Raw genomic sequence first — 56,117 nt, 5'->3', positions numbered from 1 at the left:
CAGAGCGGCCTTAGTAATACGATGTGACAAAGAACGAACGCTAGCTACCCACGGAACCGGGTCCTGGACGGCGCGGTGACGAAGGCAGGGACCATGGAAAATGAGATCGAGATGACCTCTCTGTGGTACAGACCTCGAGACAAGTAAGTAGAAAAGGAAATAGGAACATTCTGTGGCTAATAGGCCGGTCAAATCCCCATCCCCAAATCCCCAAACAATATCACTACACAAGCTTTCAGATAACGCGTCCGCCCTGCAGGTCCCTACCATGGCGTCTTATCACCTTTGCCATTCTCGCCCCTTTCAATCCCATCTTCATCCTTGCTCGGGTCGCACCGGGTGCTACTACCGTCGATATGAGGCCTCTCGCTGCGACTTGTCTTCGCATGCTTGTACATATCGACTAGACTCATGGACGAGGTAGTTCTGAATGAGGGTACAATTGCATCCCGAGTGCTGTAGAAGTTGCATCTTAAGCTCATACACCTCGAATGTCAGGTCGGCCACGCAGGTGGAAAGATCGCGGTGGATACGCTCCAGGTCCTGCTGGCTTGACTCAAGTTTCAGCTGTTCTTCCCTCTGCTTGACACGGAGCTTGTTGGATGCTATTCGGTTTCGTTCCTGGATTCTTTTAATGCGGTTGTTGCCATGTTGGGCTGGATCAGCGCCGTTGCTGCTGGCATTTCTCGTGCGGCGAAAAGTTGAATGGTTTGTCTTGTTCTTTGCTTGTGGATTGACGTCCCTGTCACCCAGCGGAGTTCTTCCAGTGGATTTGCGAGACATTAGATCGTCAGAGTAGCAATTTTGCTTTCGATTTGGTTTCTTTGGCGTCGAGGGTGAGTGCCAATGGCCCTGGACAGGAGGTAATTCCTTAGAAATCCTATGCTCAGACACCGAAAACAGGGGCGTATCCGCTATGACAGGATCGAGGCCATTCCACGAATTCATATAATCGGTCTCATGGCTGATATCATGCCAATGGTCTGTCGAGTTGGTGTTATAGTGATAGAAGAAGCCATCGAGTAGAGGACCACTCTGGGTATAAACGCCGTTTGACATGCTGCTCTTGCCTTCTGATGTACCAAACGGGACTAGCTGGTTTGACGACCACCATTGCTCCCATAGAAGAGATTCGGGGGTGTAGGATGTCCCAAAGGTTGAGTCGTCTCCCATGTCTCTCGGCTCACCGAGGGCTCTATTGTCCGTGAGATAAAGAGAGATCACAAGGTATATCACTATACAATGAAGTTCAACTGATGGCCAAAGCAGTGGGGGAAGAGCTAGGGGGAGACTCTAACCATCTAGAACCGTTTTGAATACCCGTTGGGCTATTTCTGTGCTAGTGACGGTGATTTCGAGTAGGTGAACAACCGCGCACTGGAAGCTCGGGATGACGAGGGGTTAAAAAAGCTACTGTGCTGACGCTCATACAAGTCGCTGCGAACGAAATGACCTGCAATATATTAACAGAAATCGAACACAGGAGGTGCAACGGCCGACAAGGAAGGTCGTTCAATTGCCCAGACCGATCAGATCCCGACGAGTGGCGGGAAGGGAAAGGTCACATTTAAGGCTGTGAAAGCGCATGGATAAGAACCCATATCTCAGTACCATTGAAACGCTAGGTTCGGAAGAAGTTCCCCGGAAAAAGATGGCCACGCTTCGAAGCTAAGATCCTCGATCTAGCCTGACTCGCCATTTGCTGGGAGGGACGGCGCGATCGGGATGGAGCTAGGATGGTACCTGGGCTCACATTCCATTGTCGCTAGTCCAGAAAAGGGATAGTTGGGGGACTAGGGGAATCACTGAGACTAGCACAGGGCCGAACCCCTCAGTGTTGAAGACCGTGTGAGAGTTTGGAAACCCGCCCAATAGGCAGCCAAGGTTGACGCATGTTTGTGGCCTCCACCTGCGGAATTGAAAAAGAGTACTCCGTAGTGGAGTTTATTCAAGATGATTTGGCATACTCAGTAGTCCACGGGGCTCAATGTGCAAACACCTCTAGGATAAGACGGCGAGATGGGACAAGAGGAAACCACGGCGATGGTCAGTCTACCTATTTTGTTTATCGGATGTCACGTATTCCCACAACCAGTGTTTATTTCAGAAACATACTTGGATCCTGGTTCGCCAGATCAGGTGCTGCCTCGCACAACTCATCATCCCATCAGTGGTCTTAAGGCTCCAAGCCGTACCTTGCCCCAGTTGTTTCGTTGTCAACAGCTAGTGCCTGCTATAGGGGGTCTCAGGGCACGTGACTGATGAGGCTATATCGCTACTAACGGGAGCCTTGATTGGTCTGAACCCCTCATCGTGACCTGCTTGGAGCCTTGAGACCACTGATGGGATAGGTGTGAGGCTGCGAGCAAAGGATCTTATTTGATGTTGTTCTGGGATAGACCATTGTGCCAAGGGAAATCTTAACCCTTTCACCGAGTAGCTCGCATTTTCCCGTAATTATCGGCTCCACTGCCTTCAACGTGCAGCTTCGCGAGCATGGGCAAAGCAAGTCGCTCTGCATACCTATGTACACGGTTTACACCCAGGAAACCTCACTAAGGCGACTCGCCCGGTGGGTCGACTGGGTGGGCCCACTTTCAAGTCTACTCACCGGGTATCCGATATTGGACGCCACGATCTACCTCTTTATTTCTTGCGGCTCAACAGGCTCCTTTTGGCGGTGAATTTAGCACCAACCTGGTCCAAAAATACGGGCGTACCTGCTTGAAACAGCCCTTATCAACCGCTTTCTGCAGCTTCGAGGGCAGCCCAAGTGGAAGCGATATACAAGCACAAGCTCAAGTGGCGGCAGCGCGTCATCGACAACCTTTTTAAGACCTTCCATATCGCCAGTCAGTCAAGACAGAGATCTCAGTCTGAAGATGAATTCGCGCCTATGGGACGTTGTGATTCCCGGGTGGGCCTGCTTATCGGGATCCTGTCACGGGAGTTATCTGATTGGTTGCCACTGCGTCACACTGTGATTGCAAGAGCTGACATTCATCCCTCTCATTCCCTCACTTCGGGTACCCTTTTCCGACCCGCCACACCATACTCACATTCAGACCGCGATTTCTCGCGCCAAAAAAAAAAAAAAAAAAGAGCTATCGCCAAACTGATTTTTGCAATCGATGCAGCATGCATAAATGGACAGAAAAAAGTCTTCAGCTGGCTCTTCAGGACCACGAAAATGGGATGTCACAGAATGCAGCTGCCGACCGGCAATGCGGCTTGGAGAAGACGTTAACCAGACTATCCCCTCAATTGTGTTAAGCCTCCCGAAGGTACCTTGCCCCAGTGTTATGATACTAGCAAGGTTCTCAGTTTATCACTGTGATAAGATCTTATCTGTTATGCTCTTATGATAAGTGGACATGAGGGCTCGGTGAAGAGGGGATATTTGACATGTCCATCGCCATTTCTGTGGGTTCTGGTGTATTCTCGGTTTTCGACAGTTGTCAATGAGAGAATTACAAAGCAGCGCTCGGCGATACGACCGCCGCCGCAAAGGGCACTCAGGAGATGTCAAATTTCCAATGCAATTTTTGTTCCCAATGTTTACAACTGCGACATTCACATGCCTGCAAAACACCACTTGCATTTTCATGGCACCGTCTCCCTTCACCTGTAAGTGTGGTAAGTCTCTACTACCTACATTGCCCCACACTATCCCGGTCCTCACGAGAGTACATGAGGGGAACATGCGAGTCAAGTCAATAGACTCATGAGACGCCAAGTCTTACGAATCTCGAATCGCATGTCTTGGCGTTCGATTCCATGCAAATAACGATTCTTGGGGATCGAACCATCCTCAGGGATCGGGCCATCCACAGGGATCGACCGAACTTCCATCGATTGGGCCGGATGAGCCACGTGAGCCACACGAGCCACGTGATTCGCCGGAAACGTTTCGAGAGCCCCTGTGACGAGTTGCTCGAGGTCCTCTCCTTGGGCGGGTGGCCACTCATTTGCTCACGCGAGGGTGGGGGGTTGCTGCCTGCGACAAACCCACCATCTCGCTGGTGAATGCTTTCTTGAAGCAGCTTGGCAATCAATGTGCCAACCCCCGAGAAAAACTGGCCCACAGTTTACCCGATATCATGCTTGGATGGTGTCGCATATCACCACTCGGTTCGTGCGACTGGATATGAAACGCGGCCCGTACTTTGGCTTCGTGTATCCGGTTTCACATCCAGCTTGTCGCATCAAGGATTCCAATCCTAACGACATGAGCTTAAATAGCTGTGCCCGAACACATGGCTGTTCAATTTCCTTTTTTCTTCAGATAATTCCCATAAATTGACTGGTGCCATCAATGATCCCTGTGGAGCCAATTGTCTGACATCTTTTTTGCTTTTTGTGCATCCGTTTGTCGCACACAGAGCCTGATCAGAGCGGTTTCCTCTGACCCGCTGCGGCCCATCACGTGATGTGATAACTCAGCCATCAGGCAGGCTCGGCGGGCGCTATTTTATTTGGGCACCTAGGTGCCCATGTATTGGCCGCCGGCAGGCTCTGCTCTTCTCACCTCATTGTGAGGCAGCCTTTGTCCCGCATACGGCATCAGCAGCGACGACAACGTTATCTTGTCTCTCTCCCTGAGCATTTCTAGTAGAGCATCATCAGCTGCGCATACTTGCGAAAGTATTCATCTCGTCGAGATTGTGAGATTGGTTGCGCATCAACCGGCGATGCGGGGCCGATCGCCAAGGGCCCTTTGTCGCGACCATGCTTCCTGATGAGACAATCAACAGGGCGGCTGACAAGCTTGCCGCGTATCGGAGCAACGATGCCCTCTCCGAGATCCTAGACCAGTATCAGGTCCTCATTGAAAACTACCGCCGCCTGAAGAGCGACTACGAAGAGGAGCGCGAAGGAAGAGAGCGATACAAGCAGCTCGCCCGCGGCCAGGAGCGCAATCCTTTTGCCCTCGTCGTCATTGACGGAGACGGCTATGTCTTTGACGAACACTTTGTCGGCGTGGGAGAAGAGGGCGGCAGCAGAGCCGTCAAGCAACTCATCGATAGCGTCAAGAGCAGCCTCCGCCGCAAGGGACTCGAAAGCTGCGAGGTCATGGTGCGTGTCTACGCTAACCTCGTGGGCTTGTCAAAGTCTCTCTGTAAGAACGGGCTTTGCGGCGCCGAAAAGCGTTCCCTCTCGTCCTTTGTCGCAGGCTTCAACAGATCTTATGGCCTCGCCGACTTTATCGACGCCGGTGAACTAAAAGAAAATGCCGACTTCAAGCTCAAAGCTATTCTCCGCCTCTACGCCGACAATGCCCAGTGCAAGCACATCTACTTTGCCGCCTGCCACGACGTGGGCTATGTCTCCGACCTTACCCCCTATAGGGGTAACCAAGACAGGTTTACCCTGATCCGCACTCCGAGCTTGCTCTTCCACAAGGAGTTTGAGAAGCTCGGCATGAACATTGAGGAACTACACGGCGTCTTCCGCCAGACTCCCCTCACGTACGCTGCTTCATCTCAGATCAAGCCCAACAACTCATCCACCAAACTCAACCTAGCATCTACGAACCTGTCTAACGGGGGAACCGCCAGCAACGATGGCAACGCCGTCTGTCAATTTTACAGCCTCGGCAAATGCCGATATGGAAACAGCTGCCGACTGGCCCATATCGACACCAAAACTTCGTCTCATACGAGCCAGAACAGCACCCCGTCGCCTCCTTCTATCGGTAATGGCTCAAAGCCGGATAGAAACCTCAACAGCGACTGGCGCCGCGGCTCCAGCAACTCCCTCTCCAAGGCCAATATCGAATCACTGCCCAAGAGGGAAGACATCCTAGAAGGCTTTGTCGCCATCAACCACGTCGACGACCGCCTCGATGCCTTACTGCCTACCCCTTCCGCCGACTCCATCAAGCGACTCAAGGCGTTATCCGCCGAGAAGAGGTTCTGCAACAATAAGCAGCTCTTTGACGCCTGCGACAATGACGACTGCGAGTACGAGCACAACCCAATCGCCGAGGAGCTCAAGCCGGCCCTCGAGTGCCTCGCGCGCTCGGTCCCGTGCTCTAGGCGCGGCGGGTGCAGGAAGGCTAACTGCGTATACGGGCACGTCTGCCAAAAGGCCGATTGTCGTCACCGAGGTGGCAAAGGCTACTGCCGGTTCCCCAGCAGAGTATGTTTGGGAGAATATTCTGTCAGCAACTACGTCCCCGCGAACGACTCCCCTATGCTGTCGCCCTCTATGGACTCGGAGGACGCGCGAAACGCCGAAAACGGTGGCACGAACCTGTTGTATTAGGTTTCAATAACTCGGTAGGAGAGGTATAAAGAAAAGTTGGTCATCTGGCCACGAAGGCCGGTTTAACTTGTCTTGTTTTTCTATTCTCGCTAACGCACTTCTCGATTGTTGAGAATACTGAGGGAAGTGGGAGCCCAAAAACACAAAAATCCCACATCCACGATGGTCTTCAAGGTTGCCCCTCCTCGCCATGCTCCCTTTGGCCCCGCAGGCCGCGGCCCTTCCGTCGACTCGCGACAACCGGATGGTGTGTCTGCCCCCGGCCAACTGCCGCCCCATCGGCAACTGTGAGTTCTGCTGTGCCCAGGATGTCGTCCCGGACAGCGCCAATGGTTACGCCCACGATACCGGGTGCCCCGCTGGGTAGGTCAACTTCATCTGCGACGATGTTGAGACTTCCACCTTGAAATGAGATTCGTGGGATAACCCTAGAAACGGAAAAGCTGTAAAATGGTTGTGAGTCCTCAAGGCTAGGTCGCGGACAGAACTTTCGACTTTAGGAACAGGCCATAACTGCTGCGAAAACAATTCCAGATCGTCAATTCAATGCTCACGCATGAGTACCTATGAAGTGCTCTTGTAGACTCGACCATTGCAGAGTGACCGCCACCTTAGACCGCTGAACCCTTAAGCTAGCCTCTTAGTCCCATCTCTGTGCTGATGCCCACTCGTAGGCACGAAAGCTGACTAGATAAACTAATCGTAATGAGTCTCGGACGTCTTTGTATTTGAGATAGACAGACGTCCTAGTCTTGGGCCTTGGCTTTTCTCTTCACCTCTTGCACAGCCTGTAGCACCTTTCGGTTGGCACGATCTCGCTCTTCCAGGTCTAGGGCCCCGTATGACTCCCTCGCCTGTCTAAAGACCTTATCTTCCCATGCGTCGCCCATGTTCACCTTGCCGGCATCGTCCCAGCAAGCTTGCACGGTGAGACTGACATTTTTGAGCAGTCCTTCTAGACCTCCAGGGCCGCCGCCAGCATGGAAGCTCTTGAACGGGCCAGCATATGCCCAGCGGGGCCCCATACTAGTCTCAATAATTCTATCGAGCTGCTCAACCGTCACGATGCCCTGGTCCACAAGATGAATTGCCTCGCGAAGCAGCACCCACGCTAACCGACCCGCCACAAAGCCTGTGATCTCCTTCTGGAGGAGGACGGGCTCGCGGCCTCTCCGGCGCCAAAAGCCAACCGTACGGTCGATGACAGATTGCGACGTTTGCGGAGAGGGCACGATCTCCAAGAGGGGTAGGATATGAGGCGGGTTGAAGGGGTGCACAACGATGAGGCGGGATGGGTCGCGCATCTGGACGTTCTGGTGGGAGGCTGGGATGCCAGAGGTGCTGGTCCAGAACAGGGCGTCTGGCGGAGCGTGCGGCTCGACCTCAGACCAGAGGGCGGACTTGAAGGCGAGGTTCTCGGGACCGCACTCTTGGACTATGGCGCTGTCCTTAACGGCGGCCGGCACTGAGGAAGCCAGCTTGACCTGTGGGACGCGTATATGGAGGCTCTGTGGGAGGAATGCCGGGAGAGACCTGAGAATGTGAGACTCGAGGTCCGGGCGAACGTCCACGATCGTGAGATTAGACGGAGTCTTCAGATACGTGAGGTGCAAGGCGGCGAGAGAGAGGCCGATGGTACCGGCACCGATCACGGTGATCCGTAGATCTCCATCATCCCTGTTAACATTGACGCTGGCCATTTTGAGCACAAGTAAGAACTTGTCTGGTCCTATTATCAAGAGGAGTTGAAAAAGTCCGTGAAGCCGTGGGATGACGCGCCAGGGCCGAGGAGTCGTAGCACTTTAAAAGCGATCGACACACGTAGTCAGGTGACGCGCCTTTTGGATGACATGCTGTACGGGCTTGATTCAAATAGGAATAGCCTAAAAATGTAACCCGGCTCATAAACCCCCTGAAATAAACTGCGATGGCCCGTCACCCGTCGGCAAGTGGTGGGCCTCCAAGTCCGTCAAGCGACACCCCAGAGCTTAAGACACGTTTCTTTCCTAAATATGACTATCAGAGGGCTAAATGCAAAGGTCTGACTATTATTCGCGATTGGTTTACGCTCGCGGCGAATATAATCGCGAAATATGGTATCATGCTTGCTAATATCTATAGGCAGTGACTATGCGCGCCGAACCACTTTGCTACAGACGCCGCGTTACGGGCGCCGTGTGGCTGACCCCTCCACATCTGGCGGCCCGTACCTCGGGGTCGTGTATCCGGTTTCACATCTGGCTTGTCTTATCAAGGACTCCAATCCCAACGACATGAGTTTGAATAGCTAGAGTATATCTTCTAGATCAACAGGACTGCTTTGTTCGAGCCCAGTTGACGGGCTTCCTACGCACAACGCGCCTTCTCGATCATTCCCCCGCCGCCGTCCCTTTCCCCACGTGGAATTTTTTTGATCGCTCCTCTCATCCGCAACATCTGCAGCGGTCACGAGCACTGGCAGCGGGAAGCTTTCGTTCTGCCATGCTCTGTTAGTAACAATCCGCCTATGTCACCAAGGTATATTCTGACCTTTTCCTCGTCCGACAGCGGCAATGCCTTTTCAGTAGACTTGAACTCATATTTCTCGCCTCTCCGACGTATGCATATATACACCTCAGCATCGTAAGTCTGATGGATATTGAGGCCGTTCTTCTTGAGAGTGCTCCATTTCTTCTTGAAGTTCTCATTACTTCGGTCTCTTTTAGCCTTTTGGGCGTGCTTACCAACTTGGTATAGCACAGTCCCTAGCATGGTGCGTTTCGTGTCATAGCACATTCAGTATCCCAGCACATTCAGTATCACAGTATATTCCTTCACAGTACATTGAATATCACGGCACAATCATTCACAGCACACGCCCATTAGACCCCGGCCTTATTGTGTCAGACTCGCCCGCAAGGACTGCGCCTCAGCAGCAAAAACGTCCTTCTCATGCTTTCCTGGCGCCCATTTCCTCTTCCGATTTCGTCTGTTGACGTTGATGGGTCCGAGAGGTTGTCGGGCATGGAATTCCGCCAGCATCAAATCCACGATCATGCATCTGCCAGTGCGCTTATCGTAGAGCACGTTGCGTGGCTCTGCATCGCGGTGGAGGACTCCGTGCTGATGCAATCGACCGAGCGCGGTAAGAATCTCATTGGCGACATCTGTATTGACTTCTCCCAATCCTTTCAACACTGGTCGCCCGCCATAACTGAGGAACATGAAGTCCTCGTACACGCCGCTATCGAAGTAATAGGGCTTGATGAGGTCAACAACACCGAGACAGACCGGAACGAACTTCCCCTGGAGGTCCTGAAGATGACTGTATATCTTGTTTTCGTGGCGTAGATGCTTGGTATCCATGGACTCTACTCCTTTCGCCACAAGTGTGTAGCCATGTGATGAGAGGCGGAATTTGAAGAGGGCTCCACGTGATCCAGATAGGTAGAGCGGCACACAATCAGCATCCTTTCCGCGATCAATTGCTAGTTGATCCCTCGCCAGACGAAGAAACTCGCGCAGGGTGATGTGTATATTGCCATGATTCGCCAAGTTGGGGCATTTCTCATCCATTGGGCCCCCGAACGCGAGCCCACGAAGACAATCGTGCGTGCAGTATGGTCGATCCCAGATGTTTGGTCGCACGTTGGTGCCCTCTTGCGAGGCTGCGCTTCCATCATGCCCCTGCATCTCGCTCGATCCGACGCCTGTTGATGTGGTGGTCAAGGCACCTCCGCGACTAACGCCTGGGTTTGGCGTTGGGCAAGGGCTCTCGTCGTCATCGTCGTCGCTGCTGTCATCGCTTGGCTGCTGTGCCCCGTCTCGGGGTGGCAAGCATCGCGAGCGTGTCCGGATCGGAGAGCGTACAAACCCTTTCCACCGTTGCGCCTTGTAAGGAGTCTCGCGTCGCGGCTTCCGATCTGTTGCCGGGATGCTCCGCAATACGTCCTCATACTCCACGGCCCATGTATCAAGATGCTCAGCAGCGTCATGCCAGGCTTGGCAGGGCGGCGGCGATCGGATGGCCTGAAGCACAAAGGCAAAGGCTTGCGCAACAGCAGTACGATGGAGTCGAGTCTCGTCATCATCTTGGACGTCTAGGCTTGGCACGCAGACGGAGTAGTAGACACAGGAAGGGTCGTCCGGGATGCGGAGGAAAACATATGCCTCCCCGGTGTCGATGTACCCATACTGGATGCCTTTACCTATCATATAAGAGAAGAGCTGGGTCACGACGGCAGTAGCAAGTCGCCTCGCTGCGAATTCATATCCCTCGCCCTCCTGGTTGATCACATCACGATCCGGCTGGATCTCCGAGACCAGCCCAGTAACGATCTCGCTGCGTCTCAACTTATGTGGCGCCTTGTACTCGATCGCAACGGCAGGAATATTTTGATCGTCAGAGGTCCGGTATATGCAGAACTGATCTCCTCGGTTGCCCTTCCCCCGTGCCTTTCGTCGACGTCGAGTCAACCGGCTGGGCGGTCTGGAACCAATCGACACTTGCTCCATCGATTCGGAGAGGGAGTCGTCAGTAATACCGAGGTTCGTGTGGCTTTCGAAAGTCACCGTTCCATCAAGGCCGAGATGACTTCTCAGCGACGAGTCGTTGTACGTCGCGTCCATCAGCTTCTGGACGGCATTTTCCACAACGTCTCGCTCGCTATTTCGGAGTCCAATCTCGCTGCTGACCGGGCGAAGCAGGGATCTCACATAGTCCAACTGATGTCGAGATGGAAAGGCGGCTTGGGAAGAAAAGGAGGGACTGAAGGAAAGCTCATCCCAGACATGTTCTTGTTCCCTTGCAAATGTGGCCCACGGGATGATTCGTCGAGGATAAATTCGCCCGGTCGGGTTCGTCGTGTCCCCTTGTGTCGTCAGGGAACGGTCGGTTATTATTTCGATATCAAGGCTGAGCGAATGGCATGTTTCGAGATATTGTTGGAGTGTCAATGGTCGCGATGCGTCTGCGCGTTCTTCGGCTTCTTCGCGTCGGCGTTGCTCTTCTTCTCGTTGGTGTTGTTCCTCGAGGGCGCGACCTTCAGCAGCTTCACGTCGTTGTTGCTCCTCTTCGCGTAGGCGTTGCTCCTCTTCGCGCAGGCGGTGCGCTTCTCGTAGCTGCTCTTTCAGCCTCTCAATTTCTTCCATGGAGGCTGATGGATTTGCGCGAGAGGGGGCGGGTGGTTGGTGTCGAGAACTGGTTTGTTGTGAGACGCTGGATAAGGGAAAAACATCGGGACAACAGAACACTTCCTGCCCAGAGAACCATGTTATCATAAGCCGGTGGTCCACACAGCCACATCGAGGGCCGGGATGTGGGGCATGCCCAAGCCCAGTGATGGGATTTTCAATTCACTCACATGGCCAACCCCTGCTGGAAGCAGCATAGTTCTTCCAGCGCCATGTTTATAGTTACCTTGGATGCATAGCAGATAGTGTCCTGGAATGTGTTGAAAAAAGGAAGACAAGACGAGGTCGTTTTGGAATAAGTGCTGGGTTGCAATAAGGACAGCACGCACCCATTTTGGCCCTTCAGTGCTGCTGCATACCCAATCTGCCCACGCGTTCTCGTCTGTCCTTCAGCGCTTTAGCCGCTCAGTCCAATTCAGGGACCCTCCACTCCATTGATGACGCTGCCTCCCGCTAATGCAGGCAGGTTGCCCCGTTGGTTTTGTGCCTGCGTATGCAAGCCCTAGAATGTGCTGGTTTATGCTTGCACGCAAGACCATCAAGGAAGCTGATGGCATGGCCGGTTGAAGAGGCTTCGGAAATGGACCGCCCTCAGACCGGCAAAGAGGAGTGTAGCCAACCGCGAGAGGCATGAGGCGAAACTCGAGGGCACCTCGTTCCTCAAGGCACAACCTTTCGTCTCTTCGTTCGTTCCTCTCTTCGTTCCTCAAGGCAGAGCATAAGACCTTTCGTCTCTTCGTTCCCCAAGGCACTGAATTCACCCCTACCCCATTGCGTATCTAGCAGAACTCAGAGCGGGGACCTGACGAAACCAAGAACATACACATATCCAATCAGACCCATCAGAGAATTCGGACTAGTGACAGTAAGCCTTGCAGGCTGCCGTAGATTGGTGCCAATCAGAAGTCGCACCCAATCCTCCACTCCTTCTCCCACTCGAAATGCGTTATTTTCGCACCATGAAGTCGGAGCACACAGCCTCTCATTGACATATCCAACACCTTTTATGCTCAAGTCCGCGTTTCTATCATCTTCCCGAGTGTGTTAGACAATTGAGCTGTCCCATCCATCTCTTGCCGATCACCATACACAAACACTGAGGATATCAGTGTCGGAGCCAGCATCTGTATCACTCGCTGCACCTGGACTACCAGCATCCTGAGAGTCAGAGGCGTCATTTAGAGACAAACCTGGGTCTCCTTGCATGCATAGTTTTCGACATGCTCTGTGACAAGTGCAAGCATATCAAGCTACCCCATTCTCATGAACCGTCGTATCTACATCTCTGTCTTGTTCGACACCACGCTACTTTCGACGATCTCATAGCATCAGCCGAGAAAGGTTGCGAAATCTGTCTCTACTTTCGGCCCTTTATCGAGTACTCGAGGTCTCGACGCCAAGGGCTGGCCGAGCGGTCCCAATCTGACTGCTCGTCCAGCGATGCCATCGGGCGCCCACCAGACGACCCGTTCGAGTCGGTCCATTATGGACCAACAGATAACCTAGTCGACGGTTTCAGAACTGAATACGGCGGATCCGAACCTCTTAAATTCAGTGTCGGTTGCGGCGGGTTCTATGAATATGACTTTAGGAAGGATAAATACGGATATTTCGAAGACTCTGATGAGTGGAACGCTCGCCGTATCGAGGAGCAGGAAGCCCAAATCACTGCTGACGACGCCGAATACGAGGCAGAACTGAGCTACCGATTAGATAGATTGGGACTCGGTCTCGATTCAGAGAACAAGGATTCGGAGTCCGATGAAAACGGACGCGACTCAATTGATCCTGAACTCCAGCATGCAGAGAAAATACATGCAACTCGAACGCAACAGTATGAGGAGATTCAATGGATGTTGACGACAAAGGGCTGCTGCGACGGTCCTGAGCAGCTCTGGGTCACACTATCGAATCAGTCGGGTTCCAGTGAACTAGATACATCTGCCAAGGACGATTTCTGCACAGCAACGCTTACAGCCGGATCTATTGATGCTTATTCTTTAGAGGAAGGTGTTGAAATCTGCTTGAATGGAGTTCGCGGTTATACCAGATACACATTCGCCTCCATGCATCCGGAAATCTGGCAATATAATCCGGACTTCTTATCGATTCCTCAAAAACGCCCCAAGAAAAGCCTCCGTCCTGTTCTGGAGTTTTACCAGCACCGGCGTATGTTAGCTATTTTATAACGTCTCCTTTCGTCACATCATTACTAAATATTGCGCAGGTAACACATTCAGAACCAATCCAGCTATCTATTCACGAGAAGTTGTACGAGACCCGACGGCATTCTCAGTCCTCGAGTTGGCACGATCGTGGTTGAACAAATGTGTGAAAAGCCATGATCTATGCGAGATGAGCGGCAACATTCTAACACCGAGTCGGCTTATCGACGTTGGCGACGGCCGACGTGAGCCTGTAAGGTTGCACATTGTTGGCCCCGAGGAGAAAGCATTGCCTTACGCTACACTCTCCCATTGTTGGGGCTCAACTACTAGTGCAATAACCAAGTTGCTCCAGGAAAATCTAGCGAGCATGGTGCAAGAGATCAACATGGAAATGCTCGCGAAAAACTTCCAAGACGCATTGGTTATCGCTCGGAGACTCCACCTGCGATATTTGTGGATTGACTCTCTCTGTATTATCCAAAACTCGCCAGAAGACTGGGAAGCCGAAGCCGCAAAGATGGGGCAATATTATCACGGTTCTGAGGTCACAATCTGCGCGGTGGCTGCTTCGCATTGCCAACATGGGATTCTACGCCCACGGGCCGAAACTCAGAAGCATCCCAGAGTCGACACGGATGCGGGGACATTCTATCTGCGGCCCCTCCTCCCAGACAGCGTTACAGTCACCGATGCGTTTTCCATGTCGGATATTCGGAAACCCATCCTCACGCAGCCCTGGAACGGGCGCGCTTGGACACTTCAGGAGAGATTGTTTTCCAGACGCGTCCTGTATTTCACGGAAGAGCAAATGATATGGCAATGCCGGAGCCGTTTCTTTGCCGAGGATGGTCAGTATAGCCACCTGAGAGAGCCGGGCGGCACAAACATAGTAACAAGAAATATTGTCGATGTCTTGGATTATCGACGAAGATTCATCGGAAAAGAAAAGAAGCCAGCTCCACCATCGATCCGATCAACACAGTGGTACACGCTGGTGCAGAAATATACTCGGCGGCATTTGACATTTCCAAGGGATAAGCTGCCCGCTCTGTCGGGTCTGGCCCGTGAAGTCCATGATCTCACCAAAGCTCGGTACGTCGCGGGACTGTGGGTTGGAAATTCGAACTCCATCGTCACCGGATTGATGTGGAGCCCAGTCAGGGACAGTTACGATGGCACTCAGCCGCCCAGGCCGTCCCTTGCCAACAATGGGTCTCCGAGCTGGAGCTGGACGTCACTGGTGGCCGAGATCGAGCATGGCCTGGCGGAAGAAGATGTAATCATCGTGCGGCAGCCTAGTCTAGACCCTGAGTTTGTAGCCGTGCAGACGACGCCGGCCTCCTCGGACCCTTTCGGAACCGTCAAGGGGGGAGAGTTCGTCCTCAGGTGCTGGCTCCACGAGTACGCTGGCGTGAGGACATACCACGAATTGCGTAAGACAGGAAAAGTCTACGATTGGGCTGATACCTACGGCAATGTGACGAGCTCTGATCCCGACTCGCCGCGTGCCGACCCCTTTGCTGTCTTCGACATGACCCAGCCCGATGATCTCTGGAAAAATGAGGGCCCAGCTCTTGAGGAAGACGACCAGATCGCCTGTACTCTGCCGCAGAGACGACGGGGTTTCAATCTCGCGTTTATTGCTTACACGAATCCGTTTGAAGAAGGAGAACATGCCGACAAGGAGCATGCCGAGCAGCATTTTCTGCTGCTTGGGAGCGTTTCGAATGGCCAAGAACACGTTTACAAGCGAGTCGGAATTGCTGTTACGGAGGCGGGAACACTCTTTGCTATCAATTCGGAAAATAGGTGGAAGAGGCAGAGAATAACAATTGTTTAGCTATGATGGGGATGGAGCAGTTCGGCATTAGTGTTGTGGACTCGATGATTATAGCCAGATCACTATTTTTTGGTATCTCTGGATTCATTCAGACGTGGCCTCATTATCTCAAACGCGTGCCTCAAGCCGGCCTCTAAACTGGGTTGGCGACAGGTTTTGCAGCGCAAAGTCATTGTGCCTCCTCCGCGGCGGTGAGCGGATGCGGAGCCTCCCGAACTTCCCACTTTCTCTTCTCTAACCTTTACGTTCATTCCCTCGCCTTTGTTAATCGGTGGATGATCTCCTGGGTGATATGAAACCTTTGAAAAGCAAGGGTTGCGCCAATGGGCTAGTCGACCTAGTAAAAGAATTCGCAATTCCAGTACCATCATATGTATGACCAAACCTAACCCTAAGCCTGAACGCCATTGTGGCAGTTGCTTGAATCGAACAACGCTCTGGTTTAGGTTGGGTTTGGTAGCGTTAACAGCAAAGGGAGGGCAGTTTGTGTGTTTCATTTCCACAAAACATCGTTGGCGTAGAACATCCCCTGCACAGCCCAGGGTTAGGTTTAACTTCGGTTAAGGGTTTCGTGACTCGGCCAGGTTTCCCCCAAACCAAGAGCTCCTTGAGCAGCAACTAATACCATGCAGTACCCACCAACCATACAGCAAAAAAAAAAAAATTCCCTAACTTATACAAAACGCAATTTTTCAACCATATATAGAAAATTCACCAAAAATAAAAACCGTGAAATGATTTTCGAATTTTGTTATAGAATCGAGTGGATTTTAATATTTTCGCGATATTTTGACTTCACGCCCTGCGCGTATGCGTACCACAGTTAACTCTTCCTCCTCTGAATTTGACCTCTCATTTTCTTCTATCCCTCCCACCTCGATCACATCCTCAACAGCATCTGCCCCTTTAATTGCTTTATTTGGCTCAGAAATAGTCTCACCAGCCACTAGAGTCTCCGCCAATGTCATGAACCTTTTATTAGGATTCGGTATTGCCTTTCTCTTCTTGCCTCTACTCAACCGGCCAACTTCCTCCTCTAGACTGGCTATTCTGGTGCTTAGAGAGGCGATCTTTGACTCTTGCGCTTTAAACCCTCTCGATATCATAGAATAGCGCCTTCTTGTTGAAGGGCTCTTGTTCTTCCCTAGATCTCGGATGTGGCGGCTGGTCTTTGGCGTATTATCAGAGTCGACTTGCCTGTCTCTGTGGCCGCCTGATGTAGGCGTCGTTTCCTTCTTGTCCGGCTAAATCTCTGGATGTATGAGCGCTTTTCGTCGTGAAATTAGCCAGTTCCCGGTCACCCTCTAGCCTGAGAGTATGTTTTTCTTCGACATGCCTACTTCCCTGGCTTTGGCATAGGCCCTGATGAAGTTGACCTTGTCTACCGGCGCAGAATCGGTCAGGCTTGTTAGCTTTTGAAGCTCTTTGCGATAGGCAGCCTTAGATGCATTGAATGGGCTATTATCAAGTGGTTATAGACCGTGAGAGCAGTGAGCGGGCAGGTAACAGTAATATACGTTATTTAAAAAGCACGTAGCCATCTACTCATCCTAGATTTGGAGCCAGCGATATTTTTGGCTCCTAAGATTCAGAATAGATAGATACTAACAGACACATAGCTTCGATGACCATCTAGTATGATAAGCCTCGCATCAGACTCATCTTCCGGTTGCGTTTGAGGCAGATAGACCTCATTGAGCCACTCGACTGCGATATGGTTGTCGGTCTAGCCGTTATCGGACGTGATATAATACTAGTCGGCCACCTCCTTGAGCTCATCGATAAACCATTGATGCTGAAGCTCTTTGCCTTTAAAAATAATCCCAGGTTTCAGAAGACGGCTAGTTGCTATAATGGCTTCGAGAAAGCTAGTCTAAGCGCGGGACGGAGGGCCTTTGAGGAAGGCCTTCCTCTTGGGATCACTACTGCCGATAACCAAGGAATCCAAGCCTAAATTCGGAATGAATTAGTAGAATCAATGATTAAAACGATAAATACCCACCAAATCCAGCCATGATACCACCCTCGTCAATATTAACAGTGTTCTCAGGCTTAATCCAGCTATACTCGCTCTCGCGGATATCAAAATACCAATTGACGGCGGTTGGGGTAAAAGAACTGAACCTAGACGCCTCCTGACGTTTTCTAATCTTCGTCTTTATGGATGGATGTCGTTTCATGAACCTGGCTAGCCAGTGTATACCGATAGGCCTTTCCCTGCCTTGTTGTCGTAGGAGGGCAGTGACGGTGGCGCGAGCTTAACTGTGAGGAGGAGCATAGCCCAAGGCCTCTTGTCGAAGTATCTAGGCAACCAATCTAGACTCCTGAGGCTTAGATAATAGCTGGGCAGGCTGTGTGACCTCTGACCTTGACGGTATGCCTCTTAATCGATCAGAGAGGGTGGTCGGAGGCACGATGTTCTTCTGGGCGGCCTGGTTCTGGGAGAGGCCATTTTCTGTGACATCTAGCATGGCCTGAATAACATTGTCCTCCGTATAAGATGATTAAGGCATGTTTGAGGCGACCAAGGAAGGATGGGGAAGAGAAAACTTTGGATGAAGCTTCGGGGAGGCTGGTTGATAAGGGAGGCATTTTGAGATATTTTATATTACTGCCGTGCGACTATACCGCATGCGTCACTAGAGAACTAATGTTTAGAGTATTAAATTCTATGCAATTCTTAATATAATAGACATTTTCTTATGAAAATATCTTTCCTTTTGATAAAGCACTGTGCAAGTGAAATTGGGCATTTTGTATGGGGAAATATTTTTTTTGGCTGTATGACAGGTGGGTACGTACGGCAGGTGGGTACTACATGGTATAGCTTCTAATCATCCACTGAAAATGATATTCCATGGTCAAATTCTATCTTCAATTTCGTTCCTCAAGGCTCTTTCTGGGCAACCCGCAAGCGGGTTGCGTCTCCTGTATATTGCCAGTGTGACAATACATCCCATATATTACACGTGACCCGGGTTATTCTACTGCGGCAGCTAAAGTACATCACCTTGAAATTCTCGTACCCCAAACCATGACTTTAGGCACTCCAGTGCTTCAACTACATCACTCCCAAGCCGATTTCGGCGATCTATAATGGTTATCTTGGCCCCAGATAAGAGTCGTTCGGGCTCAGCAGACATTGCGGGAATTGATAGTATATCCACCGCCATTTTACTCAGGTTTAGGCAGTTATTCTGCTATGTCTCCTCTAGCCACTATGCAAGGGCGCTTGTAAACTCGTAAACCCGTTGAGACTTGCAATAACGTTCATATTCGTCCGTGGCAAGTGACGGTTGCAGGTGCTTGTTCCGCCAATTCAAGAACTCGTTCGGAGTCGTCGATGGGACCTCGCAGAGAGGAAGAGGTGATCCCACGGGTTTATAGCCGTTCTACAGCGTCTCCGTCAACTTCTTTGACGACTCAGCCCACTCCTTTTTCTAGTTCTCCTGTATGTAGTGCCATTTATGTGAAGGGTGGAGCACGATAGCGGCAACGTAGGCAGGTGATTCATCAGTGAGCCGGTAGTACTTGTCCAACTTTGCCCAGCCCGAGGGTGAGTGCGTTAGTAGAGGTGGGAGCAGATGTAGCTATAAAAGATTTCATGGGGCGTCCGCCCATCGATCTTGCAAGCGACACGAATGAACAGATCTTCATATTTCTGTTAAAGACTTGGCAGAAATCGGTTGTGGCAGAGCAGTAGAATCAGGATAGGAAATAGAATTGATGGTCCTCGTAAATCCCAAGAGGAGGAAATTAGAGAGAAAGAATACATGAGCTGGCCCAGCCGTCTTGGCACTGATTTGCCAGTATCTATATGCTGGTAGAGAGCACGCGCTTACATAGGTGCTCGAGCACTTGTTCAGTGCTAGCACGCACGTCTTAGCATGAATAGCGAATCGAGTCTGGTATCAAGGTGTTGTTGCTCAAGTTAAGATAGAACGAACAAGTTAAAAGACGGCTACTTCGGGAAAGAAAAAATACGTCCAGGGGAGAAACATAGTATACAGGTGAAGCCGCAAAAATAGATCATGGATAGCTATCAAAGCTGATCTTCTCTGTGCTGGGCTTTTCCATCGTGCTTCTGGGGCGGGTGCTGATTCAGCTCAAGGCCTTTCCGCCCAGGCCCTTGATCCTGCTACCATCTAGGGCGCGGCTGGGTGCGTCGATCATCATCTTCTCAATCGAATCAACCTTGATCTTGCAGAAGAGTTTTGAGAAAAGGTACTGGTCACCAGCATCGTTGAGAAGAGGTAAGGTGCGGTAGCCTTGCTTGAGGTTGCTAAGCTTAGCAGTGTAGGTAGCCACCGCCGGTCTGTCATTGTAGTTCTCGCCATCGTTGGAGAGTTTGACAGACCATCGAACAAAGACCAGATCGGGTTGTTTCTTCGTGACTTTGATCTTGAAGTGACCATCAAACATTGGGTAAAAGCCATTCTCTCGTACGATATTCGTCCGGAACTTTTGCGTCGGGTCAAGATCTCGAGGAAAGGCTGACTCATTCCTCTTCTCCCGTTTATCACTGGCGTGGAAGACCTCGACCTCGATGTACGGGTTCATCGCCTTATTGGCGGGGAGGCTGGCCGGTCGCATAAGCCGTTGTGCCGAGATGACATCGATGGTGAATGAAACAACACCGCGCTCCTTCTTGCCCCCAGGAAGTTCGGGGTTGTATGGGAGCACTTGAATGTCCCGTAGCTCCGCAGGTTTAAGCATGTAGCCCGAAAAGTCCTGGCCACCGTCAAACATGGCGCGGTTGATCTGCATACCCAAGTCGAAGGTCTGCCAGTTGAGCGCAACCATCTGGATTCCGCGGCGCCAGTACAGGAGGGGATCAAAGTTGTTGGAGGTGATTCGGGTGCGATCAGGGTAAACTCGCATCATGTAGCGCAGGTTGTGGAGGTCGACTGCTATCTTCTGTTCCTTGGCGCGAAAGTGCTTGGCAAAGGTCGACTCCATGAAGGAGAAGATGTGGTTGGGTTGCTTCGCCTCGGCGGCGTCAAAGCCAGCAAAATTGACACCGGCACAGTAGACGCCAAGATCACCAAGCTCTTTAACAATCTTGGTAGACGTCTTTCGTGAGTTTCGCTCCCCGCCGCTGTCATTGTCGCTGGCGCTTCTACTCGCCCTACCTTGCACCCCGCCTTCAGTAATTGTGTTGACACGAGTCTTTCTGACCGGTCGACGATAAGAAGGGCTAGGGCTACGCATGAGGCTCTGAGGAAGCGACTGCGAAGGCATCAACATGGCGACATCAGTCACGGAATGAGTCGGTGGCGAGTTGAGGCTGTTCCCTCGTCGGCGGCCGCGGAAATTGCTGGCAGGAGGCTCCTGCTTGATCTGCGGCTTCTTGACCTTGATGAGGATGCGTTCCATGAGCTCAGAGGGTGAAGGCAGCTTGTCATAGCAGTCTTCCAACGTCTCGGTGACCAGTCGAGAGCCGAAGGCCTCCTCCATAATGTTGACCATGATGGCTTGCTGATTAGGGTTGCAATGAACCTCGAGGGAGATCCAGAGAGGGAACCTCGACTTAACAAAGGCGTACTTATTGATCGTGGCTATGACCTCACGGAAACTAATCGAGGTCGTAAGGGTGCGACCGTGGTTGACCTCGGGCTGCCCAGAGTTGCCATCTCAGCAGTCAACCTCGACACAGCGGCAGCCTCGAATAAGAACCGAGATGTAGCCCTCGACGCTGGACTGACCGGCTACCTGTCGACCAAGGAGGTAGGTGTTGTGGGAGCTAGAGATGATATATTCGTTCATGGGGCGGTCAAGTGTGTAGTTTTGAGGCTCCAGTATAATCGCTGAGTTTATCTCAGATGTTAGGTACCTCACAAAGGCGGCTTCGGACATGACCAGCATGTCATCAGCCGCATCGGTGGTCTCGACTGCATCAGGTCGGTATCGGCGGCTGAGGTAGGCAAATTGCTTCTCCCACATAGAAAGGTTAGAATCAACGTCCTCCCCTTGGGTATCGCGGAGGAACGCTAGAAACTCTGGAAAGGCCATGCCAGTCTCAGGTTTAGCGGCAATGCTGCGAATGGTTCGCTGAACATCGTGCCTCTGCTTCATTAGGTGGATGAAACCCTTGAACTCGGTAAAGTTGAGCTTCTCACGTCGTCGGACATCGGATAGGCGGAAGTTGGTCTGCAGGGTCCACTGGGAGCTGTAAATACGAAGGTTCTGGCAAACACGCTTGACTCCGGCTATGTCCAGTTCCTCCTGCTCAGGATCACGGGGCTGGTGACCGAACTCCCTGGTCATCTCAGTCTGCCAATACTGGACCATGGCCCCATCGTCGAAGGCCATGAGAGAGGTCATTGATCCCTGCCGGTAAGTCAATGTAGCCTCGAGGAACCCAGTCCAGCGGTTCAAGACTTCCTCATTATCAGTGACAATGTGCAGAAGCTTGGTCCTCGAGCTGCCTTGGACGGTATAGATGATGGTGAACCAGGTATCCGCACACGATTCGGACATTCCAAAGTCAAGGCAGTATTGTTGAGTATCAGGACCAGTTCGGATCTCTTTGATCTCATCGACGTGTAAGGACTTATGTGGGCGAGCAGGGTCCCACGAGAGCTTGTTGGATTCAGTCTCATACAGAAGATTAACCCGTCTCGTGCGACTTCTCCTGGACACCTTGAGCACTTCACAACCATTCCGAATCTCGACCGGCAACACGGGTCCGGCCTTGGCACTGCCACTTCCATTAATTGAACCGGCAGCGTCATTGTTGCTTGATGAGTGAGTGGTTCCGTCGAGGCCAAAGAGAGATATGTTGCCATCCGGAACCGGGTCAGCCTCCTCGTCAGTGTCAGTCACGGCGTTATACTCTGGTGGCCGTGGCGGGGCAGTGGCGTTGCTGTCACTCCGACGGCGCAAGATGCTGGGACCGATACTACGGTTCAGGCTGGCAGGGGCTGCCGAAGATTGTTGTCTGATGCTGGCAAACCGATGGGCGCGATTCGAGAAGCGGCGAATCAAGCTGCTACTCTTAGGCGAGGCCTCGGGCATTGCGCTGGGGTTGCAGCTAGCCAAGCTCCGATCTAGTGAGTCGTTGCTCGTCTTGCGAGATAGGATAGACTCCGGTATCTGAAAGTTGTAGGAGTACGGGTCCTCATTCCTACCGTGCATGGGTTTAGGCGACGGTTGGACTGAGGAACTAGTAGTCGGAACGACGGGATCGGGTGACATTATGGGCGATCCTTCTTGTGAGTGGGAGGCTGCTGTGAAGGCGCTGATAGCCGATACCGGGACCTTCGAGGGCTGAATGGGTGAGCGGGTCGTTAAACCCCGGCCAGGGTAAGAGCTTGGCAACTGGGCCGATAGAGAGATCATGTCTATACGTAGTTAAGGTGAGAGGGGGGAGCAGGATGTGATATGGCTCGGGGTCTGGGTTGGAAGGAGCCATGGCTGTGGGCTTGTGGTGGTGACCGCACTATGTGAGTAAAACCAAGGCGCATCTGAAGGTTGCGTCGATATATACAGGAGATTAGTAAGTGGGATGAGCCCTGGTGGAACACGCCGGAGAGAAAGGGGGAGGGGCCGCCATTGCAGGGCAAGATACAGTTGCACAGGCTGATCTCTTCGTGGAGTAGCCGTTGTCGACCTTCTGGGGCCGACGCTAAACGGAACGCCGCGGGAGTAGGCTGGAGTCCGAGAAAGGGCATGAGCGTAGGCATGGTGGATGGACGGACGAAGGTATCACCATACATGCAAGGACGGCAGGAGCCCTACCCGGTGTCTTCCTGCTGTCTCCATTGTAAGCCAAGATTAGGGCCGGTCGGATGGAGGAGGCAGACACGTAACCACTTCTCCTTTGTGCCAATCACTCCACTGCCGAGCCACACCAATACAGCTATGCTAGAAAAATGATTCCCTCCTCGCTTCATCTTCTTGCACATCTTCAGGGATCCACCTCACTCCCTGGCAAGGCAGAGTTCTCGGAGATGCCATATGAGGCAGGTCTTGATGGCTGTTGGGCTGTTCACGCACGACGCGTGACCTCCAGTTGGTCAGACTGCATCGGGATGGGAGTTTCCGGCAGCATTAGCTCGTCCATCTGACCGTGATGGAGTTCAACGCTGCGCCCGCACATGCTGATCGTCCTCAGCCACGAACTTCTTGAACCATTCAGAGGACTCAAGAGCTCTCTAGGGGCCGTCATAAACGCCTCATGATCCTGCAGCAGTGAGACAACCGAGGTTGACATGCGTGCGACACCAACAACTCGCCGGAGTGCGCCCGTCCCCGTCTCCTTCTCTTCACCCAACCATCGCTCTAGGCATGCTGGCTTCCCCCGTTTTTGAGGCTGCTAAGCCATCACGAGCGGCCCAGGAACGGGTGAGCCGAAGACCAGCAGGTAGTAATCGAGGGAACGTCCCCGAAGCGGCGGGTAGTCTCGGCAACCCCTGAACAGGGAAATAGCGACTCGGGCCCCGTCAAGCGAGTCGTGATCACACACATCGCCTACTCTACCCGCTCTACCTGCTGATGGAACCAATCGGGGAGTAAGTTCTTGCTAGAGGCCTCTGGAGCGACCCGTGCTAGTTTCGGGAGGGGAGTCCGAGATGGCACCATCCTCCATCATGCATCAGGGGCATTGATGAGACACTGCGGCATTTCTTCCATTGGCTGGGCGTCTGTTGGAGGCCTCAAAAGTATAAACATCGCTGTGAGATGCTTTGCTGCTGCCTCAGAAGCACTGCAGCGCTGTGAGGCAGCCCGACTTGGGGAACGCCTCTAGACGGTTGGCGTTGTTAGATTCCGTGAGAAGAGGGCGGAAAAGGGAAGCTATACGAGACGCAGAGTAGAGCTGGCAATAGCACCAGAGGGTAGAATGAAACATGAATCGTAGAATTTTTCTCATACCCTCCGCAATCTGGCATTGGGGTCGATGCAAGCGTCGCCATGGCCGGTCAATCTCGGCGGCAGGAGAACTTCATTCCAAATCAGAACGACGACGCGGCAGGATGGGCGACGGGGGCTGGACTGAAGGCAGCGATGCTTGCAGAAGAGGGGAAACGGTGGATACAAACGGGCAGAGCATGGGAAGAAGCAGAAGATACATGTTCGCAGGGTCGGAGGAGGTTGATGTCTTATATACATAGAGTCACGTGATGTGCGGTTGGGCTGGTGTATGGGGGGCGCGCCTTGCCCGAATGGGCTGTCCGTGTTTACTGAGCCTAATTTTAAGCTATTTTAAGCTTAGTTTCGATTTTTGATTATTTTATTTAAAATGCGATTTGAGGTGTAAAACTGACCAACTATTTCGCTTGTGGAGCCCGTTACTTTTATCTGCCCTGCGCCGTCTTCATACTGGTACCTTCGCCATTTTGATCTCAAGGGCATCAAGGCCCCGCCGATTGGATTAAACTCATGTCCTATGACTTGCACGGCGTCTGAGATAGCGACAACCCTATCAGAAACCAGATTTTGTCGCATACCAACCTGTCCGAAATCGAGTCGGCCTTGGACCTGGTAAATATCACTGGAACATTTGGCAGCTATCTGGCACCTTCGACTGTCACACGAACTCCTTGCAGCTCTAGTGCGTTGGCGTTGAGCCTTCCATCATCGTACTCGGCTTGGGCTTCTATGGCCAATACTTTCAGCTTGAATGTTGTTCGTGCTGGAAGCCCGGCTGTGGCTTCGAGGGCCCTGGCTAACCCGGTGTCACAGGGTAGGCATGATTTTCACGGCCTCGGGAAACAACTGCGTTAGTAATCTAGCCCGTATGCTTTAGGCAACTCTGCGGGACGGAGTATACCCCACCAGAGACAACCTCAGAAAACAATCAATCAGCACACTTGCTCATTATCGTTTACCTGGCCCTTGATCCTTTTAGCACGCTCAGTGCGACACCCGGTTACTGCTCTGACACGGCTGAAATTTTCTCATATGCCAGTAAGCAAGCATGAAACCACCCCAATTGACAAAGGGAACCGTATCTCTTATTAGCCTCTGACCAATAGAGATCATGGGAATACTGGACAAACCCGGCGGAACTCACTGTCGGTATTTTGAACAAGCTGCCGCTACCCGGTTAAATGTCAACAGAACACATTGAAGTCCCTTTCCTGGCCAATCTTGCTGCCACATACTTGCGCAGTGCGCTCCCAACTCCTCGGCCCGAGCCTTCTCATGAAAGAATCCGAAAACCGGCAACTACTATCAGCCTCCGCCTGTTCGAGGTTCCCATTTTTGATGTAAGTGCTCTGTTAAGCTATCATGGTTTAGAGAATGTTAGCTGAATGGAACAGAAGCCGGTGAACTACAGCGCGTTCACGGAATGGGCCTTCTTCCCTTCCCCAGACCTTGTCCCTGCGACGTGCCCGAACATTACCGTCACCGTGGGTCCCTCCCTGCCTCGTTCAGCTTGCTTCATTGGTTCCCACTTAACCCAGCCCCATCGTCCCTGGACTTGGCCGATGGTCGTCGATTCCTCATCCCTCGACCACGCTTGCGGATGAACACATCTTGATCATCATCATCATCATCGCCGTCGTCCATGTGGCTGCGAGGCATGGCATTTCCCCCAAACCCACCGCTGTGCTCGATATCTTCTAAACTGTCGTCAGTATCCATGGCCTGCGGCCTTGGCAAGCCAAGTGCCGTCACCACTGGTTGTGTCACTTCGGGAGACTCAGTACGAGGCCGATCTGGTGTCATGGCAACTGATTACTCGGGCATCGGGGCGGGAGCGGGCTTGGACGCCCTGTGCGGATACTTTCTAGGCCTTCCACTGCCGGGTCTGGCTCCGCTCCGTTTTCCCCGTGTCTTGGGCTCTCGAGACTTGCCCATATGCTCGGCCATTGCTGATTTTAGAGGCTGACGTGCTCGTTTTCGAAGCCTGTCCGAACCCTTCCCTAACGCAAAGTCCGAGTCAGTTGCTGACGGAGACCCGGCGCAAGACCCAGCCGCATCTGTTGCCGTTGGATGATACTCGTCCTCCTCAGAGTCATCCTGTACCTCTCGCTTCCGCTTTCGCGGTAGTTTAGGTATGAATTCGGGCGACTCGTACATTTCCAAGTCCTGGTCTCCAAGGTCTTGACGCGAGGCCGTCCTGTCCTTGCCAGGCTTCTTTTTGTCAGATTTGGGCGCTTTTCTGGCTACTCCCTGTCCATGATTGGCGCGGTTTAGACGGCGTGTCCGCTTCTTTGCCGCCTCAGACATCTCTCCCGCCTTATGGTCGAGCAGCTTCTTGGTCAGATTGGGGAAGTTCTCGCCATAGTTGAAGAAGAGTTCTTCGCCAGCTTGAATGTCACGCGTCGCAGTGAATTTGATCCGGTATTCGCCATTGACGTAAAGAATTCGAGGCGTAATGTTGCAGCCACGCTTGTCGCAGTCTGACTTCTCCGACGCATGGTTGATATAGCGGCTCAGGTTGCCATACATAGCCGCGTCCACCCAAATGCCTTCATTTTCGAGAAGCGTAAAGACGTATGAGATGTTAGATTCTTCATCGAATACATCACCGCGTCTGGCCTCTCTCCGGACGCCTTCGTCATGGGTGATGAGTTCTCCAACATACTCGATGATGAAATCACCCTGTGCGATAAATTCAGCTGCGAAAAGTCCATAGCCAGCTCCCTCTAGCTCGCTTTGGCCTAACGCGAGAGCCCTGGTAAGACCCCGCTGTAAAGAACAGTTCTGGCAGCCAGTCGCGTGGAGGAGTTCATCTTTGGCATTTTCAGGATCAGCCCTCTCCAGAACACCACAGGTACCGCAGAGATCCGGATCGCACTCGCGGTTCAGCTGCACACAAACACATGGTCTATCCTTTTGTTTCGAAAGACAAGTTTTGCCTTGCGAATGGCAGGCGCAGCCAGTGAATTTGTACGCGCAATTCTCCACCGTGCATTCGCAGTACTTCTCACATAAATATCCGTACTGGACGCAAATGCAATTTTCCAGGGTACATGGTCCTTCGTGAGAGCAGGGCTCAATCAGCTCACGCTGTTGATGCTCCTGGCTGCGTGTGCGACTTTCCCAGTCGCCAATGAGCGCCTTTTTGAAGCGATCATACCATGAAACCGTCCTAATTGGTATCTTCCTGACTGGCTCAGGCGGAGGCAGTCTGATACCGAGGTGTTCATACTCGTGGAAAACATCGCGACAGTCGCGGTCGAGAAGGTGGGCCACAATGCAGAAGGGATCCGTTTTGACGCGACTGTGGTCGGCTGTCGCAACCGTGGATCGCATAACGATGTGCTCTTCCGGCGTCCAAGGCCGCTGCGCAGAGTTTACCGCGGAAGTGGTCGATGTTTGGTAGCAGTTGCGTTTGCAGGGGTTAAGAGGATGCCAGTTGGCGATGTTGGCCCTGTCGGACAGAATGCGTCTTCTTCGCTTGAGGGTATCTGAGAGGCGAGGAAGCATCGAAAGGTTTCGTTTGCAGTTGGAAGCATCATACTCTCCATGCTCGCAGGAATGACTAAAGCAGATGAGACAGCCAAGAATACAATAAGTTCCCAGATTGAATTCGGCAGCCTCGAATTCGTCCTCGTATTGAGAGTTAGAGCCATCCTTGGCCATCTGTTTGGTATCCATGATGCTGTCGACAGACTCATCGAGAAAGAGGACGTCTCGGAGCGTAATCTGCTTCGTCGCAGGCTGGTTTTGGTGGAATACACGATAAAATGCTTCCGTGAACATTTCGGCAGCCCTGTTGGCCTCGGGGTAGGTAGTGGACTCGGCTTGGCGATGGGAATTGAGGATGTCGGACTTCTGTCGGGGCGTGATTGCATCATCGGGTGCGCGACTTGCCATGTACCGGATCAGGGTTGATTTATCGCAACCGGGAAGCCTGAGCCTGTCCAGCCAGTTTTCAAGGTAGAGCGAGACAGTCGAGGCGAATTCCGAGCGGACAGTTACGCGCACTTTTTCCTCGCGACTCATTGGCTTAAATCCGGATTTGCGGTCAATGTCCTCCAGCTCCTGCAACCAAACGTTGTACTTTGACTCCTCAGAACTCTCAAGGTCCCTCAGGTGGGGAACAAATGTCAGCATCGTATTTGGAGTGAGGATGCTCTTTTTGATTTCCACGTGGGGAAAGCGATACCGGGGAACGCGCTCTTCGTCGGTCTGGATGCGCATAACCTCATAGCGATCCTCACGTTTGTTGTTCTTGGGGTTGAAGTGTTCCTGTTTTTTGATGTAAGTATCGATTTTATCAAAGTATATAGGGTCGACTACTTTGAATTTGATTCTCATCGTTTCAGCCTCGTCGCTTGACGCAGGTTTGCTGCTGAGGCCGGCAAAGAGATCGTTGCCAGTGAGAACACGGCGCTCCGTAGCCTTGGTGGATTCGATGATGTAGGACGTCATGCGTGCATGTCCGTCTTTGATATCTTGGCGAAACGTGGTTAAAGCTTGTACGATGCGAGAGATATCCCATTCCGGCTTTCGCAGGGTTTGATACTTGGGGCTTATAGCTTTGGCATTTTTAGTTGCTTTGGGGGAATGATACTCCAAAGTCGGCGTCACCTGTCGATGCCCCAGGTCGGGGGATCGCACGCCAAATAATCTCGGCATGTCTTGGGCATCATCCCATTCATCATTTAACATGGTTGCCTTTTTGGCTGGCCTAAACGTCGGTTGCGACGGGTGAGGTGACTCAAATGAATGAAAGCTGGATTGGCCCTGGCCAGGTCGTTTCTGAGGCGGACTGACGGGCGCGCAGCCGGTACCACGAGCGGGATCGTGCAGAACAAATCGGGCATTAGTCGTCTCGAAACGAGCCGGCTGTGGCGATGGTGATCGTCGTGGAAGAGGAGAATTATCCCCAGGATTGCTTGGATCGTCCAGGGTCAGATAGGTTACCTTGAGTTGTGTGGGAGGATGAGCAGGACCAGGAGCAGGGACTGCACCCGGAGTTGGGCCTGGAGCCATGGCTGCGACTAACTTTGTCAAAGTTTTCTAGGATTGTCCCTCTCCTTCAGTCACGGCTGCCTGCACCATTCCGCAATGAAAACGGTCTCGTGCTAGATGATAAAGTGAAAGGAAGGGCGACGCAATCTGCGAGTTTGCCCTGTCAGTCGGAAGGAGGTTTGCCTGGGTTGGGTCCTGAGAACCTGAATGAAAGACGCGCGTGGCCAACTGAAGGCACAGGTCCTAACTGAAAAGCGAGCAGGTGCGGTTAATAGCACAAGTAAACCCACTAATCCAGTGAACGTTTCGTAAATAATCCCTCATGCGACGAGCCAACGATGCCGGCCAATCTAGTTTGCGCGTCAGACTTTTGTTAGGTTGCCTGTGAGGCTCGAGATGAAAGTGGTGATGATTGATTGACAAGCGGGCGTTGAGAGTCTGCAGGACTGGACAGGGGAACGTGTTCGCCAACAGAGCTTAGCGCGTCTCGCCGGCCACACCCCTGTCAGTCGCCTTGAGGGCCCCTTCCCACTAGGTATTAACCCTGATATCACCCCACACCTTATTAGTCCAGATACTTGGGCATGAGTAGCCGAGCAGGTACTGTGGACCAGCAGCGGGCCCGCGCGACGTTCGAGAACCTCGATCTACACAATATGGTCTAAGTAGTTTAGTTCTTTCAAGCAATTCTTAGCGAGCGATACGGTATTGTCGGTACGAAGCGTATCCGGATGTGCCTGGTCTAACACGATAAAAGGAAAGGAACTTACAGCCAACAACCCGCGACAATCCAAGACAGCGCATCGCAACACATGACCAATGATTATGCCGTCTCCAGGAATGGACCGACCCCGCAACCGGAATCGTGTCTCATTCTACGCCCTGTCTGCATTTGACGTGGCTGTGACCGTGACCATGGCCGCCTGGGGGCATCCCCACACCAAGCCCGGGCAGTGAATTGCTGCTTTCGGCGGTCAGCATTTGGCCATATCGTCCATCGGGGGAAAGCTTATTGTCGAATGTGCACCTGACGCTCCCTCTAAATTGCAGTATGCAATGTACGACGGTCGACGGTGTCAGCCTTTGGTGTCAGCTCGCAGGCCCTGTCACCAGCGCCCGGGCTCCCCAGCCCTCTCCACTCGTTTCCGACACCCTAAGGGAAATTCGGAGCTAGGGAGGCTTTCCACAGAGCTTCCATGCGTTCCAAGGCGCGGTGGAACCTAAGGGGCCAGTGTTGGGATTTTACCTTTCTGTCGCCGACTTTGTGCGGGTTGGATGACCGAGGGTTTTCGCCTGACGTCAACGGTGGTGGATTGGAATGGACGTGCGATGATTGGCCCGGGGGGTCTGTGACAGACGGGGATGCCGCCTGATACATTTGTGCAAGATGATGCTGCACTGTTGAGTTTCTGCCTTGCTGCGCACGCGGAAATGTGTTTAGCATGTACGTGTGCTGTATGTAGCGGGTACCTGGGGACTATATATATCCGCTCATATATGTAGTCCGTACCGGTACCTTGTGCGAGGCCAGCCCACCCCCTTGTGTCGCTGGGACCATGCCCTGCACCCTGGGTTGCTTCACCCGAATGACCTTCCGCCACCTGATGTTAGCGAAGCGCAAATAGCAGACTAGGCTAGGCCAGAAATATAAAAGAGCAGTGATCTCCCTGGCCTCTTTTTCGAAAGTAGATCATTTCTCACTATCGACCCAGACAGACTCGCCTTGAATAGTTGTTTGGCTCTGACCGCAACACGTGACCCCGAGTCTTGCACCACCAAGCAACTTACACCACCACTCACAAACACGAACCAACAAACATTACCACCGACAAGCAACTAAGCAACTGCTAGTCCTCAGTTCCTCATCTACAGCAACTCAAGCTACACCAGCTACAACAGAAACCCAAGCCAACATGCCCGCCCAGCGACCATCGCAGCTTCCTCCTTGTCCTGGCCCGCCTCCCAGCCTCCCTCTGCCTCCTCTGCCCAAGCGTGGCTAAGCGGGTCGCCGACAAGCCAAATCCGAGATCCTCGCAACTGCTATCGCGCTTCGACTTAGCTTTAGCCTCCACCAGGAACAACGGCTCCAACTTCCGCAATCAGACACGAGACTTCAGAGTTTGGCCTTGGCATGGCCCGGCTTCAACACCAACATAGTCAACCTCTCATCTTCCTTCCCTAAATCAATCGTCCTGATTCCACCAGATCTGCGTTTCGCCGCCTTAGGACCTCGACGATAATACACAACACTTTCCACCGCTGTCCCTTGGGCTGGCCCGGCCGGACCTCACTTCGATTCTCTGATGATGACTCCTTGATAAGGGGGCATCACTATACCGGTACTATTACGAATTTAATCTCCCCAGTCTTTGGCTATCTTCTCATACCACTTTGGGTTTTGTTTTGGGCTTTGTATTACTAGCTAGGTAATGTCATGGCACCGCCGATATGGCGATTCTTTGGTGATGAGACGTAAAGTTACTTTGTATTCCTACCGTTGCTGCTGCACATAATGACGAGGTGAGCCATGTGGACCGAGGTGACCAACAAAGGCCATACCTAGGTTATGGTCACTCCCTTCTTCGCGGGTGCTTGGCAGCTCTCTGCTGGACTTTTCTTCTCGATGTGGCTCTCATCAATAGCCACTTGATCCTCTGCTTCCTGAGCTTGCCGGGCTGTCGCCGTCTTTGCCTTCACCCACTCAGCTGCGCCGAATACGTCAAGTAAGTCTCGCGAGTCAAAGTGCTTCACCTAACCTAACCTTTTGACCTACACTGATTCCCGGTCTATGTCCTCTTCCAGATCGCCTTTTCAGAGCCTCACAGCATCTTCTGCCTTAAGCTCAGCCTGACAAAAATTACTGGCGAAACCAAAGAATGGATGAGATATCAGTACTTGATGTGCTATGCAGAAGGCAGTCTTCCACCTCCTCTCCTTGCGTCACTGATTATTTCCAGTTGGCGATAGGTTTGGTTCTAAAATTGAGTGCTTTCAATGTGTTGGAATGAGGATAGAAATAAGGCAAGAATCACGATCATCGTGAACATGTTCACGATGTTCGTGAACGACTACAACTAGCATCAGGCAGCAGGCTGCTGCCTATAATATTAGAAGACTAAATATAGGTATAAGAGGCCGACCTTCGCCGCTCCCTTAGATAGAACGGGGCAGCGCAATGAAATATCTTCTGATCACACCCTCCGTTGCACAACTTACCTTTTGAGACAATGACCCGGCTATAGTACTCTGCGGGAACAAAATCCCCTTTCTTATTCGTCCGATCACCTCAGCGGTTGCAGACAAGATATACTCCATGTGTTTCCAAATGTCAAGAAGCACTTTGCCTTCTTGGAATAGCAATTGGCCACTTCGTCAGGCGGCGGCAATCAGCGCTCCTAATAGTCCAGACCGTTTGGACTATTAGTCCAGACTGCAATCCAAGATCAATAATCAATCCACGACGGGCGTTCATGGATTGACGACTAGGATGACGCGTCCCTTGAAACGGGCCTTGTTGATCTGGATCGCACCAGTAAATTGATCGGAAATATCCACAACAAAATGGTTGGCACAGCAACAAACATGGGCACCCTGGATTTAGCGTACTTAGCGTCCACACCGGGCGTCTGTATTCCCCTTCCCTGATCTGCAGTCTGGACTAATAGTCCAAACGGTCTGGACTATTAGGAGCGCTGGCGGCAATTACCTGTGTGGTAAGCATTTAACGGCAGCGGACATACTTATGAGCTACCATCTTGTGTCTGCTCGAGCGAGGTTGGCTAAATTGGATATGGGCGATGGGAAACTGGCTGACAGGTACCCCAACCTGTGGGCATATGTTGAGCTACTGCAGAAGGAAGCTGGTTACAAGAAAGCCGCAGCTAAGGTCGAAAAGATGGCTGGCACAAATTTGTCCATCCCGGTTATTTATTGATTAAGATAGTCATACTGGATCGTTATGTACAAGATGATTAATCCGGACGCCCTGTCGCTCTATACTGTCATGTCTGTTATACGTCTTGCAGCGGCAAGGCGGAGTATTACTTCCCGTTCGGACGCTTAGTGTCAGGGAATTGAGGTCTCGGAACACGAGGGAAAGATGCAGGCAGCGCTGTCCTCAAATCAAACAAATCAAATCCGGGGTCATATTTGGGATATTTGATAGCCCTCGACGCTGGATTTGTTGTTTGAAATATTTAATCAAATATTTCAAATATTTCAAATCTCAGTATCCGCGCTCTCTATACCGCTATTTCAAATCTCCCACTAGAGCTCATCTCTCCCACCAGCTGTGGGGCCCAGCTTCACCGCACCTTGCCTGACCCAGTTCTTGAGGCATTGCAACTTTCTCCAATGTTTCCGTCGTCATTGAAATCCTCTGCGACGTCAACGTCAACTTGGCGAGGCTGAACGACCTCTCACAATCAGTCGCCATCGCCGGTATGGCAAGTATATCAAGAGCCAACTGGCTGACCATTGGGAACTGCCCCTGGCGAGCCATCCACCACTCAATTGGACCCTCGATTTCTTGTGGTTCTAACCGCAGATACCGCTCGAGCTTGCTGCCCATCACCGTAATCTTCGCTGTCCTGTTTTTGACCCACTGCTTGAACACACTGTCTTCAGGTGTTTTCCGTAGCACGCTTGGGGATGCCACAGTCTCCGCAATCGCCTTTCGCTACTCATCCACCGGCCGGTTGCAGCGGTACCAGCGGTCAAGGTAGTCAGAGAGTCCAATTTTGGCGTCCCTCACCCACACAAGCTGCTCCTCCGAGGCCCAATTCACCTCCAGGTAGCTCATGCCGAGTGATGGATGGAGGATGATGGATGCGGCAAACAACGGCGACTCTCCAAGCTTGGTGTAGTACTCATTGAGTTTCTGCCAGGCGGTGATGATTGAGAGTCTCAGATAGCGTCGATGATCCTTTCCGATGTCGTCAATTCCCGATAATCCTGATGGCTTGTCTGATCCATCACATTGTGCCAAGCCACGACCCCGCAAAGAGCTTTCCGTTGACTTTCGCGGATGTATAATGTCCATCTCGCAGTCCCTGAACCGAGCAGGAAGCTGCCGATTTCGGTCTGGTCGCCCTCGGCGTAGTTCGACCTGCGAATCGGTGTTCTCCCCTGCTGCCTCGTCTGGGGCAGTCTGATAGAACAGCTTCCGATCTTCCAGGTGTTCCAGCAAGTATTCCATGCCTGTCATCACCTCCCAAAGGCGTCCATCACCTCCCTCGCAACGCCACCCCTGCGTTCTCATAGTCTGCAGGTGGAACGGCTCAGGGATATGCTGGATTTCTGCCAAGAGCCTCCAGTCATCCCCCTTCAACATGTCGGCCTCGGGTAGCCACTTCTCCACCTCTGGATGGACCAAGAACGCCCTAATGTCTCCCTGCTTGACGAGCGCTCGAGAGACCGTGAGGTAAGTGGAATTCTATTTCGTGTCGTTGTTCATGACTACCTCGCGCTCCGCCGTCGACTCACTCGCCAAGAGATATTCTTGTGCTTCATCGTTCTCGCGTGAGATCCTCTTAAAGAGCTCACGCCTCTGAGGGGACGACCTGATGAACTTGACAACATTGTGGAGTTTTCCCACCGGCCCTTTCTTTCTCCAATGACGTAGGTCATCCTCGTGCCGGCCGAGAAGCTCAAAGACCTGCGATTCGGCCTCGAAAGCCTCGAAATCTTCGCCGTAGAGGAACGCACGAGCAACCAGGTTCAAGATATGTCCATAACAGCGCATACGTCTCGCCCGAATATCCGCCTGGCCCATTTCTGCGTCAAGATATCCGTAGAAGTTCAGAAGGCAGTTGTCGTTCGAAGATGCGTTGTCTGAGATCACTGTTCCGACTCAATCCTCTATCTTCCATTCACGCACATCTCGCCCAAGTGTCACCGCAAGATTTTCCCCGCTGTGACACCCGAGCTGGCGTCGAAGTGCTAGTAGACGCGACTGGTGCTTGCCTACGCGGTCAAGAAAATGAGCTGTAACCGCCATGACAGCGTGCCGATTGGGTGAAGTCCACAGGTCGAACCCCAGATGAATTTTGCTAAGGGCATATGAGAGCTCCTGCTTGACCTCATCCTTCTTGCACCTGTACGTGTCATCCAGCAGACGGCTCATCGATTGCCGGCTCCATGATATCTGGTCAGATAGGTGAGGGTCAAGTCGCCAGGCGAGTTATTAAAAGAACGCATCGCTAAAGAAAGAAAAGGGAGTATTGGTGTTAATCAGAAGTCCCAGGCCCAGTTCTCGGATCACCTTGACCCTGGTACACGGCACGGTGCTATACTGCAAGCGCCGTCGCTTAGGCCGGTCAGATTCCTCGGTTGACGGGTCTATATCGGCACCTTAACTGCTCTCGAACATCCTGTGAGACCTATATGTGGTTAACAATGCTCAAGCTCGCGACGTCGTATTCTCATACTTGCGGAGGTGGTCAGCTGCTAAACTCGTAGCAGCAGCGGCGAAGAACTCGGGCTGGCCCTTCGCGTCGCACAAACGACAGGCCCAGTAAGGACTCAAAGGAATATCGTTAGTGTCAATCTCAACGAGAAAGAATCCATGGCGCTTAATCCAGCTCTTCCGGCCCTTCGAACCCTTCCGGGATAAGGACTCTTCCAAAACATATCGTTTATTCCTCCATATTGCTCGCGGAAGATCTGCAACGGTAGGGTGGTCAGGTAAAGCCGCCTGCGTCGTCAGCTCAAATTGACTCGCCAAATTTCGCGGTGGTCGGAGAAGGGCAAAGGCAGAGGGTGGAGAAGGAAGCATGATGTCGTTAGATTCCATCGGGTTAGGCGTCGATTGGGAAGGAATGGCACGCGTCGGGGAGAAGTAAACAGACCGGCACCGACGCGGTTTAATGTTGTGGGGGCGACGGACGGGAAGGGTAAGAAGCTACTTTCTCCTTGGCTGATTTATATGTTATGATCAAGCGTAGCTCACTAATAGATGTCGCGAAAAATAGCTCTGATTGGTCGGGTCCACTCTCTGGCATTCACCAGGTTCCGGGTAAGCAGCAAAGACAAGCTCATCATCCTGGCAGGTTATACTCTCAACCTTATATCCTGTATCAAATATATCAAATGTCATTTCAAATCCGGGGTTTTCCATTTGTTTGATTTGATATAAGATTCTGGCATATTTGATTGATTTGTTTGGCTGTTTGTTTGATTGCATTTGATTTGTGGGCAGCACTGAACGTCTCCCGCAATTTGGACAAAGATTCGACCCTGGGTAGCCATCGCGGATGAAATCGTGGCTCCGTTGGTACGATTTAGGGGCCACGATCTTCGGAACATCGGGACATATCTGCGATAGGACGTGATCGGGCATATCTACGTACAAGACAAGGTCAGTCGCACAATCTCATAATGGATAGACCCGAGCTTACTTGGGGAATGGATGGGGATAGCCCATAACAGCTATGGGGTGGCGATGGGCTGGGTATTGACGCTGGTGTGGATGTGTAAGTGGAAGAATTGTGACGCGTCACCAGGAATTATCACGACATATTCCCTGGTGGAGATGCCATCTAAATGAAGAGATACCTTCCGGATAGTGTGCGGTACTGTAGTCTTGCAAGGGGGCATAAAATTACTGGGAGTAGTTTTATTGGGGTTGCCTCACGTGATGATGACCACACTGCACAATAGACTTCCCGGCTCGGAAGGTTCACTGAGGGGTTTCCTTCCCTCCTGCAACTGCCTCACGGGGAGTCAATTGCTCGCCTCGGCAGGTGTCTCGTCATCTCTCACGCAGTCAAGACCCGACTTTCACCCCCCCCCCCACCTTCCCTCTCTATATAGCACTACTACAATATACAGACACTTGCCTCCCTACGAGGGAGCGCGGACGGGCCCTCTCTGACGCTGCGGTCCAACACGCTTACGCATAAGACCGCAGTGACAGGTGACCAGTTCCGGCCAAACTACACACACTCTGTCCCTCTTGACTGCGTGAGGTCACCAATAAACTTACTTAATAATAATAAAGATATTCTTCTTTTTATAGTAATTAGAGAATAGATATATAGATAGCTATACTTGAAGGCATACTAGAATTAGCCTTATTCTGTATTAAAAATAAGGCCTTATTTAATATCCGCCGAAGACGGGTTATTAAGAGAGCTAGCTTTACCGCCGTCAACTTCTCCCGAATATGAGAAGCGAAGGTAGGTAACTAGTAGGGACTGGCCTCATAGTAGCTCCTCTTTCGCAACTCCTTTCCCTTCCAGAAGAGCAGCCAAGGCACAGGGATAAAGGCCAGACTGATGAAAGCAAACAAGGTGCCAGCCCAGTGAACCCAAGCCCTCGTAAACCTGGATAATGAACATGGGAAAAACCGCTCCCAATGCATCCGCACGATGACGTTAGCTGCAACGGCAGATGCCATGTCAGCTGGACCATATGTCACGGCTATGTAAGCTAGACAAGCGAGGAAACTCGCGATGGTGCCCCATCCAAAGGGGACACCAGTTAGCACGGGGATGATCCAGTGAACTGATTCACGAGGCGTCCATGCATACCACTTCAAGCCTTGTCAGATGTGTGTGAAAAAACGTCGACGAGGGATACTAGCAAACAGCCCAACGGGGACCAGCCAACTCCCAAACAAGGCAGCGTAAAGACGGTGCTCTGGTGCAACCTTGTCACCAGTCCTGATGACCTCTTTCTGATATTTGGTCAAGTCAAAGATTACAAATGTTGTAAGCCCGAAGATGATGCCTGTGTGATATCTCAACATCAGTCCGAGAGACAGCGGCATAGATTGCATCACGCACCAACAATAACTGCGATGTAACAAAGTCCTATTTGCCGGGTATCAAAACCGTAGACCATTGAGTATACGTATGCGTAAGAGCCAAAGAAGGAGAACATCATGGCAAAACTGTAGCCGGTATACAGGCCGAGGAAGAGAGACTGGCTAGAGAAGTTAATGTTCGATGGGGAAGTATAAGGCACAGGGGAACCCACTTCAAAGACGCACATGTGCCGTGGCTTCGTCATTGCCTTGGCCATCTTCTTCAGTTCCGCGGCTAGACCTTCGCCTCTAACTTTGTCATCGCGTTTCTTTGCCCGCAGGTAAAGGACCCTCGGCTTAGAGGTCTCGGATATAAACAAGATTCCAGTGCCGACAGGTGCCAAGATGCAAAGGACAACCCAGACCGTCCACTTCCAGTCGTCATACTGGGCAACCGCGTAAGCCCCGATAGGAGGTCCCATACTCGGCCCAAGAAAGGGAGCCACGACGTACGCGACCCCCACCCGGCCGACCTCCCTCGGATCCCACAAGTCCGATAGCGTGCCGGCGCCGACGGCCATGACGCCGGAACCTCCGAGTCCGGCTAGGAAACGGAAGATTACTAGCGTGACGAAGTTGTCCGACGCCACGGCTATGACATTGAAGACGACGAGGAGGACAAAGGTGGCTTGGTAGATGATTCGATGGCCATGGAGTTCTGAGATGGGAGCAGCGATGGTTGGTCCGGAGACGAAGCCGGCGGTGTAGAGGGACACTGGGAGGAGGGCGAGGTTTCGGCTTTTGTCGAATTGGAGCATAATGGACGGGATACCGGCGACGAGGGTAGAAATACCTGTCGTACTGAGCAGTGTGTAAGTGGGGGCTACACCAGAGAGACAGAGATGCCTACAGGGCAAAGGTGTATAGAGCTGGTATCGCCGTGTGCAAGATCTTCTTGCCAGTCGGCCAGTTCATGGGATTGTCAGGGTCATTTGGACCATCCCAGTCTAGAGCTTGGATGGCTCCGGGCACCACAGAACCATGTTGACTCCGTACTTTTTTGACGGGAATAGCTTCGGGGCCTGTTTCACGCTCAATGTCCCTTCCGGGGAAAGCCTTGGTGTCTTGCATCATGCTGCTGTGGCCTTGCGGAAGATTTGAAAATGCCACACGAAATTTTATTATCTGCTAACTAGGCTTATACCGGTATTCTGTTCAAGCGGTCTGCGGAGAAACATGATGCCTCCTTAGGTGATGAGTTGGCATGAATGCCTGATGCGTGCATCGTCCGCTTACTCGAAGATGAACGGAAGGTGGGGGGGGGGGTTGTTCTTTGGAATCATTTCGCTACACGTCCAGGCATAACTATTCCGCGTAGCTGTAATCTTGAATTTTTATCCTCATCTGGGTTGAATGTTGCAACACGCCTCCCAACACCTTGCCACGTGGTTTGCTGGGCATGTCAGCAGCGGAAGACCGTTTCGCCGACGGGCCGTTGGAGAGACTCTGAAGGTGTTCCGGATTTCGGCCTAGGTTTCCCACCGTCTTTCATCAAGTAAGCCCCACCCCCCAGAAACCGCGCACCCCCAGAAACCGCGCACCTTTTTCCCACCACCACGTCAATCTTCAATTATCTTCAGACCGTGATTTCTCGCGCAATAATGAAGCTATCACGATAATTTTTATATTTTTGGAATCCTCATGGCGAAATACACTGAAGTCGATGTTCAGAACGCTCTCCAGAAAGTCAGCGAAGGCGTGGCCGTGCGGACTGCTGCCGGGCGACATGGCATACCAGAGTCAACCCTCCGTGGCCGCATTTCTGGCTCTCAAAGTCGCACCATAAGTCATGAACACTTCCAGAAGCTCTCAGCGGAGCAGGAAAAGCACCTCACTGCTTGGATCATAGCCCAAGACGACCTGGGCTTCGCTCCGAGTCACGCCCAAGTCATCGACTTCGCGGGCCGCATCGCCAGACTCAACGGCAATGAAGAACCTATTGGGATTCACTGGATGGAGGGTTTCCTGCGCCGTAACGAAGGTGTAAGGACTCTACGAGGTCAGAGGCTTGACTCAGCTCGATTTAACGGAGCAACGATTGAGAATATTCAGGGTTTCTTTCCTCATCTCGCCGTACCGGTTGTCAAGGAGATAAAGCCAGAAAACCGCCACAACATGGATGAGATGGGAATCATGGAGGGTCTTGGTTATAATAACCTTGTACTAGGAAGGGCAGAGAAGAATCGTACGATCGTTCAGAACCCCGGCTCAACGGATTGGACTACAATCATTGAGTGTATCTCGGCCGTAGGGAAAGCCCTGACACCCCTGGTTATCTACAAAGGAAAGACAGTTCAACAGTCTTGGTTTCCGGAAGACCCTCATTTCCTTGACTTCCTGAAGGATTGGGACTTCACCTGTAGCGAAAAGGGCTGGACTAATAACCATATCGCGACTCTGTGGCTTAAGAAGATCTTTATCCCCCAGACGAAGCTGGCGAAGGAAGGAGACAAGAGACTGCTCATTATTGACGGCCACGGCAGTCATATTACTGACGAGTTTATGTTTGAGTGCTACTGGAATGATATACATATCCTATACCTTATCCCGCATTCTTCCCATGTTCTTCAGCCCCTTGACCTTGCTGTCTTTGGTCCCCTGAAGCAGCGATATCGTCGTCTTATATCCTCGCTTTCCTCGATCCAAGCACACACCCCCATCGGCAAATGCACCTTCCTACGATGTTATTATAAGGCAAGGAAAGAGGGAATGACGTCTAATAACATCCTTGCAGGTTGGAAGGCTTCTGGACTTTGGCCGGTATCAATCGCGAAGCCCCTGATGAACCCCATGACAACATCATTGCCGAAGACCCCAAAAACACCGCAAAAGAGGGCCCGTTCGCCATCCCCTTGTCTTTTCAAGACCCCTACATCATCACGAGAGCTTCGGGCTTCACTTGAACGCATCCCTTCGGCGTCAAAGATGGATGGTACAATGAGGCTTCTTTTTGGGAAACTTGCTAAGGATATGGACCGCAAAAACGTCGCATTGGCGAGTCAGGAACAGGAATTAATACTCTTTAGGCATGAAAGGGAGGAAATGAAGCCCAAGAGAAGAACGAAGATTCCCTTTGATCCCAATGAACGCTTCGCAAAGGTTCCTGACATTGATAAGGCCCGTAAGGAGATGCTGAAGCTTCTGAAGCCGAGGGAGACCTCAGAAAAAGTTAGGAAGTGGAAAAAGGCAGACCTATATCACGAGTGGCAATTGGAGATTATAGGGATGCCAGAATTGATATTCTCATGATGTTGTGGTGTGGTTTAAATTGATGTTATACATGAAGCTTCAAATGAGCGATGTTCATGACGATGCGCGGTTTCTGGGGGTGCGCGGTTTCTGGGGGGTGGGGCTTATTACTCCTCCGGCTTGTTCTTGGCAAACACGTCTCTCGAAAGCCGTCCTGGGTGGCACGTGGATCCCCTGGCCTCCGGTTGGAAGCGTCGGATCCTCCGGAGAACAACAGAAGTACTGCGTTAGCGCCCCCAATTTTCAAAACCGAGCCTTTCTCGGCGCTAGATTCCGGCGGTCGATTCGTATGGTGTTTAGCCGTAGAGACACCTCAGGATCGGATCCTCTAACTACCACAGGCTGCAATCTACGTCAGCAATAACCACGTCTTTTCAGAGCTGCTAGACCGGTAAGGGGCAGATAAAGGGAGACAGGATACGCCATTTGACACAATTCTTGATTTGTACTTTTTCACCTCTCCCAGACAAAGTCCCGTTGTCAGTCACGAATTTCACCATTCTCGGCCCATCCGTACACGACATCCATCCACCATAATTATCCGCTCAACCAACATGGCCTCCCAATCGAAACCAGCGAAGGAGAAGCCTCTCTCGTTCATGGAGAGCCTATCCTCCGAGGTTCTCCTCTACCGCCCCCCGTCTTCCGATGTAGAGGGCACCGCTGCGCCGAAGATGATTATTATCGCAACTTGGGTTAATGCACTGGACGCTCACATCGCCAAATACGTCAACAGATACAAGTCGCTGTGCCCATCCTCCCAGATCCTCCTGGTGAAAAGCACAAGCAGTATTTTCTTCAATCCTCCGCTGATTGACAAGGCCGTCCAGCCCATGGTTCCCATCATCAGAGCCTGCTTTCCTAGAGATGCGTCCTCGGCCTCTTCCAAACCAGGCATCCTGATTCACATCCTCTCAAACGGCGGCTCATCCAGCATTTCAGCCTTGCGCAATGCATACGCTTCGTCGGTGCGAGACAGCGAGGATCCCTATCTCCCGGAGCACGTCACCGTCTTCGATTCGAGCCCCAGCAATATCACCTTCAGCGGAACGGTTTCCTTCTTCCGAGTCGGCCTCAACGGCGTGCAGCGTCTCCTAGCGATGCCATTCATCTACCTGTATAGCTTCTATTGGGCAGCCTCGATTGCGATCGGATTCAACAGGGATTGGCTGGCATTTTGGGGCAAGACGCACAATGAAGCTGGGGGGGAAGTTCGCCGGACGTACATCTACAGTGAGACTGATAATTTGGTTGACTACAACGCTGTCGAGGCGCATGCAGATGAGGCTGCGAAGAGGGGCTTCCAGGTGAAAAGAGAGAAGTTTGATGGATCAGCCCATGTGTCACATTCAAGAAAGGATGAGGCCAGATATTGGGAGGCTGTGCAGAAGACCTGGGAGGGTTACTGAACTCGAGAGAGATGCACGGGTTCATATTTCAGTTCCACGAGCGAGTCAATTTAGTGACGTTACGAACCGCTGACAACTTTTTGGGATAGTCGATATATTGGTAGTTTACTGTCATGTCTAAAGCGCACTTTGTTGGGATATAGTCCTGTTGGAGATCACAAGCGTGAGGCGACCAAGGCGGTGGCAAGGTGTGGAAGAAGGAGGAACATTCTGCAAGAGATCGTGCCTGTACATAAGCAGTGGTTCCCCTACTGCACTTTCAGGATGAATTAAGCCATCAGCATCTTCTCATTTCAACAAAGCATGGCTGTTTTTCGGCATCAAGATATCTTTTCTCGCGCTCTAGCACTTGATCGATATGTGCACGTGTCTCCGGGGGATACTGATGCGACGCAGTGACGCATTGATGACTGTCGATCCGTCCGACTGTCGTGCAGATCCATGTCCTCCCGGCTTCCGGCCAACCTCAAACCAGCCACTGGCCGCCCTAGACGGGAAGAATCGCTGGCATAGAACGCCCTCTCTCCATGGCTTCTGAAGCTGCGGCCTAGTGTCTTCCGATTTCGGTCTTCCACGGCCTTATGTATTGATCCAGTTTTGGCAACTGCCACAGTATTCCCGTATTTTCTGGTCCTGCCGGATCACAAAAGGACATTTTCGACATCCTCGCCCGTCTGATTGCGGAGGGGCAAGTTCCGGTATTGGGGGTGTAGTAGGAGGTGGAAATTGGAATTCGGCAGCTAATTGTATTGGTTCTTGATGATCCCAGGGATTTCATTGACATTCTCTGCTACTTGGCGTCGCGTAGCTGGTGCCATATCCTTATGCTTGCTGCGCAGATAAGCGGGTACCTCGTCTGATACACAACCGGAGCGGCATTTCAGGCACACCAAGACTCTATAGGTCTTAAAGTATACAAAAGGTTCTAGTTCCATGGTGGCCAACAAAAAGAACCAGGAAGGAGAGATGCGAACATATGTGACTTGGACGCGAAGAGTGCTTCGTATGTGCTTAACAGGGTCTTGATACATGCACCATCGATGGTGCAAATATCCTCACATGACTCGTGCACCACCGGTGGTGCAACTATCATCCGTTATGTAAGGCCACGTTGGCCATATTGAAAAGGGATAACTAACATACTACAAATTGACCCCCCAATTCAACTGTCAACAGCTTCTGCGGTATCAATCCAACTTGTCATGCCTTTCTTCTGCTAAGATGAACCCAATTGACACCTCCCTTCGCTTCCCTGATGAAGCCCTTCCTCCTGAAGGCCAATTCAACTCACTAGAGGAACTACGTACAGCAATCAATGCTTGGGCAGCACCACGAGGCTATGCCTTTGTGATTGGAAGATCGAGGAAGACTCCCAATGGAAGAAGTACAGTTCACTTCAACTGTGACCGCGGAGGAGGGCGTATTCCTTCCCTCAATCCCTCGAAGAAGAAGCAGCGGGATACTACAACACGCCGTACAGGATGCCTCTTCTCTGTCACAGCAAAGGAAAGCTTGTGCAAGACTATATGGAGTCTGAGGCATCGTCCTGGGGCTGGCTTTGATCAACACAATCATGAACCAAGTTTCAGTCAACTAGCACATCCAACGCCTCGTCAACTATCCGGTCCAGAGGAATCAACAGTCCATCAACTCGCCAATGCCGGCATTGCGCCAAGGGAGATCAGATCCTATTTACGCATGAACTCAGATACACTTGCTACACAGGGAGATATCTACAACTGTATTGCACGGGGCAAACGGGAGCTTGCTAAAGGTCAAAGCCATATGCATGCCCTTGCTGACCACCTCGAGAGCGAGGGCTCCTGGAGTCAGATTCACCTTGACGAGAGTGGCAGAGTTACAGCAGTGTTATCCGAAGTCACTGGGATACCTCAAATTATATCCCGAGGTGCTTCTATTGGACTGTACATACAAGACCAATAAGTATAAGATGTCTCTTCTCGATATAGTTGGTATTGATGCTTGTCATTGATCCTTCTGTATTGCATTTGCGTTCCTTAGTGGCGAGGAAGAGGATGACTTCATCTGGGCTCTTGACCGGTTACGGAGTGTATATGAGCTTTGTGGAGCAGCCCTTCCATATGTGATATTTACAGATCGCTGCCTTGCTTATATGAATGCTGTTTCCTCTTGTTTCCCCGAGTCAAGCTCGATGCTATGCTTATGGCACATCAACAAGGCAGTTCTGACCCATTGTATGCCTGTATTCACTCGAGATAAACCCGAAGCCCAAGGGCAGAAAGACTGGAAGGAGTTCTATGGCTCTTGGCATGAGATTGTAGCCTCAACGACTGAGGATATCTACAACGAGAGGCTTGAGAAGTTCAAGAAGCGTTACATCCCAGACGACATCAACGAGGTGGGCTATATCATGGAGACCTGGCTGGAGCCCTATAAGCAGAGGTTTGTCAAGGCGTGGGTTAACCAATACCTTCACTTTGAGCAATATGTCACATCACGGTGCGAGGGTATTCATAAGCTCGTCAAATCTCATATGAACAACTCGCAAGTTGACCTCTTCGAGGCCTGGAGGATCATCAAGCTCGTTCTAGTAAACCAGATTACCGAGCTCGAAGCAAACCAGGCTAAGCAGCATACCAGTGTACCTCTTCAGCTATCTGGGGTATTGTACGGCAATATCCGTGGTTGGATCTCGCATGAAGCCCTACAGAAGGTTGAGGCTCAACGGGAACGACTATTGAGCGAACTTCCTGCGTGTACAGGGGCCTTCTGTAGGACCCTCAGTCTGCCTTGTGCTCATACCCTCCAGTCTTTACTGGTGCAGAGTCAGCCCCTTCAACTACATCATTTCCATTCACATTGGCATCTCCAACGCTCAGGAACCCCCCAGCTTATTATTGAGCCTCACAAGCAGTTTGATCGTCTAGCAGCTCGTTCAACGCAGCCACCAACCAGCATACAACGTGAGCCTTGTGCATTTGAAGCTGTTGAGAAAGCAGCACAACCAAAGGCACCACCGAAGTAGACTGGACTACAGAGGAGAAGATGAGTTATCTTGATTGGGATAAGGCTGAGAACGAGTGGGTTGAACAGAATGTAGGGTTAGAAATGGCGAAGTAGCCTTTTCTAGGGCGACGAGGCATGCGAGATATCTTGGATGCTGCGGAAAGAGATCTCAAATTACAGGAGGAATGGTACGGAGGTGGGAACACCGCCCCCCCAACTAACATTTACAAGAGTGACAAGAGATTGTGATTTCTATATATCATTAGAAAGAGAAAGAAAAAGTAAATCTCCGAGAATAGTTGTGGTGACCCAATGGCTTGATTCAACAACGTTGTAGCTGAGTTCACATGTAGGGTTGAGCAGGCTTAGTAGTCACTCATACGATAACTGCAGGAATAGCAACAACAACACGACATTGCATTTATTGGCCTATTCTGCTGTATCACTGCGTGAGATGCTGTTTCTGTAGATAGAAAAGAGGTATCTCTGTTGAAATGAGAAGATGCAGGTTGCTTAATTCGTCCTAAAAGTGCAGTAGGGGGAACCGTTGTTTATGTACAGGCACGATCTCTTGTAGAATGTTCCTCCTTCTTCCATCCTTTGCCACCGCCTTGGTCGCCTCACACTTGTGATCTCCAACAATCTCTTGCACAAACATGATGGCTCTTACATAACGGATGATAGTTGCACCACCGGTGGTGCACGAGTCACGTGAGGATATTTGCACCATCGATGGTGCATGTATCAAGACCCCGAATGTAGTGGATTATTACGTAACTGAGCGCCGGCAAAGTGGATTTAATAGAGATGGGCCGCTTATATGTGGTCCACGTGGATATGCAGTGTAGTTGGTCCGACCCTTGGGGATGGAGATAGCGGTGGATGAGCTGAAACTTCGATAGGGGCATGAACTTGAGGATAGAGTGAAGAGCGCCTTGCTTCCCCAGCTTTGGGGTACTCCAGTGGCTTTCAAACCTTCTTACCTTGTGAATTCCTACGTAAATCAGCATGCCGAACCATATGCATACATCTGCAACAGTGATTCCTTGCCCCCAGCTCCAAATCCTTGACTTTGGCTTCAGCTCGTCATTCCAGCTGTCGGTTACGCCCTTTGCGATCAAACTAGCAACCCAGCTATTGCTGTAGTGAATCCATTTCTCAACGAGCCAAATAGGTAGGAAAAGCTGGAATAGCTGCAGCGGCGTATGGGGCAGTTGGTTGATGTGAAGGTCACGAGCTTCTATGTGGAAAGGCTCGAAGCTGTGGCCGCGGGCCGTATCGGCCGAAAAAACCGGCGCCTGGGTGGGTTCATTGGGCCCCACTGGATAGCTGTGCTTTGCTTTTCCTTGATAAAGCTCTTATCATCGAAGGCATTCAGTGCCTGCGCCTCTTCAGGAATTGATTGGGAAGTCATTGTTTTCTTCAAAATGATTTGTATGGTGTTTTGCTCGCAAATGCTTCATAAGGGGAACTTTGGGTACCCCGCTTGTACTCTCGTCATCGCAGGGGTCATGTGGGGCTCGTGACTTGGTGGAGGTTTTTAGCAGCCGAAGAGATAAGTTGAATAGGAAATCCCAAGCATAGTCCAGCCACATCAGGCGACTATTGAAGCTAAAATTGCCGAGCTCACCCGACAGTCCGTGCTCTGACTTGTGTCTACTCCTCGGTGGCTAAGATGAGCTTGGCGCCACGGCTCCTTAGTGATTAAATCGGCCAAGGCGCGGAACGCCTGGACCTGGAGTCCTCCCAAGCAGCCGTTGTCTCGAAAGCCATTGTGATCCAGGCTGGCGGGGATAGCAAGGTGCCGGCGTGCCGACGTACGTCTACACCTATTTTGGTAAACATACATGGTCGAGACTCGAGGGCCTTAGCGTGGTGCGCCAACCCTAATATCGGCATAGCGTTGCAGGCGTGTCACATTGTGCCTCAGCAACAGTACCATACATATCCCGACCCGGAAGCCGCTGCCGACGAAAGGCAAGACGGCATTGAGAGGGTGAGCACGCGTCGTTTGATACAGGCTTGGGAACGCACCTGGGTTCCGGAAAATGGGATTCCCCTCTTCAGTCATCTTCACGACATGTTCGACACACGGCTCTTTTCGACAAGGATGCGAACCATTCAACTCAACTCAATATATTGAAATGGATTGACGTCAACCGTCAACCAACTCACCCAACGTCAGGTTTGCTGATCCAAATATATTGAATAATTTGATTAAATCTGCCGAGAAGTAGAACTAATTAGAAATTGGACGAGCAAACCTGACGTTGGTTGAGTTGGGATAACGGTTGACGTCAATCCATTTCAACATGTTGATATCCGTTGAGTGGTTCGCATCCTTGACGGGCTCGTTAGCCGGATCACCCTCCTGTCCTACAGATAAGCCAACTTCAGGAATGGACAACTGGGAGGCTTCTCTCGACCTTCAATGGTCACGCAAACGAAAACGAGCACATGAGCCTTGGATCGCATCTGCGCTGGCCAGCCATAATAGTTACATTGCACCCTGCAACAGTGAGGAGTTCTTGGCAGACGTGAATTGGGAGTTGATAAAAGTTGCAAGACGACGTTGATAGCAAACGGGGAGCACCAGAACTGGGAAGATAGTCAATAGCATGTAAACGAGCATCCATCATGAATCAGAGGAGCTTCTCAGGCTTGAGACTATCATAGAAGCATCCCTAACACTTATGCCTGACATTTATGCCTTGCGTCGGCGAGTCGCCGATAATTAATTTTGTATGGGAAATGTTTTGGCGCTTGCATGACATGGGTCAACCGACGATTAAAATGAGCACCAGCCTGGTGGCCCTAGAGGTCCCCATCACCTGCCGCTACATCCACGTGAAAACTGACTATGTCGATGCGCAAAACTTGCATTGGAAGACCAGTAACGTGGAAATAACATCTCAAGCGCAGCAATTGTCGACTGCAGTACTGTGTGGTTTTCTACGAGAGATCTGTTTCTCTCCTCGAGGAGTGCAATATACTCTCTCGCCATACATATAATAGCCACCTATCTTCTAGGTAAGAATTATTACTTCACGAGTTGGTGGCGACTAACCTCATCCACCATCGTTTTAGGCGTTCCTTCTTGCGGGTCCTTCGTTGCACTCTCCTCTCCTTCCTTTTCCGTTTCAACTCTCATAGGAGGGATGCTATCCCGTAATTCGGTTAATGTATCATACAACTGGGTGTCGTGGCGCTTCTCGGTGGTGCACCTGGGCGGGGCTTCCGATGGTTTGTGACGGCCCGAGTTGCGTGCCGGCGCGGGAGGACACTCGGGTTTGATCACCATGCTGGAGGTGAGGGACAATGGCGTCAGTCTATACGGCTTCTGTAGCTCAGGAGGTCCTGAAGAACGGTGGGATGCTGCGAAGAGAATTGGCATCGGGGAAAGGGACGGGAAATTTATTGAGGTTGAAAGGGGTCGCCGCGGCACTTGAGTCTGGTAGTATTGTAACGCCCTGAACACCTCCCTCAACTCGGGCTGCGTTGAAAATTATGGCGTCAAAAATGTTCGCACGACAAAATGCACGATGATGTATCCAAAAGTCACTTTCTCGACCTGGCCCAACAAAGAGATATGACATGTCTACTACCCCAGACGAGGTGGTACAAATTGGTACCGCAGTTGCGCCACCACCCTTTGGCCGTTCCACTCAAACTCAAGGGTTTCGTAGTTCTAGCCGATCATTGGATCGTGTTCTGTGCCACCTTGCAGATCAATGGGGTCCAGGCCAACCTACTGGGTCGGTTAATGCAACTATGGCCTGACGTAGCGCATCACTGCCTATTACAGACACAACACGGTCGCGGCGGCGGACGACGGCTGAACGACGGTCAGGGGTTTGGGGTTGCACTGTACCGTTTGCCCTGCTACTGAAACAAGGGTTGCGTGTAATATGATCAAATACAACAAATCTGGCCCGTACACGCAGTGAGGTCGTCTTAAAAATGCGTTCAATTACATATTTGGCGATCAATAGGGGGACAGGTGCCCGTCCTAATTACCATATCTAGTATAGTGCCTCCGCCATCAGTCTTCCCTACGCGCTGCCTATCCCCTCAATTGTCGAAAGGCTCCCGCCAGGTCACTCCAGGGATGTCTGCCCATTTAAAATGCAAAGAATGAAAGGTACATTATTCCCTACCTAAATTAGCCCAAGGTAGAGGTCCCAACAATATTTTGAGTTACAAGTCGCGACATCACACTGCTCACACCCCCAAGTTGATTGATGCCTCTTCTTCTTTAATTGAAGCCTCTTCTTATTATTGCTGAAATCGCTTATAGGTCATAAACTTGATAATCGAGTGTTCAGGGCGCTGATCCTCCAGCTCAGGGGTTTTCCAATGGTCTTCAATCGCGATTTCTTTGTGGATTCCTATATAAATTAAGATTCCAAGCCAGATATATAATTCTGCTGCAGAGGTCGGCTTCCACTCCTGTAGTCTTGACCCCTCTCTTAATTCGTGGTTCTGGCTATCAATAATGCCCCTTTCTTGCAAAGCTGTTGACCCAGCTATTGGTATACTCGGCCCAGATGCTAACTAGGGAAAGTGGCACGAAGTGTTGGAAGAGGTATAGGGGCTCTTGGGGCAGTTGGTTGACCTTAAGATCGCGCCTTTCCACCTTGAAGGGTTGACAATTGAAGCCTCGGTCTGTGGCGGGAGGAAAGTTGGGCTGCCGCGTGCTATCCCCTTGCTCGCGGCGGCTGTCATCCTCTCTGATGAAGCTGCTATCATCATATGCATTGAGGGCCTCGCCCGGTATTGATTGAGAACTCATAGATGACTTTGCAATGATTTGTATGACGATTTTGGCGGCAATGGTTAATGATGTGTCGCAGGGTAGGCATGATCTTCACGGCCTCATGAAACAACTGCATTAGTAATCTAGCCGTATGCTTTAAGTAACTCTGCGGGATGGAATACCCCGCACAAGAGATAACCTCAGACAACAATCAATCCACACACTGCTGCTGCCCATTATTCTTTACCTGATCCTTGATCCTTCCAGCACGCTCAGTGCGACATGATGCATCTTTAGGTTCCCCTCATCTACCTGTCATGTGACAGGGGTCATGTGGGGCAAGGTACTTTCGGGAGCCTTTCGACAATTGAGGGGATAAGCATATTCTAAAGGACGCCTCTTGCCACGCCTCTTGCCATTTAATTTACTAATTTGGCCCGAGATTTTATAAACTAGATCATCCACCTTATCCAAACGCGACAGCAGACGAGCGGGATTCTGACTATGATAGAGGCGTGCTGTTATGATCCGGCTCTGTGTTTATTTCTCCCGAGTCTTGATTTTATGATCCATTTTTAATCCTCCTCTCTTGTATTAAGAACGGATGTCGTCTGAGGAGGTGACTGAATGACGCACCGAGGGAAGGTGCGGGGCTAGATTACCCGGTATGTATCCGCACTTGGCGACTAGTGCGTTGTTTAGCCGCCCACTCGACGCGTTGACATGGCGCCTGGCCAACAACTTCGCCCCACAAGCGTCGGCCCATCTGCTGACCTTCAAACCCGAACTTCACTTCTGCCGATCCCGACAACACGTTCAATCAACCCCCTGACTATCAGACAGGTGACGACTGGTTCCCGACACACGTGTGTTTAAGCAGTCTAAGGGACTCGATTCATGCCATTGCTCGTATTCTCGCTCTAGAGATCATAGCTCTGTTAGCGTCGTGGCTGAGGTTGAGTCATTTCGTGAAGCCAAGGCCAAAATGACGACACAGGAATGCCTGCGCAAATTGAAGGGCATAACAGAGATTGTCGCACGATGCAGCCTCGAATTCGAAGCGATCAAATCGCCGCATGAGATTTATGAGGAGAAGGCGGCGGCTGTGCGGGCCAGCCTTGCTCAAGTGTGGGATCGCCTTCTAGCAAACCCCCATTCACCGGAAGCGTCTGGACTTCAACGCGAGATCGAAGACCACGGTGGCCAGTTGAAAGAACTGGAAATCATATACAATGCGACCTTCAAGGAAGATGAAAAAGCTTATGATCAACAATTACATGCAGCAATGGAGAGACTTTGCGACGATCTGATCGGGACAATAGGACGGTCCCAGGTAGAGAAATCGCTGCGAACACTTTCGAACCAGCAGCCGTCCGAAAGTGGTCATGGTGGCGCTTCCAATGGCCTGGAAACGTCTTTGACTACGCCAAGTGAAGCTACTGAGCGAGAGGTCAGGACTTCACAGTTGCATGCATCTGCTCCAAGGACGGGAAGTGTCATGCGCGTCTGTCCCGTGAGCCTCTTCTGCACCGGGATGGGCAGGATCGTTAGCTGACGCATATAGGAAAAACGAAAGGAAAGTCCATCTGGCTTGTCAACAAGACAGAAACGCCACCGGGCCGATCGCACAGAGCCTCATAGAGAAGTGATGAAGACAATCCACTTTGAGGAAGTCTTTCAGAACGGGTCTGCTGCAACCAAACATGTCATCGTTAGGTTTCCAGCAGGCGATGGTGCATGGTACATTCTTCGATGCGACAAGCATGGTCTCACTTTTAAAGACAAAGCGATCGAGAGCGCTACGGCCCACCTGGCTGGTGGAGAGCATGGCCGGCTGTCGAAAGAGCCCGCCGAAGTTATCGAGCAACTTGGAGTTCAGGTTCTTGATTGCAACGAGACCCTGGCTGACAAGAACAACACAGTAGCTCTGAAAGCACTGCGAAAGGAACACGAGCAGGGTGCTGCTCACAACAGGCCCCTACGGGAAAAAATCTCGCCTTCTCACAGACCCACCAGGCAGAGTCGAAGGCGACATCATGGCGATAGTAGGCGGCAACGCGATCAAGATTTCGACGGCATTATAGACCCAAGACCTGGCGACGTATATCTCGCTTTCTGGGAGAAGTCTAAGGAATGGTTGGCCGTCCTCCTCCTCCCCCTGACAGAGCTGGATAACGTTGGCGTCCGAAACAATCTTCGAGATTTAGGTCTAGCAGAGGACGTGCCAGGATGTTATGACTATGACAACCGGACCAACTGTTTTAGGTGGCGGGAAGGATACAGAGATGGAGAGTCGTCTGTCAGAGAGCGTGAGTTTCCCGTCATGTACTTTGACGGGCAGGACTTCCCGGCCAGGAGTGCAGTGGGCTGGGTAGCTGCCAAAGATTTGCGCACCCTCGATGTAAATGCTGCTCAGTCGTCTCTGGTTCCGCATTTTCAATCAGTGCGGAAATTCCTGAGAGACCGTGCAGCGCCGCCGCAAGCGGAGGTCATCGTCGCGAGTTCTGGCGTGGACAGAACCGATTCATTCAACGGTATGTCGCCATAGGGACTTCCGCGTACAGTTCTGCTTACAGCTTATCACCGCATCCAGAGCAGCACACTCATCCAAGACCTTCCCCAGATCCAAATCAGGATGATCACGAAGTCGCGCATCCGGCTGAGCTGGCACCATGTACAGCGCAGTCGCGTTCCACCGCATCCGCTCCTGATGGCCGGGCTTCGTTGCCAGGTGGCTTGACAGAGCCGGAGCAAAGCCCTGAACCGCGCCAAGAGATACCAAGAAACGACCATTCTGATACTCGATGCGAAATCAACCCGGTAAATGGAACTCAACTGGAAGAGCATCCCGGCCAGATCTTGAGTGTAACGAGGTCTCAGGCCTCAGCAAGGACGAGCCAAGCAATAGACGGGTTCGAGCATGCCACGAGCACAGCAGAACGAGACTCTCTCGCCGCAGAAGAAGGGGCCGGAGATCGTGTCGACAGCACGGCTATCATATCGCCACGAGTGTCGCCTCAAGTATCCGCTCTCGCACAGGCTGCGCTCGATACCCTTCGCTCGCCGGCGCCAGTGCGAGACAGCGGGTCAACACCGCTCGCATCTGACGACCATTGTGAAGCCGAACCTTCTGCACCATCCAGGTCGACTGAGTTAAGACCTTCTCAGCCAGCACATGTCGCAAAAGCCGCGTCAGAAACTCCTCGAAACCAGGGTGCCGAGCCAGTGGCATGTCGCATAATGGATGAACAATCACGGGACCAAGCTCAGCATTCTCCAACGTCAAGACTTCAACTAGTATTACAAGGTCCATCGTCCAGTTACAGCTCTACCTTGTCGGAAGGCCCAGCGTCGAATCGTGCGCCGCTTCAACCTTTTCCTGCTCTTCCACCAATTCGACCCCTAAACCGGGGTCATATCAGCATTGACTCTACAAAAGTCTTATCGACGTCACAGCCGCCACCAAATGTGTGCATCTTACCACCGATTCTTCCTCCTAGAGGGCAAGACACGACATTCCATGCCATGTCTACCCATCAGTGGAGTAATCCAGCTACTATATCGCAGGTGGCAAATCCCAATGCGGCAAGCAGTCCATTACTTGGCACTGCCCCATTGCCAGTTGATCAGGATTGCTTGTCGACTGGTCAAGGTCGAGCTGCTATCCATGCAAGTCCGTCAGCACCTTCACGGTTCAACGAAGTTGGGCCAAGCAATTTAGGTCTCGAGAAAGCAAGATCTTTATGCGCACCCATGCATCCTGATCTACAAATCCTAAGCGAGTCAGAATCACTCGACTTGAACCATTGGGCTTATAAACTTCCCGGGCCGCTCGTCGATTATCTAAAGGAATATTTAAGACAGAAAGGCCTGGTTTCTGAGTTTAATGGGCTAAGGAACTCTGAAGGTTTCTACAACTGTCCTTTATGCGACAAGAGAAAGATGAAAAACTACCAGCGCCCAGGTTCATTCACTAATCATCTGGTGAAGCACTGGCGTTCATTTCAACACAGTTCAGAAGTCCGCCTGTCGGAATCATAGTTCACAGTTTCAGAGAATTAGAGCGTATGACTGCCAATCGATCTTTATGATATAGTCTGCCTATCACCTGTTACCTTAAAGTGATGTTGTTTTGTTTATAATATGGGAGCTGATAACGTACATGATAAGCGCGCGCCGCAGACAAGCAAGCGCCGCCAAAATCCTTCAACCTCTCATCTTTTCATTTGATCAATTGATTCTCAACAACCAAACTTGCCACAATTCAATATCGTAGCGAATACCCTTCTTGCTCTTCAAGCCCTTCAAAATGACTCAAAACTTAGCATCCGACGCGCTGCTGGTATCTACAAGGTTGATGAGCGAAGGCTACGTCGACGACAGAAGGGCATTCAATCTCGACGAGATATTGTCCTAGCTCGCGGAGACTATCTGATCTATAGGAACAGATCATTATTCAGTTTATCCTCGACTTAGACTCGCGAGGATTTCCCCCGCGACTACGTGGTGTTGAAGAAATGGCGAATCGACTGCTCGCCGACCGCGACGCGCCACCTATTGGCAAGCGCCGGGCTTCTAACTTCGTCAGGCGGCACTAAGAGCTAAAGACGCGTTTTTATCGTAGATACAATTATCACAGAGCTAAATACGAAGATCCGAGCCTTATTCGCAATTAGTTCTCCCTCGTAGAGAACACAATCGCGAAATATCCCTTCGATTGCCAGGAGGGTCCAGGAGGTAGCTCTCCCCACATTACCCCTGTCATATGAGCAGTACATGCGGGAAACATGAATATATCAAGGGGGGATGTAAGCAGTGTGATGTCGCGATTTGTAACTCAAAATATTGTGGGGACTTATATCACAATGTAATTTAGGTGGAGGATAATGTACCTTTCATGCTCTCATATTTGATTGGCTAGACATCCCTGTAGTGACTTAACTGGAGCCTCCTGACAGTCGAAGGGATAGTATCACCCTTGCTGACATCTGCAACTTTGGAGACCGGCTTGATGATAGGCATGATCGCAAGCGGGGTCGTTAGTACAGGCGCAGAAAGGCGTAGAAACCTGAAATCAGTCCAACCTAGAAACCGGGAATGGGTTACAGTCATTCCCGCTATCGACGCAGAAGGGTGGGTGATCCACCCGTTCATCGTGGTTGCGGGCCAGCATCACCTCTCCAGCTGGTATCAAGAAAGCAACCTCCCGGGCGATTGGGCTATCACTACGACCAAAAACGGCTAGACCGATAACAAGACGGGCCTCGAGTGGATCAGGCACTTCGATCAACACATAAAGACCCCAAAAAATGGTCGCCATCGTCTTCTGATCCTCGATGGGCATGAAAGCCACCACTCTGCCGACTTCGAGACATCTTGCGAGGAGAACAGCATTATCACGCTTTGTATGCCACCTAATTCGTCTCATCTACTTTAGCCTCCTGACGTCGGGTGCTTTGGACCGCTCAAAAAGGCCTACGGTTGGGAAATAGGGCATTCGATCAAACGCTCCATAACCCACGTTTCAAAGACCGACTTCTTTCCGGCCTTTACGCTGCCCACCAAACCGCTATGACCAAAAGCAATATTC

At 51.5% G+C, this 56,117-nt stretch overlaps 11 protein-coding genes across 11 annotated transcripts; 4 read left to right on the top strand and 7 right to left on the bottom strand.

Moving 5' to 3' along the window:
• Nucleotides 1–345: 345 nt before the first annotated feature.
• NCS54_01477000 (BZIP domain-containing protein) lies at nucleotides 346–1,173 on the bottom strand (the record flags this gene model as incomplete). Its single annotated transcript, XM_053159899.1, has 1 exon — nucleotides 346–1,173. The coding sequence occupies one exon, from the start codon at nucleotides 1,171–1,173 to the stop codon at nucleotides 346–348; it is 828 nt and encodes a 275-aa protein (XP_053015874.1).
• Nucleotides 1,174–4,728: 3,555 nt separating this feature from the next.
• On the top strand, nucleotides 4,729–6,267 carry NCS54_01476900 (C3H1-type domain-containing protein; the record flags this gene model as incomplete). Its single annotated transcript, XM_053159898.1, has 1 exon — nucleotides 4,729–6,267. One exon carries the CDS (start codon nucleotides 4,729–4,731, stop codon nucleotides 6,265–6,267), a length of 1,539 nt encoding a protein of 512 aa, XP_053015873.1.
• A 746-nt stretch (nucleotides 6,268–7,013) lies between these two features.
• On the bottom strand, nucleotides 7,014–7,967 carry NCS54_01476800 (Hypothetical protein; the record flags this gene model as incomplete). Its single annotated transcript, XM_053159897.1, has 1 exon — nucleotides 7,014–7,967. One exon carries the CDS (start codon nucleotides 7,965–7,967, stop codon nucleotides 7,014–7,016), a length of 954 nt encoding a protein of 317 aa, XP_053015872.1.
• Nucleotides 7,968–9,141: 1,174 nt separating this feature from the next.
• NCS54_01476700 (Protein kinase domain-containing protein) lies at nucleotides 9,142–11,457 on the bottom strand (the record flags this gene model as incomplete). Its single annotated transcript, XM_053159896.1, has 1 exon — nucleotides 9,142–11,457. Exon 1 carries the CDS (start codon nucleotides 11,395–11,397, stop codon nucleotides 9,142–9,144), a length of 2,256 nt encoding a protein of 751 aa, XP_053015871.1. The 5' UTR covers nucleotides 11,398–11,457.
• Nucleotides 11,458–12,659: 1,202 nt separating this feature from the next.
• NCS54_01476600 (HET domain-containing protein) lies at nucleotides 12,660–15,447 on the top strand (the record flags this gene model as incomplete). Its single annotated transcript, XM_053159895.1, has 2 exons — nucleotides 12,660–13,608; nucleotides 13,667–15,447. 2 exons carry the CDS (start codon nucleotides 12,660–12,662, stop codon nucleotides 15,445–15,447), a joined length of 2,730 nt encoding a protein of 909 aa, XP_053015870.1.
• Nucleotides 15,448–19,548: 4,101 nt separating this feature from the next.
• On the bottom strand, nucleotides 19,549–22,644 carry NCS54_01476500 (Phosphoinositide phospholipase C; the record flags this gene model as incomplete). Its single annotated transcript, XM_053159894.1, has 2 exons — nucleotides 19,549–21,063; nucleotides 21,124–22,644. 2 exons carry the CDS (start codon nucleotides 22,642–22,644, stop codon nucleotides 19,549–19,551), a joined length of 3,036 nt encoding a protein of 1,011 aa, XP_053015869.1.
• A 3,486-nt stretch (nucleotides 22,645–26,130) lies between these two features.
• NCS54_01476400 (Hypothetical protein) lies at nucleotides 26,131–29,340 on the bottom strand (the record flags this gene model as incomplete). Its single annotated transcript, XM_053159893.1, has 1 exon — nucleotides 26,131–29,340. The coding sequence occupies one exon, from the start codon at nucleotides 29,338–29,340 to the stop codon at nucleotides 26,131–26,133; it is 3,210 nt and encodes a 1,069-aa protein (XP_053015868.1).
• Nucleotides 29,341–35,671: 6,331 nt separating this feature from the next.
• Nucleotides 35,672–36,094, bottom strand: NCS54_01476300 (Hypothetical protein; the record flags this gene model as incomplete). The annotated part of the gene is made up of 2 exons (XM_053159892.1): nucleotides 35,672–35,699; nucleotides 35,748–36,094. 2 exons carry the CDS (start codon nucleotides 36,092–36,094, stop codon nucleotides 35,672–35,674), a joined length of 375 nt encoding a protein of 124 aa, XP_053015867.1.
• A 1,410-nt stretch (nucleotides 36,095–37,504) lies between these two features.
• NCS54_01476200 (MFS domain-containing protein) lies at nucleotides 37,505–39,199 on the bottom strand (the record flags this gene model as incomplete). The annotated part of the gene is made up of 4 exons (XM_053159891.1): nucleotides 37,505–37,824; nucleotides 38,106–38,248; nucleotides 38,312–38,926; nucleotides 38,976–39,199. 4 exons carry the CDS (start codon nucleotides 39,197–39,199, stop codon nucleotides 37,505–37,507), a joined length of 1,302 nt encoding a protein of 433 aa, XP_053015866.1.
• Nucleotides 39,200–41,928: 2,729 nt separating this feature from the next.
• NCS54_01476100 (Hypothetical protein) lies at nucleotides 41,929–42,783 on the top strand (the record flags this gene model as incomplete). Its single annotated transcript, XM_053159890.1, has 1 exon — nucleotides 41,929–42,783. The coding sequence occupies one exon, from the start codon at nucleotides 41,929–41,931 to the stop codon at nucleotides 42,781–42,783; it is 855 nt and encodes a 284-aa protein (XP_053015865.1).
• An 8,729-nt stretch (nucleotides 42,784–51,512) lies between these two features.
• Nucleotides 51,513–53,684, top strand: NCS54_01476000 (Hypothetical protein; the record flags this gene model as incomplete). The annotated part of the gene is made up of 4 exons (XM_053159889.1): nucleotides 51,513–52,040; nucleotides 52,092–53,061; nucleotides 53,121–53,347; nucleotides 53,436–53,684. The coding sequence occupies 4 exons, from the start codon at nucleotides 51,513–51,515 to the stop codon at nucleotides 53,682–53,684; spliced, it is 1,974 nt and encodes a 657-aa protein (XP_053015864.1).
• Between the last annotated feature and the right edge of the window lie 2,433 nt (nucleotides 53,685–56,117).

Source organism: Fusarium falciforme, chromosome 13 (genome assembly GCF_026873545.1).
Source record: "Fusarium falciforme chromosome 13, complete sequence".
NCBI classification, from domain to species: domain Eukaryota; kingdom Fungi; phylum Ascomycota; class Sordariomycetes; order Hypocreales; family Nectriaceae; genus Fusarium; species Fusarium falciforme.
Note: the sequence above shows the minus strand (reverse complement) of the source record. Positions and strands in the feature narration are given on the sequence as shown.